This window comes from Littorina saxatilis, linkage group LG9 (assembly GCF_037325665.1).
Source record: "Littorina saxatilis isolate snail1 linkage group LG9, US_GU_Lsax_2.0, whole genome shotgun sequence".
Taxonomy (NCBI): domain Eukaryota; kingdom Metazoa; phylum Mollusca; class Gastropoda; order Littorinimorpha; family Littorinidae; genus Littorina; species Littorina saxatilis.
In genome coordinates, this window is record NC_090253.1 from 17,953,785 (window position 1) to 18,018,670 (window position 64,886).

The 64,886-nt window shown below is 41.1% G+C and overlaps 2 protein-coding genes across 2 annotated transcripts in view; one reads left to right on the plus strand and one right to left on the minus strand.

Annotated features, from left to right (window-relative positions):
• The window catches only part of LOC138975489 (cytochrome P450 4F2-like), a 25,358-nt gene extending 2,898 nt beyond the window's left edge, over positions 1 to 22,460 (plus strand). The window contains exons 3-13 of the mRNA XM_070348193.1: positions 1 to 72; positions 1,125 to 1,297; positions 2,171 to 2,295; positions 6,562 to 6,624; positions 7,558 to 7,681; positions 8,148 to 8,298; positions 13,520 to 13,649; positions 17,570 to 17,765; positions 18,423 to 18,505; positions 20,337 to 20,402; positions 20,786 to 22,460. The exon at positions 1 to 72 is cut by the window's left edge and continues 76 nt beyond it. Of these exons, the coding sequence (XP_070204294.1) occupies positions 1 to 72; positions 1,125 to 1,297; positions 2,171 to 2,295; positions 6,562 to 6,624; positions 7,558 to 7,681; positions 8,148 to 8,298; positions 13,520 to 13,649; positions 17,570 to 17,765; positions 18,423 to 18,505; positions 20,337 to 20,402; positions 20,786 to 20,894 (1,292 nt within the window). The 3' untranslated portion in view covers positions 20,895 to 22,460. The remainder of the gene's footprint in view (positions 73 to 1,124; positions 1,298 to 2,170; positions 2,296 to 6,561; positions 6,625 to 7,557; positions 7,682 to 8,147; positions 8,299 to 13,519; positions 13,650 to 17,569; positions 17,766 to 18,422; positions 18,506 to 20,336; positions 20,403 to 20,785) is intronic.
• A 14,086-nt stretch (positions 22,461 to 36,546) lies between these two features.
• Positions 36,547 to 60,746, minus strand: LOC138975463 (SEC14-like protein 2). Its single transcript, XM_070348150.1, has 11 exons — positions 60,523 to 60,746; positions 49,256 to 49,325; positions 48,318 to 48,518; positions 47,341 to 47,435; positions 45,404 to 45,479; positions 44,880 to 44,960; positions 44,016 to 44,099; positions 43,546 to 43,652; positions 39,664 to 39,803; positions 38,926 to 39,092; positions 36,547 to 36,875 (listed from the first exon to the last, which is right to left on the minus strand). Exons 1-11 carry the CDS (start codon positions 60,574 to 60,576, stop codon positions 36,724 to 36,726), a joined length of 1,227 nt encoding a protein of 408 aa, XP_070204251.1. The 5' UTR covers positions 60,577 to 60,746; the 3' UTR covers positions 36,547 to 36,723.
• Between the last annotated feature and the right edge of the window lie 4,140 nt (positions 60,747 to 64,886).

Here is a 64,886-nt window from a genome sequence, read left to right on the forward strand (position 1 = left end):
GGATGGGACCTTTCTTACCAATGATTATGGTGTCACATCCAGAGACCATCAGAATTATCCTGAAAACTTCAGGCAAGTGTTCCTACATTGATGTTAACGTTTTCATCAATTGTATTTGTGATGAAAGGAATACTTTGAAATGTACCAGCCACAAATGTCCCTACATTGCAAATGGCAGCTCGAGCTTTCTCGAGAGGGATTCTTTTAGTTCAGTTACTGGGTGGCCGAGTGGTAACGCACTTGCGCTCGGAAGCGAGAGGTTGCGAGTTCGACCCTGGGTCAGGGCGTTAGCAATTTTCTCCCCCCTTTCCTAACCTTGGTGGTGGGTTCAAGTGCTAGTCTTTCGGATGAGACGAAAAATCGAGGTCCCTTCGTGTACACTACATTGGGGTGTGCACGTTAAAGATCCCACGATTGACAAAAGGGTCTTTTCTGGCAAAATTGTATAGGCATAGATAAAAATGTCCACCAAAATACCCGTGTGACTTGGAATAATAGGCCGTGAAAAGTAGGATATGCGCCAAAATGGCTGCGATCTGCTGGCCGATGTGAATGCGTGATGTATTGTGTAAAAAAATTCCATCTCACACGGCATAAATAAATCCCTGCGCCTTGAATATGTGCGCGATATAAATTGCATAAAATTAAAAAATTAAAAAAAAATCCCTGCGCTTAGAACTGTACCCACGGAATACGGGCGATATAAGCCTCATATTGATTGATTGATTGAGTTAATAGACAGCTAGTGGGGCTGCAGGAAGTGTCCTCTAATTTGAGGTACATACTTACATTACCAGGACCATTGTAAGCATGAAACATGAGAAGTGCATTTTAGGGGGGGGGGGGGGGGTGTTGTGCTAGTTCAAGCATTAGTGTTTGTTCATATCCTACTCAATTTTGTTTAAATTTATTTATTTATTTAATTTTATTTATTTACGAGGATTTATATCGCGCACATATCTCACCACACAAGGCGACTCAAGGCGCATGTTACCTATTAATGCTAAACTTGTACTGAAAAATGTATTTTAGGGAATGTTGAGGTTGTATTCGATCAAGGGCTTTTGTGTGATTTAAAGATGTGCGAATACCTTAAAATGCCTTTGTTCCTATCCGATTCACAGAGCCAAAAGCACACCAGATTTACCATCTCATGGAGCCGTGGATCGGCGACGGCCTGTTGCTGAGCAAGGGACAGAAGTGGGCACGCAATCGCCGCCTGCTGACGCCAGCGTTCCACTTTGACATCCTGAAACCCTACCTCATCATTAAGAACAAAGCTGCAGACATTATGTTGGTAAGACCTGGGGCGGTATGCATGAACAATTGCCCACCTGTTTGGGACCTGAGGTGCTGAGTCAGATTGGTTGAAAGTGAACTGTGTCAACCAATCTCACTGAGCTCTTGGGTCCGGCTCAGTTGGGTGCTTTCTCATGCATGGCTGGAATCTACTACAAGGGTGCCTGCATAGCAAGGCCTCTATGAGGAGAGGAAGCTTTCCTGAGCAAAGCAGTGGTGTAAACCTTTACATTTTAGTGGCCTGCATGATTTTGGCTAAGAAAATCACAAATACCGTTCAGCTACAAGGGGCTTTGAAATGTGGGCAGGTTGATAGCTCAGACAGTAGTGCACTTGTTTGAAACCTAGCTGTTGTCGCTATTGGTGCGGGTTCAACCTCCATGTATAGCAAGGGATTTATTTTCCAGAGTCAACTTTGTGCTGATATTCCTCTGTGTCCGAACACTATGGTGTGCACGCATCCACACGATAAATTTGTCAAGTTCACCGCAAAAGTCTCGGCTTGAAAACATGAATACACATATGCAGAAAAAAAGAGTTGAGTACATCTGTACTGTTTGGCAGCTCGCTTTCCCTAGTGAGAATTTCCATGAGGGTATAACCTCACAGGACGGTTAGGTACCAATACCAATATGTGCACATCTTTTTTTTTATAATATACTTGTGTGTGTGGGGTGGGGGGGAGGGGGCAGTCTGTCTGCAAATCTGTGTATGTTTTGTGTGTTACATGTGTGTGTGCGCGTGCGTGCATGCGTGCAAGTGGTTTCATTCAGCAATATTTCCACTCATTTTTCTTCTGAATGTTTCAGTTTCAGTTCAGTTGATAATGTTTGATTGACTGTATTTATAACGATGATAACTCTTATTGCAGGAAAAATTTGCAAGCTACCATCAGCGGGACCAATATTTTGAGGTATTCAACATGATCAGCAAGCTCACCCTGGATATCATTCTGAAGTGTGCCTTCTCCTACGATACTGACTGTCAGAGATTAGGGTGAGTGTAGCTGTTAACAAACGGGTGCCTGTAACGGCACATAGCTGTTAACAAACAGGTGCCTGTAACGGTACATAGCTGTTAACAAACAGGTGCCTGTAACGGTACATAGCTGTTAACAAACAGGTGCCTGTAACGGTACATAGCTGTTAACAAACAGGTGCCTGTAACGGCACATAGCTGTTAACAAACAGGTGCCTGTAACGGCACATAGCTGTTAACAAACAGGTGCCTGTAACGGCACATAGCTGTTAACAAACAGGTGCCTGTAACGGCACATAGCTGTTAACAAACAGGTGCCTGTAACGGCACATAGCTGTTAACAAACAGGTGCCTGTAACGGCACATAGCTGTTAACAAACAGGTGCCTGTAACGGTACATAGCTGTTACAGACCTGTTTACACTACACATTGAGCGTAGTAAACTACGAATTTGAATAATATACTACGCAACTACGCAAGTCTGTCGTTTTCTACGCAAACGGTATTTTTTAAAAAAAATTGTTTTTTTTTTTCTTTTTCGTCTTTTTCCTGTTCCTTGTCCCGTTGTGCTCCCACACCGCCCCGTCCCTGCACGCAAACGGTATTGTTTCGGCTACGCATATCACAATCCGTAATTTTCTTCATCTCCCTTGACCGATCCATTTTCCAATCCATGTTTTCGGCCAGCAGTCGTTTGCTGCGTGCAGCGCGTAAAGCGCCCACGGGCGTTGCGTTGTAGCTTGTTAATGCCGAATAGGCTTCTCCAAGCAAATGCCGGGCACAACTGAAAGCGTTACTGCCAAACCATGCGGGCGTTTCAACACAATGGCTGAACGCAGAGCACACGAAAGTGAAGATGAGAACTGTGAAGAAAATGACTCCGAAAGGCCACCGACCAAAAAGAAAAAGACGAGCAATGCGCCGAACCAAGTCTTTCTGCCCAAATATCATCAGGACTACCCATGCCTTGTCTTCGCGGAAATCATTGTTCTTGTTGTTGTGATAGGTCGACGAGAAATTCTACACATTCAATTACAAAACTACACATTTGCCTCATTTTGCTCCCAGAAAATACACATGCAATGTTTTAGGGGTAAACAGGTCTGCTGTTAACAAACAGGTGCCTGTAACGGTACCTGTAACGGCACATAGCTGTTAACAAACAGGCGCCTGTAACGGCACATAGCTGTTAACAAACAGGTGCCTGTAACGGCACATAGCTGTTAACAAACAGGTGCCTGTAACGGCACATAGCTGTTAACAAACGGGTGCCTGTAACGGCACATAGCTGTTAACAAACAGGTGCCTGTAACGGCACAGTGGAACCTCCCTTTTAAGACCCCTGATTTAAGACGATTGATGTGCACCCTCAAAGGTGGTCGTCTACATTTTTGCTTTTTGGCTCACGAAGTGTAGCCATGCGATGCTAACTTTTGTCTGTCTGTGCGTGCGTATGTGTGTATGTCTGTGGTAGAAACTTTAACATTTGAAGACGTCATATTACATTGACGTCACATTATGACGTACGAGGGTTAGACGTCACGCGATGGAATTACTGAAAGTCTCGGTGATTGTTATTTTGAGCGGGCCGAGACTATTTGGCAGTCGTGTCCATGTAAGTAGGCTACATGCAGACAGACAGATCTAGATCTAGTGTCTCGCTTTCTTGCACAGTTTTACCTATGCTCTTTCTGTGTGTGTGTGTGTGTGTGTGTGTATGTACTGTGTGTGTGTATGTGTGACGGAGTGATTGAGTTTGTGTTACTGTTTGTCGATTTCTTACGTGAGCCTTGAAGGCTTCGCCTCTTGTTTTCAATAATCTTATGGTTAGATTTCGCTAAAAAGTTATGTCAGATGATGAATGAACCATGGGGAAAAAAGTTATAGAAAAAAATATATACTGTTCAAAAAAAGAAACGCATAGCTTGTAATATTTGGTTAATTTAGTTATATGGCTACAAGGATATCCACCAAACTGCAGAAAATGTTTATCTGGTCGTCGACCTTTCGTCCATTGCCACAAGTGAGCTCTGCACGTGACGCATGCGTTATCAGTGGCTACAATGTCAAAATTGCTCATTTGGCATGACCACTCGTCATGCTTCAGTGTAATCTCGTGAAACTCGGGGAATATTGAGCTCTCACCATGTCTTCCAAAACCCATAAAAGCGGATTGTTCGCCACAAAGAAATCAGACGACAATTCAGCGACGAAAGATGGCCCGATTGAGCAGAGAAGACCGCCAAATTGCATTGGGTCGTTTACAAGCAGGCCAAAGTCAAAGTGCAATCGCCAGGCACTTCCACGTGTCCCAGAGCACCATCAGTAGACTGTGGGTCAGGTTTCAAGCCACTGGCTCCGTTGCTGACTTGCCACGAGCGGGAAGACCAAGGGCGACAACTGCTGCTCACGACCGCTTCATACGGCTCCGCCACCTCCGGAATCGTTTCCTGTCGGCCTCATCTTCTGTCCAGGCTCTCCCCGGGCCACACCGATTATCAGACCAGACCGTGCGGAACCGCCTGCATGAAGCTGGTTTGAAAGCTCGCAGACCTCACAGAGGAGCTGTCCTCACCCGCCGCCATCGCCAGAACCGAGTGCAGTGGGGCAACCAGCACCTTCGCTGGACCGTCCGGAATCACTGGAGACACGTGTGGTTCAGCGACGAGTCCTACTTCCTGCTCCAGCGACATGATGGTCGGAGGAGGGTCTACCGGAGAGTAAACGAACGTTACGCGCCCAACTGTGTGGATGAGGCACCCGTTCATGGTGGTGGAGGCGTCATGGTGTGGGGGGCGATCAATACCGCTGGAAGGAGCACCCTGGTGCACGTCCAAGGGCGCATAACTGCCCAGCGATACGTGGAGGAAATTCTGCGCCCACACGCCCTTCCTCTTCTGGCTGACCAGGATGCCATATTCCAGCAGGACAACGCTCGCCCGCACACAGCACGACTCACCACCCAGTTCCTCACCGACCACCATGTCCAGGTGCTTCCCTGGCCATCCATGTCGCCAGACATGAACCCGATAGAACACCTCTGGGATGAATTGGACAGACGTGTGCGCAGGCGAGAAGAAGCGCCGGCAAATCACCGCGATCTATTGCAGGCACTTCAGGAGGAGTGGGACACCATCCCACAGCAAGATATCCGGCATCTGATCCAGTCCATGCCCAGAAGGTGCCGGGCAGTTGTTGCTGCTCAAGGCAGTCACACCCCCTACTGACTTGACAGCCTCGGCACCCAATCGTATTGATTGACTGATTGATTTGAAGATGCAAATGAACTGTGTGTGCATTCAACTGTGTCCATACCAAATTTCAAACAAATAATCTAAATATTGGATTTTCTGTTAATTGTTTCGAAAAATAAAACAAATTTGGCAAGTAGCAACTATGCGTTTCTTTTTTTGAACAGTATATGTAAAAAAAGATTTTATTTTGAGGTAGCGTGACTCACGCTTCCAATATTTTGTTTTCTGTTTGCTGAGAACATGTGCTTTGCCTAAAAATACTGACCAATCAAATTCATGTCACTATGCTTATAGCCACGCCCAAACAAGTGCAGCAACAGTTTGACACTGGAGCGCTGTCCACGCTTTTTTTTAAACGCACGAAATGCACGGGATTTGAGAGGAGTTTTGCGCTTGGCATTTTCCAAATAAGGATATCCTACTATGGGTACTACGCTGGAATACTACAATGAATTTTCAAACGGCTACACTGGCTTCGTCTTTCCTGATCGAAAGGGGGTGTATTGTTGATAATTGTAGATAATAGACTCTGCATTTTAATGGTCAAATGGCGATTTCGGTATAAAAATGTAGACAAGGACCTTTAAATTGGGACAGCAAAAAAATGAACCTACAAGTATTCATAGCAGTTTCTGATTCAGAAGAAGGGAACTTGGGTAAATTAACCAGACATAGTTGAAGACCTGTGTTCATGTGTAATGATACATAAATTGACTTTTGAGTGGGAGAACATAAAACAACCACTAATTCAGCTTTAGCCCATCAAGGTAACAAGGTCTTCTGATGCCTCTATTTGTTAACTTTCATTTTATATTACATCATTTGTGTGTGTGTGTGGTGTGTGTGTGTGTGTGTGTGTGTGTGTGTGTGTGTGTGTGTGTGTGTGTGTGTGTTGTGTGTGTGTGTGTGTGTGTGTTCAATGACATTTTTATGATGCCTTCAAAAGTAGATCAGCAATTTCTCTCAAGTTTGATGTTATTGCTGCATGCAACTTCTACTTGCTTTAAATATATATACTGTCTTGTTTCAGGGACCAGCACCCATATGTAAAGGCTGTCTTTGCCCTGTCCGAGATGACTGTAAAACGATTCTTGTGAGTACATGTACCAAGTTTGACTGACTGAGGTTGATAACGTACAACAACAACAACAACAACAACAACAACAACAACAACAACAACAACAACAACAACAACAACAACAACAACAACAACTTGAAGGGAATGGGGGTCAGGGATATATAAAAGCTGGGAAGTAAGAATTGGTCAGCTGTTCAAATTGCTGCTGCTCTATGCCGGACTCCCCCACTTTTCCATAAATTCTCAGCTTTCCCAGAAATGTAAAAATGAACAATTTATAAACGTGCTCATATTGTACAATTTCGAATGTAAACTTCAAATTGTTTCTGGGTCCCACCAGAAGTTAAGTGATTTCTGCAGTGGCAGCCTTAGAACTTTGGTCCTGTGTATGAAAACAATTATTCCTGTTCAAATGTACCTCCAGTTTGGATTGATCGGACTCGATCTGCTTTGCTTTCTTCAGTCATAAAATAAAGGGCGGGGATATAGCTCAGTTGGTAGCGCGCTGGATTTGTATTCAGTTGGCCGCTGTCAGCGTGAGTTCGATCCCAGGTTCGGCGGAAATTTATTTCAGAGTCAACTTTGTGTGCAGACTCTCTTCGGTGTCCGAACCCTCCCCCGTGTACACTACATTGGGTGTGCACGTTAAAGATCCCACGATTGACAAAAGGGTCTTTCCTGGCAAAATTGCTTAGGCACAGTTAATAATTGTCTACCTATACCCGTGTGACTTGGAATAATAGGCCGTGAAAGGTAAATATGCGCCGAAATGGCTGCAATCTACTGGCCGTATAAAATTTCATCTCACACGGCATCACTGCAGAGCGCCTAGAACTGTACCCACGGAATATGCGCGATATAAGCGTCATTGATTGATTGATTGATTGAAAATATCCACTGAAAAAGAACAAGACATACAAACATTAATTGTTGTTTTCTTTTTCACAGTCAGCCATGGTTCCACACAGATTGGGTATATTTCCTGACGCCAACAGGGCGCAAGTTTCGGAAGAACTGCCAAATAGTGCACGATGTTGCGGAGGAAGTGATCCAGAAACGCAGAGAAGCTCTGGTAAATTTAGCCTGCAAATACTTGTCCTTTATTTTCCAGAGTCAACTTTGGACATCTTCTTGATGTTGGAACACCCCTGTGTGCACGCATGCAAATGGTAAAGATCACAGCAAACGTTTCAGTGCTTGGCAAACATGAACTGACCCACACATTGAAATAAAAGAAAGAAATAGAAAGCGGCACACTGTCTTGGCAGCTCGCTTTCCCCAGAGAGAAAGCGACCCGGACTTCCATTTCCCATGAGGAAAATCTCAGCACTATATCATAATATGAAATTTCCTTACTGTAATTAACCTTTTTTAAAGCATGTCACCGAGAAAACTGGCAATTACTCTCAGTTAAGACATGCATGGTTCAAAGATCAAACAGTAGTTCCTTTGTTGTAGTAATTGACATGACTGGAGATTATACAGAGCACAGTGACAGTGATAACAGTATGAATATAGTATATATCTCTGTGTGACAGCAAAATGGAGAGCAAATAAATCCAGAGGAACAGGGTCGCAAGCGCCGGTGTCTGGATTTTCTGGACATTCTCCTGACGGCCAAAGATGAGAATGGGGAGGGGCTGAGATCTGACGAGATCAGAGCCGAGGTTGACACATTTCTGTTTGAAGGTAAAAAAAAATTCTGTTTTAATAATACATTTAGCTTTCACTTTGAATTGCAGTTACTGTTTGGGTACAGTGGCACCTGTGTTAAGGGGACACTATTGGGACCAAAAGTGTCCCTACCTTGCAGATGGCCTCTCATGACAGGTAGATATATATATTGGCCAAGATAACAGAGAAAGGGACAACAGAATTGTGTCCTTTCATAATAATAATAATAATAATAAGAACATTTATATAGCGCTAAATCAAAAACTTTCGTTAAAAAGGCTTGCTCTAAGCGCTTGACATCTAAACTAAAACGTCATTCACACTCTTTACAATGATGTACAAGAACTTCATGTCACACTCTTTCATTCAGTATAGCACCATTCACACAGTTATTATTCTGTACAAAACAATAAGCTAGTCTAACATTTAAAATGTTCATAAAATGAAAACAAGAGAAAACCAGACTGATTAAAACAACTGCTTAGTGCTAACAAAACATGAATCTTAATAATAACGTAATACATGTTTAACTATTAAGACCATAAAAAAACCTATATGCTAAAATAACTTCGAACTTTTAAAAACTTCTTATAAAATACACAACACATCTAGATAAACACCAGAATGATAAAACAAAAGGCAACTCGTTAAAACTATTAAATGCATCAATGTCTAAAACACGAAAGACTCAAATATAAAATACACAATTCTCTAAAATTGTTTATTAAAACTGAAACCGACCTGCTCAAAGTAAACCATACCCACCCCCTCCCTACCCACCCCCAACCCTCCTCCTACACTAAATACTAATTATTTCTACTCTTAACTTCCCAACTACACGTTATCCATAAACTATGCACAGGAACATGTGTGTCAGCATTATGTGGCACCGACATGACTTGTGCATATCTAGCCTACAGCTAAGGGTTAAAATTAAAGGACTACTGCAATAAAAAATTATATTTATAATAATTTAAAACAAAAGACAAAAATAACAAGCTGAATAGAGATGGAACCGTTACAGAACAGGATGGCAAAATGTTGCGACTTTAGGAGTTGTGTTTCAGGAAGAGGTGAGTTTTGAGTGCTCGCTTGAATGACTGTACTGACTGAGAGTGGCGAATGTGAGAGGGGAGAGAGTTCCATTGAGTAGATGCGCAAAATGCAAAAGTGCGTTGTCCATATGCTTTTGATTTTGTGTGTGGGATGACTAGGGTGCGGCTATCAGAAGAGGAGCGGAGTTGTCTAGCAGGAGTGTATACAGTGAGAAGTTCAGAGAAATAAGCAGGAGACGAGGCAGAGAAGAAGTGAAAGCAGAGAGTGGACAGTTTGTATTCAATGCGGGCTTGGATGGGTAACCAGTGGAGTGTGCGGCGAAGTGGTGTGACATGATCTTTTTTTCGTGCTTTGAGGATCAGTCGTGCTGCAGAATTTTGAACTTTCTGTAGTTTGTGCAGGAGGTAGAGTGGACAGCCAGAGAGAAGAGAGTTACAGTAGTCAAGTTTAGAAAGAACAAGAGAGCAGACTAGAGTGTTTGTAGTTTGAACGGACAGAGTATGGCGGATGGTTGCGATCTTGCGGAGTTCAAAGTATGCGGACCTACAGATGTTGGAGATGTGCTTGTTGAGTGTCATGTCTGAGGAGATGGTGAAGCCGAGGTTTCTAGCTGAAGAAGAGAAAGAGATGTCGGTATTGCCTACTTGGACAGACGAAGGTTGAGAATTTGGGAACTTAGTGGACTTTTTCATGCACAGAAGTGCCTCTGTCTTATCATCATTTAGTTTTAACTTATTTTCTACCATCCATGACTTAACATCTAAGATACAGGTCTGAATGGTCTGGATGGCGGCATGTGTCTCAGCGGGGGAACTAGGCTTATACAACTGGGTATCATCAGCAAAAGACTGGTTTGAAACGGAATGATTTTGAATGAGGGCAGACAAGGGTTTGGTATACATAATGAAGAGGACGGGGCCAAGTACAGAGCCTTGAGGGACACCGAAAACAAGGGGGGCTGGGGCTGATCTCTGGCCATCGACAAGCACAGCCTGAGTTCTGTCCGTAAGGTAGGACTCAAACCATGCCAGCGCTGGACCAGAGATGCCATACAAGGTCTGGAGCCTGCTCAGCAGTGTGACATGATCTATTGTGTCAAACGCTGCCGAGAGGTCCAGTAGGGTGAGCACAGACACATCACCACCATCCAGAGCAGACAGAATGTCGTTGGTCACCTTGAGCAGGGCAGTCTCAGTACAGTGAGAAGGACGGTATGCTGACTGAGAATGCGAGATCAGATCATGAGTGTTCAAATACACTAACAGCTGCTTTAAAACTACTTTCTCAATGATCTTTGACAAAAATGAAAGGTTAGAAACAGGGCGGTAGTTCTTTAAGACATTTACATCGAGATTGGATTTCTTAAGGAGCGGTTTTACAAGTGCAGTTTTGAACAATGATGGAAAAACACCAGACAACAGGCTATCATTAACAATCTGGGTGAGAACAGGCAACAGAAGATCAAGGTTTTCAACAAGTAATGGTGTGGGCAATGCATCAAGTGGACAAGTTGTAGGTTTGGATTTCAAAATAATCTCTCTAAGGTCCTTCTCACTGACTTTCTGGAATGCTAAAAACGTACAGGCAGGGGAAGCATCAACATGAGTGGGTGCAGCAGAATTAACAGCTAGCGTGTCAAGTTCTGATCTAATATCAGCTACTTTCTGGATGAAAAAATCACTAAAAACATCAGGCAGCTCACTAACAGGAAATACAGTGGGGAGTGGGGACACCTTAGTGCGGCCAGTCAAGCGGTTGCAAATATCAAACAGTTTCTTGCTAGAAGAACAAGTGGCAATCTGAGTCTGCAGAAAAAGTGTCTTAGCGGAGTGTACGATCTTGGTTACAACGTTCTTGGTGTAGTTAAAAATCTGCTTATGTACAGTGAGACCCGTCTGAAGGCACTTGCGCTCGGCACGCCTACGCTCACACTTTGCATCACGCAGTTCCTCACTAATAGCAGGATACCACGGTGCTGACTTGGACGGACGGACACGGCGACGCAAACTGGGAGCATGGACATCTAGAGCGGCACGGAGTACAACTTCAAGCTGATCAGCTGTAAGAGAAGGGGACAGCGCAGTCTGCAGCTCTTCCCTGAAACTATCCTTATCCATCGTACGCAGACAACGGACAGAAGTGAAAACAGGGGGTGGGGTGGGGGGCCTAGTCATCAGATCGAACAAAACACAAAAATGATCTGAAGATAAAACATGAGAAACAGTTACAGACTGAACAATATGGTCATCAGGCCTATGCATAACCCAGTCAAGGATGTGGTTCTTCTTGTGTGTTGGTTGACTGACAGACTGTGTGTACTGAAAAACATCTAACAAGTCTAACATCTTGACAGTGGACGGGTGGTTACAGTCATCAAAATGAACATTAATATCACCAATCAAAACAGGGGTTCCAGACAACGTGTTGCAGTGATCAAGCAGATTATGAAAATCTGAGAAAAACATAGTGTCAGTGAGTTTGTTCTTTGCGTTGGGGGGTGGTCTGTAGATGCAGAATAACTGAACGGGTTTTTGATGAAGCGCCAATGTCACCTGTACACACTCAAACGAGGTGTGTTTAAACGGCAGCACAGTGTTAAAAGAGACATGTTTAGCTAGAGTGTTCTTGATGATGACGGCTATTCCTCCACCGCGGCCGGTGGTGCGGGGATATGATCGCAGAGAGTAGTTCGGTGGTGTTAAATCGGCACAGACACTTTCATCGCCGTTTTCCTTCAACCAAGTCTCGGTAAGAACTAAAATGTCTATGTCCTTATCTGTGATGTAGTCTACAATGTCTGTGCGTTTGCATGCTTGTTGTGTTGATGAGACTGATTGAGTGTTGAAGAGTGCGATGTGGAGAGGTGTGGAGGAGGAGATGGGGGGTGTGGCCTGTGTTCGTGGCTTACGATCTGGTACGTCTGGAAGCACTGCCCCACTCCTCAGTCGCGGTCTGCGGCGATGCCCCCTGTGTGCCTTCTTTGGGCGGTTGCGTAGGCACGGCAGCTGGCGGCAGTGGATACCGTTGTCATTAAGGCGACAACACAGCGATGACCCATCGCTAGCGGCACAGCTGGAAGCAGAAGACATCGACGATGGCAGCGACAGAGGACCAGGTAATCCATGTGCGAAGGGCACCGTAGAGCAAGGTAATCCAAGAGTGGAGGCCAGAGGATGATCAGCGGAGGTCAGAGGTAATCCAAGAGAGGGAGAGGGGGTCACAGGAGGACTGCCTGTATTCATGGGAGGTGTCCTGTCTTCCGAGGGGCCTTACATCAAAGGTGTACCGGGACCACTGTAGTTGCTGTTTGTTTATGTGACTTTTTCAACACCTATGATCATTCAGATGTAATATTTTTGAAAACATCTCCTGTGTATGTACTATATTTCTAGCTAAAGTGTCCTTATGTTGTAGTTGTCCTTTAATGAGGAAAGAGACCACAGGTGTCCTTTGATTGAAAGTCCACTCATTTGAGAGGCTTTAATATAGAGGTACCATTTTACAGAGGGGTGTGTGTATTTTTTCCATTGCACTGCAGGAACGCATGTACCAGTATCTGTTCCTTCATGTTCAGTTGTCCTCTAATGGGAGGTAAGCGAAAAGGGACCACAGGTTTCAGGTTTATGGAAAGTCCACTCAATTGAGGGGTTTATATGGATACTTCTGGACGAGCGCAGTGGCGTGGTGGTAATTAAGACGTCGGCCTCCTAATCGAGAGGTCGTGAGTTTGAATCCCGGTCGCTGCCGCCTGGTGGGTTAAGAGTGGATATTTTTCCGATCTCCCAGGTCAACTTATGTGCAGACCTGCTAGTGACTTAACCCCCTTCGTGTGTACACGCAAGCACAAGACCAAGTGCGCACGGAAAAGATCCTGTAATCCATGTCAGAGTTCAGTGGGTTATAGAAACACGAAAATACACAGCATGCCTCCCCCGAAATCGGCGTATGCTGCCTGAATGGCGGGGTAAAAACGGTCATACACGTACAAATCCACTCGTGCTAAAAACATAAATGAACATGGGAGTCTAAGCCCATGAACGAAGAAGAAGAAGAAGATGAATACTTCTGTACGGGGAGGAGGGGAGGGGGTGGCAGGAGGTGTGTGCCTGTCGACTGTACTGCAAGAACTCATATATTTTTCCTCTTTATTGTAGTTCCGTCATATGGTTTGCCCGTGCAGGTCATGACACCACTGCTAGCGCCATCTCGTGGGTGATGTACTCACTGGCAGAACATTCCGAGTTCCAGTCCGAGTGTCAGAGAGAGGTTGATGGACTGTTGAAGGGTAGAAAGACAGACGACCTCTTGTGGTGAGTAAATATGTGCTTTAAATTACGTACAATATACCGACACATGCACAGCATGGCGGTGACCCTACAAATAATGTTCCATTGCTGTGTAAAAGAAGAATTGCAAAAATAACTCTGTCAGGTTTGTATGGGTTGTGGGAGTGTGACCTACCTTTTATTGCAAATTTGCAGACAAACAATGCAGGGTCCAATCTCTAGCGACGGGTGTGCCGGAAACACATGCATTAATCTCAACATGTTTCCGGCACACTCCTCGTTAGTGATTGGCCCCTCCATTTTTGGTCTGCATTTTGCAAGAAAATGTAACTATTCCACAACCGGGAGTTATTTCCAAAAATCGTCTATTTATTATTGCTGTGATGTTTTGAACTGATTGGAAATACCCTTCCTCCACAAAAACGGTAGCTTTCAATAGCTACAACATAAAATTCACACAGAACAGCCTCTTCAAGACTGAATGTATCGTATGAAACACTGGCATCCAGAATTCACATCACAATCACATCGTATGAATAAACAATCACCTGTTGTTCATGTTTTTCAATAACAAAGATAACAACGTAAATGTACTCACAAGAAACATGGACAATTAAACAATGAAAATGTACTCACAAGAAACATGGACAATTAAACAACGAAAATGTACTCACAAGAAACATGGACAATTAAACAATGAAAATGTACTCACAAGAAACATGGACAATTAAACAATGAAAATGTACTCACAAGAAACATGGACAATTAAACAACGAAAATGTACTCACAAGAAACATGGACAATTAAACAACGAAAATGTACTCACAAGAAACATGGACAATTAAACAATGAAAATGTACTCACAAGAAACATGGACAATTAAACAATGAAAATGTACTCACAAGAAACATGGACAATTATAAACAATGAAAATGTACTCACAAGAAGGTTAACATGGACAATTAAACAATGAAAATGTACTCACAAGAAACATGGACAATTAAACAATGAAAATGTACTCACAAGAAACATGGACAATTATAAACAATGAAAATGTACTCACAAGAAACATGGACAATTAAACAATGAAAGTGTACTCACCAGAAACATGGACAATTAAACAACGAAAATATACTCACAAGAAACATGGACAATTAAACAACGTAAATGTACTCACAAGAAACATGGACAATTAAACAATGAAAATGCTAATTGCTAAATGAACCTTTTTGTTGTTGTTTATTTTCTGTTTCTGGTGAGTACATGTTCATTGTTATCTTGTTCTTGTTCCTTTAACCTGCAGTCTCTTGTTCCTATTCATGTTTTTCAAACAACAGGGAAGATTTCACCAAGATGCCATACCTGCAGACCATGTCAAATTTGTGTGCAGACTCTCTTCGGTGTCCGAACTCCCCCCCCCCCCGTGTACACTACATTGGGTGTGCACGTTAAAGATCCCACGATTGACAAAAGGGTCTTTCCTGGCAAAAATTGCTTAGGCACAGTTAATAATTGTCTACCTATACCCGTGTGACTTGGAATAATAGGCCGTGAAAGGTAAATATGCGCCGAAATGGCTGCAATTACTGGCCGTATAAAATTTCATCTCACACGGCATCACTGCAGAGCGCCTAGACCTGTACCCACGGAATATGCGCGATATAAGCCTCATTGATTGATTGATTGATTGATTGATGTACATTTTCATTGTTATTTTGTTCTTGTTCCTTTAACCTGCAGTCTCTTGTTCCTATTCATGTTTTTCAAACAACAGGGAAGATTTCACCAAGATGCCATACCTGACCATGTACATTTTCATTGTTATTTTGTTCCTTTAACACTATTGTGACTAGCACTGCCACGGCGTTTACGTCCTGCCTGCCCAAGCTTGCCACCAAGAAACTTCCCAAAAATCAGTAACTGTAAAGAAATCTGTCTAGCAAGCTTGAATTAAGTCCAATCACCACCAAATTTTGTGTACTAATTCAAAAATGGATGCCCAGTTCAGTCGTGCTATTTATAAGTTTGTCACGCGATTTGTTTTAGCAAAGGGGGGTGAAAGGGGGATAATTTGTGTTTTTTAACGTTTTTTTGTGTGTGTTTTATTTTCTACTGCTTTTTTTAAAAGTTATTTTTTAACAGAAAGTATTATAAATAATGTTATAACCAAACAAGGTGTAAAACCTATGAATTAGCTGAAATATTGTTAACATTGTACACAGAAATCTTCTTCTTCTTCTGCGTTCGTGGGCTGAAACTCCCACGTACACTCGTGTTTTTGCACGAGTGGAATTTTACGTGTATGACCGTTTTTACCCCACCATTAAGGCAGCCATACGCCGATTTCGGAGGAAGCATGCTGGGTATTTTTGTGTTTCTATAACCCACCGAACTCTGACATGGATTACAGGATCTTTTCCGTGCGCACTTGGTCTTGTGCTTGCGTGTACACACGAAGGGGGATAAGCCACTAGCAGGTCTGCACATAAGTTGACCTGGGAGATCGGAAAAATCTCCACACTTAACCCACCAGGCGGCCGCGGCCGGGATTCGAACCCTCGACCTTCCGATTAAGAGGCCGACGTCTTACCACCCCGCCACAGCGCCCGTCGTACACAGAAATAAGGAGACAGTACAAAGAAAAAAACAAGCAAATCACGCATTCACTCACAGCATCCTGACTCAAATGAAACAAAACTGTAGATCTAATGACTCACCAAATGATGTCTAGGTAATCCATATTGAATATAAGTCACATTTTCACAACAAAGTACCAACTGTACACCTATGAACAATTCCAAAAGGATTTGAAGGCTCCAGCCATCCATTGTTATCAGTGCTGCCACGCCCCCATAGCTCCTGCACGATTCCGAGATACATGTTCGTCTAGCAGTATCACCGCCAACCACGTGTAGTTTGCCGACTCGTACTAGCAACAACGGGACTGTTTCTTCCTCACTTTCACTGCTTGTATCGCTTTCGTGAGGCGAAAACGATACGTCTGAATCATGCTCTACGGGATCCTCTATGTCCAACATCCGGAGAATCTCCTCCCGAGACAAGGCTCGCCTTTGATTCATTTTTTTTCCTCAAAAACGCACACAAATCAGGCGGATTTGCAAATGGCAGAAGGGGACGCCAAGTGTATCAAGGGAAACAACTCAATTTATTTGCAAGCTTCAAAAACCGGGAAGCAATCACGAGTCGTGTACCCGCTATGGCTGGTACTGAAAAATGCGCTTCCCGTCCATGGGCGTGTCAGCGCTGGTACTGATTTATCAGTGTCCCGTCGCGAAAGTGTTAAAGGTACTGAACTTGTCAAATCCAGGTGCACGGAGCCCCTGGGGCTTTTAGTCATACATCAGGCAGCTATCTGTTAGAAGAACTACCAAGTTTCATTGACTTGCACCCAAAGAGTCAAGAACTTACAATTAATAGGTAACATGCGCCTTGAGTCGCCTCGTGTGGTGAGATATGTGCGCAATATAAATTCTCGTAAATAAAAATAAAATAAACTGCGACTTTTTTACGAATTAATTTCGTACTCGGACCCGGCTCAGGTCTTGGCCTATTTTTGGATCTAAATTTAGATCAGGTAGATCACCACATCATGCACAAAAAAACACGTCACTAAAGCAAACTATGTCAGACGTCATCATGAGTTTGTGTAAAACAAAATGGAGGCCGGAATCACTCGGTTGAATCGAACTCCCACCAAACACCAACGTAATAACTGGGTTAATTTATGCACTCGCGTGAACAAGAAACTGTCGAGCTTCACAGATGTCGTCGTTGGGTAGTTTTGGGTTTGTTTTACTACCCTAGGTGGATTTTTGAACTGTAAATGCACTCAGCTGCAACAAAAACGCAAAACGAAGGCTGTGAGCTGCACTGTGCCTTTAACTTGCAGTCTCTTGTTCCTATTCATGTTTTTCAATCAACAGGGATGATTTCTCGAAGATGCCATACCTGACCATGTGCATCAAGGAAGCAATGCGTCTTCACACACCCGTCCCCTTCATCCAGCGAGAACTGACTCAGGACACAGAGATTGACGGCTGCATTGCACCCGCTGGAACTGTCATTAACATTGTCATCTACAACATCCACCACAACCCTGTCATATGGGAGGACAGTCTGGTACGTGTTTAGTTTACGGTCTCTATTTTCTGACACTTGAGTTGCAGAGTCGTATCATTCTCATGTGCATTATGCACGCACCTGAAGACTGTTGCGCACATTCAAGATCCTGAGTTTCCAGCAAAAGCCTATAGAGACTTGGAAACATTAAGATATCAAGCAATTGCATGCTCAAAGACGGTTTCTTATTGCTGTCCATGTGTCAGGGTGAAAAATGGTGTGGCACGCAAAACTCTCTTCATAAGGTGACACTGGTGACCCTGGGAGTGAAAACTCGGGAACAGACAAGAAGAATGAAGAGTGCAATTGCATTGACATCAATGCATGTAGGGCATGAAAACACTGTCTGAAAATTTGCCTGTGTCATCGGTACCATGAAATTGTTATTGCTCTTCAGACAGGAATTCTGGTAAAATCCACTGTTAAATTATTGCGTAACTAGCAGAGCACTATTAGTTACGACATATATTGCATTACTGTCAAAGCACTAACACTTTATGATAATGTGTATATATAAGGGAAGCAACTTGTATTTTTCCTCTTCGGTTTTACCATGGCAATGAATACATCTGGCCAGTTAACCGAAAGTCTGTTGGTGTATTTGTGTGACTGCACAGTGAGAATGTAACATCCACGGAGGACTTCTGTCTGTTTCAGGAGTATCGACCACAGAGGTTTAGCGAGGAGAACTGCAACGCTCGCAGCCCTTACGCCTTCATCCCCTTCTCTGCTGGTCCCAGGTTAGTTCTCACAATCAAAAAGATTTGAAATAGGGATTAATCTTTTGGTTGTTTGATATTGAAGCCACACTTTTTACATTTAGTCAAGTTTTGACTAAATGTTTTAAAATATAGAGGGGGAATCGAAACGAGGGTCGTGGTGTATGTGTATGTGTGTGTGTGTGTGCATGTGTGTGTGTGTGTGTGTAGAGCGATTCAGAGTAAACTACTGGACCGATCTTTATGAAATTTTACATGAGAGTTCCTGGGCATGATATCCCCAGACGTTTTCTTCATTTTTTTGATAATGTCTTTGATGATGTCATATATCCGGCTTTTTGTAAAAGTTGAGCCGGCACTGTCAACCCTCATTTTTTAATAAAATTGATTAAAATTTTGGCCAAGCAATCTTCGACGAAGGCTGGACTTTGGTATTGCATTTCAGCTTAGAGGCTTAAAAATGAATTGATAATTTTGGTCATTAAAAATCTAAAAATGTTATTTGTCATTATTTGCTGATTCCAAAAACATATAATTATGTTATATACGGATTAAAAACAAGCGTTGAAAATTAAAAATATAAAAATGATGATTAAAATTAAATTTCCGAAATCGATTTAAAAACAATTTCATCGTATTCCTTGTCGGTTCCTGATTCCAAAAACATATAGATATTTTGTTTGTTTGTTTGCTTAACGCCCAGCCGACCACGAAGGGCCATATCAGGGCGGTACATATAGATATGATATGTTTGGATGAAATACACGCTCAGAACAAGCGGTGGACAGATGATGCTGCGAGTATACGGTCTTGCGGAAAAAATGCAGTGTGTTTAGTTTCATTCTGTGAGTTCGACCGAGCTTGACTAAATGTTGTATTTTTGCCTTACGCGACATGTTTTTAGTGACATGTACAACTTGCAAGGAACATCCAAAGGCCTGTCACAGTCATAATAATATTTTGCTTGTCAGGTTTATATGTATAGATTCTGATTTGAGAATATCATGAGGGCTTTTGGACTGCTGTGAAATTTCAGACTGTTGTGTGACCTTAGTTATTTTGCATCACAGTGTTACATCTTCAGTAACAGTGGTACCCGCGATGTGGGACCCCTCTGATGAGAGGACACCTCCCTTAAAAGGACACATTCTGGGGTCCCTTTGTCCATCATCTCTACCAAAATATACCTGTCATGACAGGCCACCTGCAATGTAGGGACACTTTTAGCTGGTCCTAAGGGTGTCCTTTCATCACAGGTACCACTGTACTATAATCAGACATTTGCAGGGTTAGCCCAAAATAAAACGTGTCGATTTTTGTCCTCAAGTTGAAATTATAGGTTGAAAGGGGTGTTGTTTGGTGGGTTGCCCTTGTTTGTTTTTGCTTTTTTGGCTCACGTAAGTGTAGCCTATGCGATCGTAACTTTGTCTGTCTGTGCGTGCGTGTGTGCGTGCGTGCGTGTGTGTGTATGTCTGTGGTAGAAACTCTAACATTTGAAGACGTCACATTACATTGACGTCACATTATGACGTAAGAGGGTTAGACGTCACGCAAAGGAAGTACTGAAAGTCTCGGTCATTATTATTTTGAGCGGGCCGAGACTAGTTGGCAGTCGTGTCCCTGTAAGTAGGCTACATGCAGACAGACAGATCTAGATCTAGTGTCTCGCTTTCTTGCACAGTTTCACCTATGCTCTTTCTGTGTGTGTGTGTGTGTGTGTGTGTGTGTGTTACTGTTTGTCGATTTCTTACGTGAGCCTTGATGGCTTCACCTCTTGTTTTATTTGTATTTGTTGTTGTTGACTTGTGGTTTACCTGATTGCTCATTTTGCTTGTATGCATGGTTCTTGCAGAAACTGCATCGGTCAGACTTTTGCCATGCATGAGGTCAAGTTGGCAATGGCAAAGATGTTGCACAGGTAAGCGTGTGTGCACCGTTGTGTGTGTATGTATGTGTGTGTGTGTGTATGTGTGTGTGTGTGTATGTGTGTGCGTGCATGTGTGCATGCGTGTGTGTGTGTCTGTGTGCATGCGTGCGTGTGTGTGTGCGTGTGTCTTTGCCTGTCTGAGCATTAATGTATTTGTGTGAGCTAGTGCCCGTGTAATGGCAAATCAATATGTCAGAAATGAGAATGACATGCAAAAAAAAGTTTTTAAGATTTGCCAGAATGTGATGTACTTGATACTCTGCATTAATTGCGTACCTGATTGACGAAATGTAATTAATTTCTCAGAATGATATTAGAACTATAATTTTCAGGCCATGGATCATGTTTCTGGAATTTTGTGTCATTTTTTTCAGGTACACTCTTGAACTTGACCCAAACCACGAGGTGGAGAAGTTTGAGTCTGTTGTCATGAAAACCAAGACTGGTATTTACATGAAAGCCATACCACGACGACCTTCATAAACAGCATAAACTTAGGAGAAGGGAAAATTCAGACCAAATCACAGCGCATCTCTGACAGAATTTGGAGCATTAAGCACTGAGACATGAGTGATCTGTTGATATATTAAACCATAAGGATATATTATTGTTTTGAGTGTAAAGTGTGGCTCTCATATTAGTATAATTTGAGATGATAAGTGTCCTAGCAGTATTCTATTTGAATGAAGGTCAATTTATTTTCATTTAAAGATGGGCTGAGTAACATTTGAACCAGCTCGATCCAAATAGGTAATATGAGTCTTGAAGGTGCGATATTAACTGTGTTGCTTGTTATGTGCTGTGCAAAATAAGATGTAGCTTAAATTTGTATTTTCAAGTACAGTGGGACTTCGGATGAAACTCTGGAGACCCTTGGAACCAGCCAAAAGTGTCCCTACATTGTAGGTGGCCGTTTGTAAAATGTATATCTTGATCAAGGTCATGCGTAGACAAAGGGACAATTGAAGCTGTTCTTTATTGGGAGGTGTCCTCTCTTCAGAGGGGCCTCGATACATATCTCAGGTACCACTGTATAGGTAGTCAGTTGATCCACAGGTCTAGGCCTGTATTATAGTACACTGTCTGTAGATATGATGACTGTAACGAACTCTTTGTGGATAAGACATCTGTGTTGGTGTTGTTGCTGTAGTAAATTGTTACTTACTACTGTTGTTGTGGTTTTTAACATTCATACATGTATTATGTTGTTGTTTTTATACTGACGTCCAAAAGAAACGCGAACAATATCATTTATTTTACAAATAATTTTTTTCTGGATTAACAAAAGTTGCGTTATTTTGGGCAGCCAGTATATCAAGACCGATGTCTGAGGAAGGTGTATTGGGAATTTTACCGCATCAGCGCACTTGCAATCCACGTAAAGCCCGAGTTAGCTGAGACATTTTTCTTGTGCAGTTCAGCTGCACGTGCAAGAAAAGCACAAAAGCTGATCAGTGAGTGGTGTTCACTGTCACTAGAGGATAAAAATGGCACAAAGTTACAGGTTTCATCAGTCCATCATTCGACGCTATCACCATGCCAAGACTCACTTCTGTTGAATGCGAGAAAGCCATTGGACGTCTGGAGGCTGGGGACACGCCGGAAGCCGTGGCTGCGACTTTCCAATGTCACATATCCACCATTTATCGTCTCCTGCAGCGGTTTGTGATAACTGGCTCTACTGCTGATGCCGAGCGAAGCAGCAGACCCCGAGTGACGACGCCAAGGCAAGATCGGCACATTTTCCGCAGCCATGTTGCACATCCCTTCAGAACAGCTGCAGAAACAGCCAGAACTGTTATAGAGACACACCAGGCACCCATTTCTAGGCAAACGGCCAGCCGGCGACTGCGCTTCAGGGGGCTGAGGAACTGCGGTCCAGCCAGGGGACCCGTCCTCACCGTGCGCCATAGACAGGCACGCCTGCATTGGGCGCAAGGCCACCTCAATTGGAACAATGTTCGCTGGCAGAACGTGCTTTTCAGCGATGAAAGCCGTTTCTGAATTGACCATGCCGACGGGCGTGTTCGGGTATGGAGAAGAAGTGGTTACCGCTATGCTGACAACTGTGTCGTGGAGAACAACGCCTGGGGTGGGCCCAGCCTCATGTTGTGGGGCGCCATCGGCCACAACCAGGTGCTAGGTCCCGTCATCTTCCAAGGCCTGGGTCCTGGACCCGGTAACGGCGTAACAGCGCAGCACTATATGGACCAGGTGCTGCACCCTCATGTGCTGCCCTTTTTTCAAGCCCATGGAAACTGGGTTTTCCAGCACGACAACGCGCGCCCCCACACCGCCAGGGCCACTCAGGATCTCCTGCACCGCTCAGGCATCCAGGTGATGCCTTGGCCAGCGTTATTTCCTGACAAGAACCCTATTGAGCAATTTTGGAACTTGCTCCAGACACAGCTCAACAGGGTGGTCCCAAGGCCCACAACTGTCGCTGATCGGGCCGTCCGGCAGGCCTGGACCAACATTCCCAGGCAAGCCAGCAACACGTTGGTCCGCTCAATGCACCGCCGATGCCAGGCCGTCATCGATGCGAATGGGGGCCACACACGCGATAGACTGTTCTGTTAAGCGCTAATAACGCATCGTCTCCGCAACCTTACTGTGTTATGGACCATAAGTCAGTGTTCTACTCTACCAAAAATTGGACATTAATAATGAAATTTAAATTTTTGTACGATTTTTTTATTAGGCAATAAATGACACCAGACATTGTTTTTCGCGTTTCTTTTGGACGTCAGTATATTATTGTTGATGTTCTACAGTTTCACATAACTGTTTTGATATTAAAAATTATGAAACTGGACATGGATTGTACATTATTACATGTATATGCAATGAATGGTTTTGTGAGATAGCTCAATTATGTCTTGCCAATTAGAAAGTGTGATTACTGTAAAATGCTGTGGTCACCTGAATATCTCTAGTCATTGTTAAATTAAATCAAGTGGTTTTGTTTGTGGAAGATGACAGTGAATTACCTCAGTGGGTATAAGGAAAAAGATCCACGTTTAGATAAAACTCAGGTACCTCCTGGGTCAAATGATTCTTTTCTGTATATTTGAATGTATGTGTCAAATGTTTTCTTTAATTGTTGCTGCTGTCTCAGATTCATAGTGGTTCATATCCAATGTCTATGTGATGTTTGTCCCTAACTAGTACATGTATAAAATTGCTTATTCTGCTTCAACATTAATCGGAGTGCTTTGAAGTAGACATGTCAAAGGTTGTTTTGGAAGATGTGTGATGTAAGTCCTGTGACTATTTTTACAATGAAGTCAATACATGTACTGTGTTTTTTTGATGAGATATAGAATAGCTATAGATGATTTCCAAAAATCACTTAGTCATGTTTTTTGTATGGGCCATAGAATTATAAGAGTTCTGAGGGAGATCGAGGAGCAAGAAAAGGCTAAATTTACTCTGGCTTTGAGAGCTGGCGTCAATGACGTGCCACTGAGGGAAGTGCAAATAATTAATGATTGGAGTGAAGTCAGCACCTTAATTGTGGAAATTGCTATAGTCTTGTGGTCAGTGTTGCACATTTTATCGAGTATTTGAAAATTGTTGCTTCTGGATGAGTAATATAAATTGTGACCCTCCACCACGGAATGAGTCGCATGGCACCTTTGCATGATTTTCATATTTTTACATTTTCCTAAAGAGTTTTTTATGCTCTATCCAGTGATGAAAACCGTTTTAGAAAAAATCGAAAACTGTTTGAGTTATAAGCCTGTGACTAAGGTGACCCTCACGCTGTTACCATACACTCTCCGGACTTATATCAAGCCTAGCGCAGAACCGCGCGAGGTGACATGCGACTCATTTCGTGGTGGAGGGTCACAATTATACATATTAATTTGTGCAACACCTTACTTTTCATTTATTGTATGAGCAATCATGATCAGTGAATGTTAAGAGTATTAGATGTACATGTATTAGTATGGCAAGCAAAATGCAATTTACTCTTTTAAATTTAAAAGTATTATTTATTTTTATTAAGAATTTTTTTTAACAGTTTAATTAAGCTTCGTGTGTTGTGGATGACTTACTTGTAAATGCCAAGCATATGTAGAGCAAAATGTCATACAAAAATCAATTTAGATGTACGTTTATATGCTATGTGATTTTACAGTGTATTTGAAGAAAGATAGAACTGCATGACAATTTGGGACATTTTTTGCAAGTTGGTTTTAGTTGTTGATGAGATTTGCTCCCTGCTTTCATTAACCATTACATTTGTGTGTTTTTCTGTCATAAACGTAGATGCTTTGATTGTCCTCCTTTTTTATTCCTCAAATTTTAAGCCTATAAATTCTGTAAACCTCTCACCTCAAGTTGTTGTTTTGTAACATTTTTGTTGTTATAATTACTTCCTTTTATTTGTGTTTTATCTGTTTTGTTCTTTGTACATTTCTTCTACCAGTATATGAAAAAGTTGCAAACTTTTTCATTATAAGCCAGCAGTACCAAGGGGATAATTATTGTTTGGTCACATCATTGTCTTCTTTGTAATGGCATTACTGCCTTATTTAAATTAACCACCAAAGTTTACCGATTGCTTTTTCTAGGCCTAGCCAAGAATGCCCATGATTTTTGTGCTTGGAATTTGAATTTGATTCATAGAAAATAGAGCTTATGTTTTGCTGATAATAGTCAATGTTGATATATTATAATCTCCCTTTTCCGGATTATCTACAAATTTTTTTTACAACAGTTAACAATATTTCTTTTAATTCAGTAATGTCTTTCACATTTTGTGACTCATTTTTTGAAAATTATTTCAAGATAGGTTATTGAAACTATTGAACTGAAGTGCCTGCATTGCTTTGCGATATATGTACATGACACATAGTGATTAACAATTAAATAAACAGTGATTCCCATATGACCATTTGCCAAAAATTGGCCTGACACTAAGTGTGCATGAGTGTAAAGGTGTGTGCTTGTGAGTTTGTGTTAGTGTGCATGTGTGTGTGTGTGTTCATGCATTATTCTGTGTGTGCATTTGCGATGCATATATGCACTGCAGCACACGTATGCTGATGTGTAATCCTGCCATGGGTTACGTGATCAGAGAAGCAGGGACTTACTGTGGTTCATGCAGGAGGACAATCTGAATAATTTCATTTATACTCACAGATTATGCATTCATACGCACATGCAACACACTCATATACATCTCCAATGATATACGTTTAACAGGTTTTTTATTCAACTCTAAAAATTAAAAATCGAGCAGTTCACATTGAATTCGAAGTTCAGTTCCAAGCTATTCCCAGATTTTTTTTGTATCAAATGTTGCCTACATTTCCAACTCCCCAGTTAAATTGCTGCTGTCGGTTTTCACTTTACCAGCAAGCACATGTAAAATATCAAATACTAAAAACTAATATAAATCATTTCATGTACATGTACATTCCATTACCAACACTCGGACTGAAACACTTATGTTGACTATACCATTTAAATACAACACTGACACAAACAAAAACTCAAACAGCTTTTTTCTATGTTTGCATTTCAATTTCCCTTTTATGAGAATTAATTTAGGTACTCTTTCCCTAGTGAAATAAAAGTCCATTTCCTCATTCCAACATTTAAGCTGTCAATAATTATCCACACAAACAAATCTATAAGTACTTGCAAAAAAGGTGTTAACATGATCTTCATGAAACAAGAGATCGTTACAAATTAGTTCTAGAGAGTTCATGACTGCCCTCTTCCGCGGCTATAATACAATTGTACTTGCAATACAAATTGTTAAGTTATTCTTTTTCTAAAACTCAGTACCCTGCATTAAATTGAATTAATGCTTTAATTAGGGTGCAAAATTTGTCACAATAATTTGTTTGCTAAATATGTAAGGTAAGCCTGAAATAATAGTTTTATGATCTGTATGAATGTTAAAACTGTAATGCTTTGGGGAACCAGTATATTTTAAGTTATTGAGACATCCCAGTGCACCAAGGGATTTATAGAGCAAATCGAGAAAATTCATTATTGAACAAAGCGCATAGCGCTGAGTTCAATAATTATTTTCGAGATTTGCTCTATAAATCCCTTAGTGCACTGGGATTGTTTCAATAACAATATTGTCAGTACCGCCATAGAAAAAAGAAGATTCAAAACGCACATTTTGCAACGCGCATTTGGATGGGATAGGCATAACTGTGTGGTCAGGTTTGTGTCAGATCTACTTTTGTGTGGGCTGTCTCAAGTGTGTCGTGCTTTCGTCACACGCAAACTCTTGTTTTAATTTGTGTTGGTAAATTCCAGTGTAGCGTTAAGCTAAAAAGTGATGATCTTTCATAGATACCTCATTTAAACTCGGAGAAAGGACTGTGCTCTTAGTTATTTGCGATTCGAAACCTTCATCGAGCTTCGACAGATTGACTGTGCAGAGTGTTGCCCATTGAATTGACTCCAAGGCCACGGTTAGCACATTTTCAAAGTAAATGTGGTATGTTTCTCGTGTTGTATCTTCACTCATCGGGGAGACTGGTACTATATATATGAACCGTAAGAATGCTGTGAACCCTACACGTAATTATTATGTCCCCATCTTTTGTTTGTTCACATTTGCCCAACGTGTTAATTTGTTGCGGGGTTTATGTCGTCTGCAATCAAACCACGGCACTGCACTGCAGTCTCATTTCAAAAACAACAATTGCTCGTCTGCAGGCTGGTAATAAGTTTTATACATGGTAAGAACGTTCTTAACCCTACACGTTTTCGATTCCGATTGTTCTTGCCTTGAAATAATAATTCGGAAGCCATTCATTTACTGAACTGATGCAGTCGTATTTCAGTGTAGTCTACTTTAACAGAGTCGACTTTCAAATGCTGGTCTAGCTGATACGTTATCGGAATAACACTTGTGTTTTCTGTTTGCCGCTGGAAATTTTAAACTAACTCATAATTTAGTAATGCGGTTAATAAGCTACATATGCCACTAACACAGCATATGAGAAGAATCTTTGCAAGTCAAAACGAGAAGAGACCATTTGTGGAAGAGATACAGCCGCTTCTATTTTTAGATCAGTGGGCTTAACTGTGGCACAGGCGCCTGCGATCTGTCAGGGAAAAAAACTTCTGCTTTGTGCCGCAGGAAATGTATGGTTATTGTTTGGGAAAGTGAAGAATATAAGCTACATGTCATTAATTAATTCTGAGGATGAGAGTACAGTCTCGCTTTGGCAAAGGGCGTAAGAATACGCTCTGTGGAAAAGTTAGCGCACTCGAACAGATTTAAGCGCATCGCCATTAGCCAATCAACTGGTTCACATCAGTCATGTGACACCATGCATGTGTTAAAATACATATACTGAGTCCGATATGTCTACGGAAAACAGTGCTTACAGTCAACAGCCATATTAGTACAGTGGAACCCCCCTTTTAAGACCTCCAAAAATCTGAGAAAATCAGGTCTTAAAAAGGAGGGAGTCTTAAAATGGGGGTAATTTTACAGAGGTAATGAACAGAAAGTCTGAGAAAACAAGGTCTTAACAAGTCGCGTAAGGCGAAAATACAATATTTAGTCAAGTAGCTGCCATTTTTCAGCAAGACCGTATACTCGTAGCATCGTCAGTCCACCGCTCATGGCAAAGGCAGTGAAATTGACAAGAAGAGCGGGGTAGTAGTTGCGCTAAGAAGGATAGCACGCTTTTCTGTACCTCTCTTTGTTTTAACTTTCTGAGCGTGTTTTTAATCCAAACATATCATATCTATATGTTTTTGGAATCAGGAACCGACAAGGAATAAGATGAAAGTGTTTTTAAATTGATTTGGACAATTTAATTTTGATAATAATTTTTATATATTTAATTTTCAGAGCTTGTTTTTAATCCGAATATAACATATTTATATGTTTTTGGAATCAGCAAATGATGGAGAATAAGATAAACGTAAATTTGGATCGTTTTATAAATTTTTATTTTTTTTTACAATTTTCAGATTTTTAATGACCAAAGTCATTAATTAATTTTTAAGCCACCAAGCTGAAATGCAATACCGAACCCCGGGCTTCGTCGAAGATTACTTGACCAAAATTTCAACCAATTTGGTTGAAAAATGAGGGCGTGACAGTGCCGCCTCAACTTTCACGAAAAGCCGGATATGACGTCATCAAAGACATTTATCAAAAAAATGAAAAAAACGTTCGGGGATTTCATACCCAGGAACTCTCATGTCAAATTTCATAAAGATCGGTCCAGTAGTTTAGTCTGAATCGCTCTACACACACACACACGCACGCACGCACACACACACGCACATACACCACGACCCTCGTTTCGATTCCCCCTCGATGTTAAAATATTTAGTCAAAACTTGACTAAATATAAAAAGGAGGGAGTCTTAAATTGGGGGGTCTTAAAAGGGTGGTTCCACTGTAGTGAATCTAGTCTCACTGTTACTCTCGGCGACAGGAAGACTTCAGGTGAAAACGGCCAACCAATGTTAGTAAAGATGAAATGTACACATTTTAGTATTGCCTAATACTTGTAATTATCACAACACTGAAAGACAACAGGGAATTTACAAGGCAACTGACAAAGTAACAGAAGGTCAGGACAGCAATGGACATAAACAGTGCATCATGTGCATCTGTATTATAATACACACATAAGTCACAAAGAGAAAAGCACACAAATACACACATCCTCTATCTCCCTCTTCCACACTCGCCAGGTAAAAAATTGTTCAGTGGAAAACAATCACATACAATATAAATAAAAATAAAAAATAACACCCAAACACCAAAATGAAATAAATATTTCGGAGTAAAAACTCCTTCTTCAGTAATGGAATCAAAACAAACGATGACGTAAAAACAGAAAGGAAATTACGTAAGAATACAAATGACGTCATTCTAAAAATTTGCTATTGTTCTCTCTCTCTCTCTCTCTAAAGTAAGCAGTAAAGGTAAAACTTCATATGTTTGCAAGCACATACACTTGAGCACACTCACTCCCACACGCACACACACACATACTTCCAGGTGTTGAATGCGATCCAGGGAGCTAACATGTTACAAGGCTGATAAATAATAAATAATAAATGATAAATGATAAATGATACAATATAAATGTAAAATGTCGACACAGTGGAATCCCCCTTTTGCGACCTCCACAAATCTGAGAAAATCAGGTCTTAAAAAGGAGGGAGTCTTAAAATGGGGGTACATTTACAGAGGTTGTGAACAGGAAGTCTGAAAAAACAAGGTCTTAAAAGGGGGGATCCACTATATTAAGGAATGGTTCCAGTTTTGAAAATCTTCACAATACTGATGGATTCTTAGTGAACTCCAAAGACTACTACAACTAAAACGTCTTAAATTATGACAGAACATCGACTAGAAATAATAACCCGTGACACACACTGTGACATACACACAGCAAACAGAGAGAGAGAAATGCAAACACTTACCGAATACCCCTAACACACAGAAGTACATGCAGTCAACAGCATAGAAAGAAAGAGGGAGGGGGGGGGGTGTTACACTGCCAAGGGGGGTCGGGGTTTTAGTCAACAAAAAAATGTAAAATACTTTTGCAACAAAAGTGTAAAGCTATGTTTTCATAAAGCGATGCAACACCGGCACAATGGTGGCGGCAGCGGCAAAACTGATCGCATCAGTAATAACAAAGAACGCATGTATCCATATGCGCGACACGACGGTGGCGCGGCAAGATTTTTTTCCCTTAGAGCAAAAAGAAAACTGCATGCCTAAAGTGGGCGTGGTTTTACTCATTCCAAATATTCCAGGTTTATAATCTATTTTGACTGGGGTTTTTTTTTTCGTCAGATACACATAGTCCCTCTGAGCTTCACATCGTCCATCAAAGATTCTTTAAAAGGTTGTCAAAGGCACCGGATTCGCTTTGTTTTTGGAGCATTTTGTTGAATTTTCATTTCTCGTTTTTATTAAATTTTCTCACCAACATAAGTAGCTTCAAATATAGTTACATGACCTTAAATACAGCATGGTTGTGGGAGTTTTTGACCGATCATTCATCATCAGAAGTCAAGCCAGAAAGAAAAAAATCCGCCTGCCACACCGCTTTTAATGGAAATACTCATGGCGAAATTCGCTCGCGGCATTGCGTTCTTGTTGCCGCTAAATGGAAACGTAGCTAGAATAATAACAAATCTGTCCGAAAACTAAATTCACAACATATGATTAATGCAAAACAAAAAGTTATCTAAATCCACTACATAAAATAAGTTGATGTTAAAGCAATATCTGATTATCAGCTGCACATAATATGACAACTTACAGTAATCGTTTGATGTATCGATCATTCATGCCAAATATATTACCATGGATTTGAGTACAAGCCAAAAAATACAATATATTAATTGTTATGGGCACATGATAAACCTACATGAAACATAGTGTGTATAACTATAAGCATTAGAAGACCCAGTTCAACCATGGCATTGTCCTTACATTACCATATTAACTGGACATTTAAAAAAATGGCAAATAATACAGTGACCATTTCTACAAAAAAACCACCTACACACATGCAAATAAAGTTAATTCATTTGTAACTTTTGGTTGCTGTCATGGTTTTGCTGTACGTTTTTGTCTTCCCTTAATTCCTCAATTTCTACCACTCATAATTATATGATAGGCTAATGTTGGAACTAGTCGATCATGTCCAAATTTTGTGCAAGAAAACAAGTGCTACGTTAGACAAAGAACCTGCCACAGAATAATTACCCATCAACAACAAAAACCCACCCAAAACAACAACAAAAAGAACACAGCCACATAAAATTTCAAGTTAGTACAAATGGTGACCGCAATTACAATGCCTACTTACAGGTCATATTACATGTATAATGAACAGTTATGAAAGTTAGTGACATTCTTACTTTCATTTGTTTTTTGATGCAACAAATTCATTTTGACTACACTCAGGAAAAACTTGTGTAAAAACATTTGAACCGAGTTCTGTGTATTTTCTAAAACATTCGCAATATGACATGTATCATGTTTGAGATTGTCACATATATATGTTGTTGTTTTTTTTAGCCATACAGCATGCCCCCATGGAAAGGACAATTAAAATTGAACTAGAAAATACACTCTAGAACATAAAATGCCATCACCATATAATCGTCTTTTAAGAGGTACAGTCTTTTCAAAAGCCAACAACAAAATCTATAATATCTCAAATTCAACAAAAATCTACACTTTTACATCAAAATGAAAACTATTTTTCTGATTATTTCTTACGCATCAATTATATGCACAATATATACATAACTTTATCATACAATACAGTTTAAAGCATTGTATAACAATAAAGTCTGCTCTAATGAGTATTGGTATCAGTCTTTGCTCTAATTCACAGGTTTGCTCCGAGCTCGATCACTGCCCGTGCATTATTTTGTATATATGCTCCGATTTCTTTAGTTTAAGTAAACCCAGGATTTAATCAATGATTTCTGTTAACATTTTGTATGGCTTGATCACTTTATCATCTCATTGCTAGAAAATCAATGGGTCGCTTAATTCTTCCCAGTGGGAAAGCTTGCCAAACAGATTTGCGTGACAGCAAGAAAGCTTAAAGGGCTGAGTGAGTTCTTTTTAAAATTTCACCACAATTTCTTGGACTACAGAATACTAGAATAACTTTATTATGTTTAAAATAATCAGCCCATGTCACTTTATCACCAAACATTATTTGTTTCAGGTTGGAATATGTTACAGAAAAAGTGTTTAATTACACAAAACGATTCCTGCATAATTGTGACCCTCCACCACGGAATGAGTCGCATGTCACCTTTGTATGATTTTCAATTTTTTACATTTTCCTAACGAGTTTTTTATGCTCTATCCAGTGGTGAAACCCGTTTTAGAAAAGAGCGAAAACTGTTTGAGTTATAAGCCTGTGACTAAGGTGACCCTCACGCTGTTACCATACACTCTCCGGACTTATATCAAGCCTAGCGCAGAACCGCGCGAGGTGACATGCGACTCATTTCATGGTGGAGGGTCACAATTATTCTTGATGTCATCGTCCTCAAGTGTAAAGTCCTACATGTACCTTCCTAGAAAGGCATGATGAGGTCACAGGGGACTCCATCCCTAATGACTTTGCGAACATCGATGTGGCCTAAAACTACCTATAAGGACAGTTAATTCAGATGCCAACTAAAGCCTGACCTCATGCACTGAATAATTTTACACAGAGTGACATCACGATTTTCAGAGTTTTGGGATTTTTAAAAATCCGTACTATAAGCAACCAGCAGAATAACGCTACTGTTGTTTAGTAAGATTCCAGCAGCAGTAATAAACACCCACCATTCTGTAACTGCCTTAAAAATACAGTTCCAACCTGATCTACTTTCTCAATGAATCAGTTTTTGCCATACCGTGCCATTTGGATTTCTGACTTGTTAAAAAAGTGACAAAGAACGTGTATTTTGCCATTGTGACACCTTTGGTGAAACTGAGCTGTAGCCTGAATTTAGTGCTCATGTTGAGTTTTACACATGAAGATTGTTAATATGTTATCACTGGAAACCAGATAGACACACTTTGGACTTAAGATACTATTGATGAAGCTCATTTATGAAACAAAGTTGCTCACATGTGCACACACACACATCCTAACTGATCCATGAACTAAAGACCAGGGCCTAGCATTGGACAAAAGTGAGTTCAGCTTACAAAGGCGGGGGTCTGGGGGCCGCGGATTTTTTTGAGATTTTTTTGACCTAAAATGACCCCCCCCAAAGAAGATTGAGCAACTAAATTATGCCTTCACCAACAAGATATTATTTCAAGTCTAGAGCCACAAAACACCGGCACAAAGCATGCTCGCGCGATGCCAGAGGAAGTGCGTGCTCAAGCAAACTGTCAAACCGATTGAGAATTGAACCGAATGGAGCACAAAACGAAAGCTGGGACTGTTTGGGTTTACCGTTTGGGAATAACAGGTTTTTGCATTTCGGCGTACACCAAATCGAGTTCCGCGTACTGGAGATGTTATTTCGGCGTAAAGTACGCCGAATGGCTTACAATGCTGGGCCCTGAAAGACTGAAACTTTTCACACAAAAATGTACTCCCATTAATACAAGTTTAGCTACCTCTCTTTGAGTGCTTTTTCACATAAATCCTACAATGCAATTAACATATACACATCAACAACATCAGCAACAGAAATGTGGTCCACAAAGTAAATAAAGCCATATCATCAAAAACATCTTCACATATAATTATCACCGCAAACAAACATTATAACCAACCAGTCACCCGAATCAATTAAGCCACTTACACTTTACTTCAGGCCACGATACACCAAACATAAAAAAACATAATCAGCCTTTTGCGCGAGATCACAACAATAATACAGAGGAAATCCCCCCCCCCCCCCACATTTAAGAGACACCGTTAAAAAACAGTTATGCTCGCTGTAGCAGATCTCATCAGGCTTTTACATGGGATAAGACCAATTGTCAGGAAACGCTGTCGTTGCTGAACTTTGGTTCGGTTTTGTGTGTTGCATGTGGTTGATTTATTTGTACTTTGTGGGAAAGTACCGATATTATATTTTGTAAACACAATATTTATGTTTGGACGAGAATGCAGGTGAACTTTCTAGTCCTGTCAAAACAAGTTGTTTACCACGTTGTTTTGAGTCGTGGGTTCGTGGCGTTCGTTCGGATTAAGTGCGTCGGCGCTTTTGATGTACGTCACAGAGAACGTCACTATTCTAGTCCGTTCTATTCATCTAATTTTAGTTGTATCATGTTCGGTCTGGAATATTCTCGAGATTGAGTATTTACTATATATGCCAGCGCGATTTGAATGTTAAAAAAGCTTCTATTTGAGTTCTGCTACGATGTGCAGTTGTATGTATGGAATGCTAAAAAAAATCCTCAAACTCAATTTGACGAGTTGTTTTCTGCTGCTGCGAAGACGGGCGACGTAGAATAAAAGAACACAACTATACGACATTTGAGAACTTGTGGCAATCTCAAGCGTCGTGTAAGACCAATTAACCCACAAGGCACGACAGCCTCTCAAAAACAATACTGCGGGGCACTGTCGAGGGAGGACGCAGACGAGGAAGACAATGCAAGAGTTGGTCAGACAACATTAAGGATTGGACCCAGCTGAGCTTCCCCGACCTACTGGTGACGGCCCCCGACAGAAATGCATGGAGAAGGGTGTCTGCCTCCTTAGCCCTCATGTCCCCCCGACGACTGTCCCAGTCAGGAGATTGATGATGATGATGATGATGATGATGATGATGATGAAGATGATGATGACGACGACGATGATAATGATGACGATGATGATGACGACGACGACAATGATGACGACGACCAAACCCTCCACTTGGACACATACCAGAGTGCTAATCCCATGCAGAGTGGGAATTTATTTCGCAGCTAAATGCTATCTACTAGCTTTTCAGAAATTAATTCACACAAAAACATCGCCTCTCTGCACAGAAAGCACTCAGGGTGTTGCTTTTTGGTATGTATCAAAGCAGAGGAATGGCCTTTAATCCCATGTAAAAGCCTGACCAGATTTGAGATGGTGAACCTAACTGACTACAAGGGAAGGACCGAGCTTTAAGATCCATCATCCAGTGTCACCATGCGGCCCGCTTTTCCTTGAGGCTATTTCAGACCTGTTTACCCAAAACTCGAAACAAGAGTACTTTCCCAAAAAGTTGAGTGTATTTTTCAAAAAGTTGGTGTACTTTGCAAGCAAAGCCATATATGGGCTAGGGAAAATGTACGTGTGGGTGCTAACGTGTTTGTGTAAGAATAGCATGTCTTGTGAACACCTTCAGAATTTAACTCCTTCCAATACAACAGGGATAAAACAATTTTATTTATCTGTCAGTTTGTAGCATTATAACCAGTGTCTTCCAAACAGATTGATAATGAAAAGATGAACTTGCCACTGACAGCTGCATCTGTTCAGTCTTCTCCCCTTTGGCTTTGCTCAAAAGTTAATCTTGTTGTCTTCATACTGTTAGTGTTACTCTCACAAAAGTGACACACACAAAATGTTTCTGCAGCACTGATACTGTTGTGCAATCTTCGAGTCTGGAAATGCACTTTTCACAGTTCGTGAAATAACATCTGCGGTTGACAGTGGCAAGTTCATTTTTACAATCATCTCAGAAAACATTGCTTCAGCACGGACTATACAGCCTTTTCTTCTGGCAGGATTTGCTTTGCGGGAATGAACTTCATAATTCCTTGGCAGCTTTCAGCGGATTTTTAGAACTGCAGTGTCGTTCGATGTCATATTTCCCAGCATGGGCAACGGAGAAATCTGATTTACAATACTAGCAGTGTGCATGACTTTTTCCCATAGTATACTCCACAATTCCTGGCTCTTTCTTATATTTCTCCAAGAAAATCTGCTGCTTCTGCTGTTTAGACTTGGTACAGTCATCCGAAACTGGCAAATTTTTCCGCTTCATTTTGCCACGATTGTCCAGACGATCGCACGTGCCAACAACTGAACGAGGTTTCCACAGCTCAAGACTCGCTGTCAGTCAGGATTATCTTCCTTAGACCGAAACCGGTATCAGTTGTACCATCCCGTAATCAGCACACCAACACCGGAAAACGTATTCTAGACTTTTTGTTTGTCGTATTTTGTGCGTGTGTCGCGTATTGTCGTACCGATAATAATTTGTAGTACAAAATACGCCCAAATCGTACTGGTAAACAGGTCTGCTATTTGTAGATGCTAATAGACAATTTTCAGAAATGTATCTGTCAGGATTGTATGGTTTATGAAAGAGTGAGTACCCTTGCTTTTTCTTGGACAAACTTACGACACATGGTTCCCTAACACGTGTATGAGACCCCCTTGCTGGTGACTGGCAGTATAATGTCACGTGGAGAAACTTTCCCACGTGACAATATTACAGTCCAGTCACTAGCGAGGCGGGTGTCTCATACACGTGTACGGGAACCACGTGTCGTAAGTTTGTCCAAGAAAAAGCGAGAATACTCACAGTCTGTCACAAACCATACAATCCTGACAGATACATTTCCGAAAATTGTCTATTAGCGTCTACAAATAGCAGACCTGTTTACCAGTACGACTTGGGCGTATTTTGTACGCCAAATCATTATCGGTACGACAATACGCGACACACGCACAAAATACGACGAAGAAAAAGTCTAGAATACGTTTTCCGGACGTCTTCTATTTTGGGATGGGCGCGCTGCAAGGTAAGCTAGAAAACAACAATAACATAATTATGTACGACAGCAAACCAACACAGATGACAATCACTTAGATCAGCTGTCACCGACACCTGCTTCTACTTTCAGGCTGTTGTTGGACGCCACTTTTGAAATCGGTGCTTCAGTGTCCGGCTCCAGGACTTCCATCAGGTAGAAGATTTTCTTGCTGCGCGTCCAACTGTAGGTGTTGTCGAACCTCAAGACATCTGTGGCAGAAACAGACAAATGTACAGTGCAGGGTTTAACCTGGGAGAAAAAGGCAATGGGACATTTGTCCCCCTCAACCAAATTCTGATGGGACATAGTTGAAGGCAAGAAGCGCCAAAGAGGCCTGTACGCGTAACTGAAACGGTGCAATATATGGTGCCATCCAAAATTAGCCGCTATATCGCGTTATCCATGTATATGTGTGTGCGTGTGCGTGTTTCTGTGTGTGTGTATAGCTGTGTGTGTGTGTAATCCGATGTAAAGTGTACATTTGGTGGCGTGGTGGTACGTAATCTCAATGTGCCCTTTGACGCACTGAAGGGAATTGTGATGGGACATTTTCAGATTTAATGCGCCAATGGCGCAGGGCGCACTAGTAACAACGCGCAACAACTGCCTCCCTTTTAAGACCCTGTTTTCTTAGACTTTCTATTCATAACCTCTGTAAATTTACCCCCATTTTAAGACTCCCTCCTTTTTAAGACCTTGTTTTCTCAGACTTTCTGTTCATAACCTCTGTAAATTTACCCCCATTTTAAGACTCCCTCCTTTTTAAGACCTTGTTTTCTCAGACTTCCTGTTCATAACCTCGTAAATTTACCCCCATTTTAAGACTCCCTCCTTTTTAAGACCTTGTTTTTTCAGACTTTCTGTTCATAACCTCTGTAAATTTACCCCCATTTTAAGATTCCCCCTTTCTAATCTTCACAGAATTTTGGAGGTCTTAAAATGGGGGTTCCACTGTATAGCTTTACTTACAGTAAAAGAAAAAATAAATCCAAAAACAAAGAGACTGCCAACGTTCCAAAATTCAGAATAAAAAAACAAGAAAGGTAGGTTGTTGGAACGTTTGTTATTGACAAAACAATACTTCCACAAATATATCGACCCAACGGTCTATTAAGTGTACAGACAAACAATAACGAAAACTTATCTGGCTGATTTTGTCTTCCGCCTGCCACGAAGCCGCAAGCGAATGAATAAAAGTAAAATATAATTACAGTAAAAGGTTAAACCAACATGATTCTCTACTTGAATATGGCACTGTGCTTTAATAAAATAACCAAGTACGTGAGACTAATTCAATGCAAATACTGGAGCGCGATCTTTCCCTCCATTATCTTGGGACTTATACCACATATGTACCAACGGTGTACTAATAATGCGCAACATGTCGTACATTTGTGGTATACTAGATTTCAGTAAGGGGATAGACTCACACACACTCAGACAGTCAAATGTACAGATGCAGATAATACATGGACACTGTGACATGTGCGAGACAAAAGCACACACAGACACAGAAATACACACATACAAAGACAGGCAGACACCCACACACTTGATGCAATCACTTTCTAGGTAACAGAGCAGTAATTCAAATTGAAGGCTTAATTGTTGACTCGATCACTCTCTTACTAGACAACCTCTTTGTCGTCTCCCCTCTCCGGCACGCCAAAAACACCAACGCAAAATTGGACGAAACTTCCACAAACACTGAATGTTTCGCCCAAACACATACACACACACACACACACACACACACACACACACACACACACACACACACACACACAAACACTGAGTGTTTTGCCCAAACACACAGACACACATACACAAACACTGAATCTTTCGCCCAAACACACACACACACAAACACCGAGTCTTTTGTCCAAACACACACAAATGCACAAACACCGAGTCTTTTGTCTAAACACACACACAAACACCGAGTCTTTTGTCCAAACACACACACACACACACTGAATCTTTCGCCCAAACACACATTATCACATACACACACTCACACACAAACACACACACACACACACACACACACACACACACACACATGGGTCTTTTGCCCAAACACACACACACACACACACACACACACACACAAACACTAGGTCTTTTGCCCTAACACACACACACACACAAACACACACACACACACACACACAAACATGGGTCTTTTGCCCAAACACACACACACACAAACACACACACACACTCTTTGCATGCATACACATTTGCACACACACTCACAAGTTCCAGTCTCCTTGCAGGTAACAGAACCATCCTCAGGGATAAGATGGCTGTTGACTCTATCTGACGGCAGTACGACGTCCATCTCTCCGGCCTTTTGACGGCCCTCCCCCGTCTTGCGGAACACACCAAAGCCGATGTCAAAGCCGTCCGTCTTGAACTGCCATCTACACGTAAAATAAATGTGTGCTATAATCCATACAGGGATCACTGAAAAGAAAGAGAGAAAGGAATACTCACTGGTTTGAAAGTTACTTAACTCATTGTCTCCCAGGTACGGATATATCCGTACCCACTCATTTGGCTCTATCTGACCAGGTACGGATATATTCGCTCAGACTGTTAGCTTCAGTCGCTTCCTGTAACGTCCATCTAACGCCTGCATTCCAGCGTGTTGATACACAGTTCTACACAGCTACTACAATTCTGAGTGACCTGCTGCAGCACAGCTGGTCTCGGCAACAAAAAATTGGTCAACATATGGGGTAGAAAGTGTCATACACGTAAAAATCCACTGGTGCAAAAAACATGAGTGTACGTAGGAGTTTCAGCCCACAAACGCAGAAAAAGAAGAAGAAGAACAATTATACAGTGTTGAATTGTTATTGTTATCACTCTGCCATCTAGTGCAATCTTGGAATCTCTAGAAGTTTTAATATCTTGCATTTTAAAAAATGCTGGAAATCCACAAAATGACAGAAAATTCACATTCCTGTTGAATGAGTTTCCGTGCAGTACCTGATGTAGCAGTTGGGTTTAGGAACATCCACGTCAAGCTGGAGCGTTGAACCTCTGCCAATGGAGGCCTCAGTGAACCCTGTGAGGTCGGACAGGTCCTGACAGTACAACGTTTCCGGAACCACCCCTCCCATGCATATCTGAAAGACAGTCCAATGATTCACATGCATGTTGTATTTAGCACGGTGAGTGACATATCAGAACCCCCCTTTTACGACCCCCCCCCCCCCCCAACTTTAGAATGTCTCCCTTTTAAGACCTATACTTTTCTCAGACTTTCTGTTCATAATCTAATCCCACTTTAACCCTCCTTTTTAAGACCTTGTTTTCTCAGACTTTCTGTTCATAACCTCTGTAAATTTACCCCCATTTTAAGACTCCCTCCTTTTTAAGACCTTGTTTTCTCAGATTTTCTGTTCATAACCTCTGTAAATTTACCCCCATTTTAAGACGCCCTCCTTTTTAAGACCTGATTTTCTTAGATTTGTGGAGGTCTTAAAAGTAAGGTTTCACTGTCCTTACAGAATACAATAATGATAGCTTGTATAGCGTGAACCACAACATTATTTCCAATAACATCTAAGAATCACAATACAATACGACGGGCGCAGCGGCGCAGTAGTAAGACGTCGGCCTCCTAATCGGGAGGTCGTGAGTTCGAATCCAAAATTTTATTGGTAAATTTTGATTTGATTAATATACTTACCCGACTCACATATAGCATTAACTTCAGTTTAAGTGCTAAGACGCTGAACTACGCTTCACCCCAAAGGGGAAGTAACCCTCTAAAAAAGAACGGCCTTGACCTATAACCCATGTTAGACAAGAGTCAAGGTCATACCGTCACGTGACTGATCACGCGTGACTCTACCGCCGCCATGTTGTGAAAGCTCACTCCCACTGAAGTGATCTGCATGTTCATTTTTAGGGAAACCCTAAGCGGGGTAGGCGGGAGGGTATTAACGATGTGAGTCGGGTAAGTATATTAATCAAATCAAAATTTACTAATAAAATTTTGGATTAAATTACATATCTTAACCCGACTCACATATGGCAGATTGATAATGTAGGTGGCGGGTAACTTGCTCTATAATCTGGGAAGAACCTGCCCTGCGGCCACCACAGCCGGTAAGGAGCTGGTCCCATCTTGTCGCGTACTTGCAATGTCGCGCAAATAAAAGTTCATAAAAACGTCTTCAGACGTCCAATAAGCTGAATCAAGTACTTCAGACAGTCTCCCTGACTTGAGTACGGCCAAAGATGAGACCCAGGCTCTCTCTCGTCTCATGAGTTCGTGCAGACAACAGAGGGAGAACAGACTGCCCCCCCTTTTTTTCTTTATGCCACCAGTCATATGCTTGTCTAATGAGTGTAGACATCCAGCTAGCTAAGGTAACCCGTGACACCTGTCTCTGCTCCGGGCTGTATTGAGTGAGATGAAAAGGAGTTTTTGCTCTTTAGCTCTTAACGGAGCAGTCCCAGACAAATAGCTGCTGAGTGTTCTAACTGGACAATTTGCCATGTCAGGGTCTCCTGATGCTAGGATGGTAGATAAAGGCGGAATCCTGATTAAGGGAGAAGGATGGTGAGGCTTTTGATTTTTTGCCAAGAAATGAGGCCTAAAACGAAGTGTGATAGAACCGTCACTTTCGATCAAGGTATCCTTGGGAAGGCCCGAGAGAGCGTGTACCTCACTGCTCCTTCTAGCTGTGGCAAGTAAAGTAAGCAGCAGAGCCTTACGTGTCAGATTATGAAGACTTGCCAAGTGTAAGGGTTCGAAATCAGAAGATCTCAAAAACTCTAGAACTAAAAACAAATCCCAGGCTGGGACTGGTGTCTTTGCCCTGACAAAATCCATTGCAGCGCCCCTTAACACGCTTGCAATAACTCCACCAAGAGAAATTGGGTGACCCAATTGTTTTAGAGTGGAAGAAATCGCCGATCTCCTGACCTTTAAGCGATGATGGGGACCTGCCTTGGGAGGCTAACCATGACCGTGGCTGAAGTAGCCTTACTTTTAACCTCCTTCAGCAAAGGGTCCAAAATCTTAACAGACATTGTTGTTCTTTCTTTCTTTATTTGGTGTTTAATGTCGTTTTCAACCACGAAGGTTATATCGCGACGGACATTGTTGTTTGGGAACATGGGTCAAGAACAGAAACGATAGTGATGGACTGATGTCATTTGTATGGAGTCGACGCACGTGCGAGGATATGTATGTGTGGGAGGGGGGGGGGGGGGCGCGGGAGATGGAAGCTTGCTGTATGTTATGTAATGTATATATTGTGTGTGATACGTGGAAATGTGATACTATTTATTTGCATGTATGATACAGGTACAAATGTGATAATTGTAGGCTTATACTAGTGATTACTGTGTGTGATACATGAAATGTGATATGAATGCTGTTTTTATATGTTATACTCTTACTTTCTCCCAAGCGCAAGACAAATTCTTCTATGAAAATTGAAGCCAATAAAATTTGAGTTGAGTTGAGTTGAGTTGAGTTGAGTTGAGTTGAGTTGAGTTGAGTTGAGTTGAGCCTTTGCCTTTTTCTTTATGCGAAACCTTAAAGGGTGAAACGTCAGCAGCTACCTGTCTAGTCTGTGGTTTCTTTTTTCTCCTTGTCAGCCATTGCTGAGAAAACAGTCTGAGTTATGGTAAACAACAATCAGACCGAAACACGGAGAAAGAAACAAACGCAAGCAAAAGCAAACAAAATAGAATGAGCTCACCCAAACTGGTGCATGAGAAGCAGGGACCTGTAAACGGGGTGAAACACTGTCTAGAAGACAGTCTAGGCTGAAAGCGTGTAGCGTAGTCTAAAATGCGTCCGAGTGTCTCGGAGGCTGAAGTGGGAGTGAGCTTTCACAACATGGCGGCGGTGGAGTCACGCGTGATCAGTCACATGACGGTATGACCTTGACTCTTGACTAACATGGGTTATAGGTCAAGGCCGTTCTTTTTTAGGGGGTTACTTCCCCTTTGGGATGAAGCGTAGTTCAGCGTCTTAGCACTTAAACTGAAGTTAATGCTATATGTGAGTCGGGTTAAGATATGTAATTTAATCCCGGTCGCTGCCGCCTGGTGGGTTAAGAGTGGAGATTTTTCCAATCTCCCAGGTCAACTTATGTGCAGACCTGCTAGTGACTTAACCCCCTTCGTGTGTACACGCAAGCACAAGACCAAGTGCGCACGGAAAAGATCCTGTAATCCATGTCAGAGTTCGGTGGGTTATGGAAACACGAAAATACCCAGCATGCCTATACCCAACGAAAGCGGAGTGAAGCTGACTATGCTCTCAGAGTATAGTGTGAGGAACCCAAATGGGCAAACAAGCTCACACGTCACCAGAATTTCTGGAACGCTGAAGAAGAAGAACAATACAATACATGTACACTAATACTGCAAACGATGTACTGAATATAATACCTAATAAAGGGATTGCACAAAAAACTGTTGTTTTGTTTTTTCCTGTGAATGTTTCTTAAAATTACAAAGTTGTAGTTATGGTTGACAGCTCTGCTAAGACAATTGTTAAATCAGTGCATTATAGTGAAATTAAACACAAGTACATGTATTGGCTTTAATGCTTGCTCAAAATTTTGAAACAGATCTACTCCAAATACAAATAAAAGGTGTAGTCAAGTCAAGCCAAAAGAGCAGCCTATCATATAAATGTGTGTGTGTGTGAGTGTGTGGGAGGGAGGGGGGGGGGGTAGGCTTCTTCAAATGATTGAAAACTGTCAGTGAGGCTCATTAGAACATATCTCACGTATAAATTTACTTTCAGTAAGCAGGCACCAGATAAAAATATCAAATTTTATCAAGCTTAAATCATTAAGGTATGTAACAATCAATATATCACGCACGCAGACATACCCTGGATGCACAGTAAGTATTTCCATCTGGATCAATCTGTGTGCCTCCCCAGTTCACTGGTAACTGGTCCGTATCTATATACTTCAACAGCGTCTGCTTGTAGTTTGCTGTTGATAAAAACAAAATTAATAAAAAATAAATCTCTACTTGGTATCACTATCATTCTCTGGACATCACTCAAGTTTAGATTCTATTGTTCCAGAATGTTGAAGTTACCACAAGTACCATATGGTTCAGAATGACAAGAACAAGGAGAAAACAGAAAATACAATACGCAGGCGCTGCTCTTGCGCTTTGACGTTAGGTGTTCAGGGTGTGTGCTATTTTTATACTTTCATCAAACCCTAGAAGTGCGCAAAGTTTCAAAGCTTTACCTTCAAAAACACCTGAGAAAACGCTCCTCCCCCCCTCAGACATTGCTCATTACTGAGACTTGCTGATTGCTCAGGTGAGTTAAAAATTTTACTTACAGCCCAGTATATGCACTTTTTTCTGCGTGTCTTCGCTGAGGATTGGCTTGATAAGATTGTAGGCGATAGGAAAGATCTTGGGAGCTGAAATTATAAAAAAGATATACCTGATAATCACTTTCTCAATCAATAAATCAATCAGCGAACAGCTGACAGGTAACACTTTCTGCAGAGTGTGCTGGCTGATATCTTGATCAGTCTAAGAAGCTGAATAACACACAAATACCACTCAACCAAAAAGGCACACACATTTATATATGTAGAAAACTTTTCTCTCATCCGCACACACTCACACAAACAGGAACACACACACCAAATATGCACACACACACACACCTGAGCATGAAGGTATACAGATACAGACACACCCATACACAGACTATACACCAAAATAATCAAACGCAAAGTAAAAAGTCAATAAAAATCCTTTCTTTCTTTATTTGGTGTTTAACGTCGTTTTCAACCACGAAGGTTATATCGCGACGGCCGGGAATGGGGGGAGATGGGATAGAGCCACCTGTCAATTGTTTCTTGTTCACAAAAGCACTAATCAAAAATTTGCTCCAGGGGCTTGCAACGTAGTACAATGTATTACCTTACTGGGAGAATGCAAGTTTTCAGTACAAAGGACTTAACATTTCTTACATACTGCTTGACTAAAATCTTCACAAAAATTGACTATATTCTATACAAGAAACACTTTAACAAGGGTAAAAAGAGAAACAGAATCCGTTAGTCGCCTCTTACGACATGCTGGGGAGCATCGGGTAAATTCTTCCCCCTAACCCGCGGGGGGTAATAAAAATCCTGACACTCACACACACACTGTCACACACAAAATAGAATAATTAACATGTAAGTTACCGTTTATGACAAAGCAACTTTTCAGTGTTTCAGGGTAATGGTCCTCAAACATGGAGATCAGTTCAATGTAAACATCCACACCTGCAACAAAAGTGGCAAACAAGTTATTTAAAATTGATGCTAACCATGAGCTTTCTCTTCTAATTTATCTTTTCCCAAATTAAAATTTAGCCAAAGGACCTATACACTCTAGCATACATGACATTGAATGCACACACATGCACACTTACATGTGTGAGCACACACAGGCATGCACACTAACACTCTCTCTGTATGTACCCTCACTCACACACAATCAAACAAACACACACACACACACACACACACACAAACAGGCATAATATCCCTCACATTAAGGCCTAAAGACTGATGGCCATAATAATCTACACAGACACACACACGAGGAACAATTCTGCTACTACTCTACAAAACTCTCACCTTAACCACCGACCGACCCCCCCCCTGTCCATGGTTATTTGCCATAAAATCGCTTACTTTCAATTACAATATCTTGTCAAGATTACCTGGCTTCCACAGATGCTTCATCCCAAAATGATCCATATCAAACACAATTGTAATCTGGTCAACCAAGCGATTTTGCTGCAAAACAAAAAACAGAGTAATCAATAAATCATAATGCATCAATCTCTCATAACTCTCTTAGTAATATTATATACTTATGCAAAACTCACTGCACAAAGAGGAAGCGTCAGAATAAGCAATTTTTAACTGCATTTTTACTTCAACATTTTGTAATTTCGACCTCGAGTTCATTCAAGCAGAAAGACAACAGGAACGTTGTAAATGTATAATTAATACCAACTAACATGTAAACCCCCTGCCACATATGAATTTATCATCTCAGAATTATGTCAGAATTGATCATATGGGTTAATGGTTACTTCAAAAATACTGCAATTTGCATAAATCAGTAACTAATGTTTTGGTGGGATAAAAGTGTGCTTTTTGGCGTTGAATTCAATCCCTTAATTGATGAATATAGATACAGGTGGTATCCTCCCTTGGAGAACATCAGCTCTCAAAAGGCAGGGATCAGTGAGTCTTGAAAAGGGCAGAGGTTCACAGCGCTTGGAAACAAAAATCCAAAGACCAGGAAATTAACCATCGCAATTTTAGTTAAATGTTCATCCTTTTCATTACTATTTGTCTGTTGTGTATCTTGTTCGTCCACTTTAGATCAAACCCCTAGCCAATGTCTTGCTTTGTCTAAGAAATATTAAACGATTTATAAACTTAAAATTAAACGTTTCATAAACTAACCTTTCTTGTCTTTTGATTCTTAAAAAAAAACAGAAATCTGCGAAAGAAAGACCTATAGTTTCAGGGATGTTGCCACAAATTCATACCTACAGGACAAATGTCCTGAGCTCTTCGGCATCAATAGGACATTTGACTGCTTTCAGAAATATTAATGGGACATTATAAAGTTGTCCAAAACACAAAATCATGTGCACACACACACATATCAGTATATGCACCAACATTGTGTGTTTTATTACTCTTGTTTCAAACAGGACATACCCAAAAAAGGAACAAACAAACTAAAAAGCAACCCAAAACTTCAGCACTCTTACTTTGATTTGCACACAATCTGCATGATTTCCTGACGGGGCTTTTTCTTGACAGGTTCGACAAAACAAGTTTGCCTATATAGATGGTCTCTTTGCTGTCAACTTCTAACCAACTAGTACTAAACAGCGTTTGTGTGAATTTCCTGCTGTACCGACACCATCTACAAGTGACGAAACTTTACTTTCCGAAATTGTAAAGGTTTCAGCGGCGACACTGTTATTGGCACTGTAACTTTCCAGAATGATGCTAGCCGTGTTTTCCCCTGTTCGTGGCCCTAATTTAGCACACGATGCCGTTGAAACGCCAAACGTGTTCAGCTTTTGCTGTTCTTTAGCAGGCTTTAGGTTTTTTTTGATTAATTCAGTGCCGTGTGCTTCATCTACAACCAAAAGCAAATTAAAGCAGACGCGAGCCTTGGTCAGTTGGAGTTGTCTCCCGTACTCTTAACTTAAGTGTGCTGTAGACGGGTGTACGCCACAGAAATATAGAATATTCTATATCTCTGTGGTGTACGCACACGGTTCGGAAAACGCAAGATCGTCCCTGCACAACTTCAGTGCACCTGTACGCGAAAGCGATCGGTCGCTTTTTGAAGATTTCTATCATGAAACTGAAAGGAAAATTATCAAATAACGCGCTGTCCGAAGGAATGGAGTCCTTATCGGACAATGACCGCGCTCAGTTCAAAACGATAGGACATCTGACTGCCATGCGGCTATGTGAATCGGACATTTGAGCCTTTTAATCGGTCTATGTCCGATGTCCGACGCCTAACGACATCCCTGTAGTTTAAATTGAGGGATTCTATTAGTCTTAAATTCAGGGGTGGGGGGTTACACCACTGTATAACTGACCAGTCATGACTCACCTCTCTGGTCAGCAGACAGAAACGTCTGTACATGGACTCCAGCAGATGGACCTTGGACTTCAGAATGTCCTGCTTGCGCATCGACTGTAAAATGCCTAAAATCAAACAAATTAAAACCCAATTTCACTCATTCAGTAACAGAAAATGGCACTGTACTTTCTAACACACATTTTAGTGCAAGGCCATTGCCTCGGACTACTTAAATTCATAAATGTGATTATGACACCTAAACTCACAAGTTTCAAAAATTCATTGTTAAAAGTGTCGATCCATATTTCACTTCCAATACTCTCCCTCGTGCACACACATAATAGTTACATAGGACTCCTTTGGAAACAAGATCCAAAAAGACAAATACTAGACCCTTTATAAAAACTCTTTCAGGCATTCTTTGTGATTTGTACCTGTCTCACATACAGTGCTCTTGAAAATCAGTCTCTTGCAGTTGCACTCGGGTCAATTAACCTCTTGAGCTAACACAAATGACATATTTAACAAACGAACCAACCAACAACAAAAACACAAATGAAACAAACAAATAACGTTTTATTTTTTGTGCACATAACAACTACATATGCCCCATAAGACATCAACATTATTTCAGATCTGTTATTGATATAACTGGGGGAAGGGGGAGTCAGGGACACGTGTTCATGAGTTCAAATCCGGACCACGTACGTTGGTCATACTAATGTGCACTCAGAGACAGTAATCCATGTCCCATCCCAGTGGCAGGTAAAAGACCTTGGTCATTGTGTCATGAGTTCAGGTGGCTGATTTAGTAACACCTATAAACACGCACACACACGGGCTGGATAGCAGGACTCTGTTAAATGCTGTAGTGCTAGCTTTCCACTGGGAGGAAGCAACCTGAATTTCCCAACAATGGGACGATAATTAGTACTGTAACGAAAAGAAAATAAGATTGAAAAAATATATATAATCATCGTTACATGGCAAGACTGTGCTATACCCACCCTTCATGTCAATTGTGCCGCAGGGATCGATCCAGATCAAAGATCCATCTTTATCCTGGCCACAGATGCCGCCTGGGTAATATTTTTGCATCACCTCCGGCACAATAAAGTCATCCAAAATGCTGTCAGCGCCGATCTGTTTCCGCCACACAAAGTCGTTCCGTAACATCTGTTCCGTCTTCTTTAAGTCGAAGCTCCTTGCTGTGTAAGACAAAAAACGATGAAAAAAAGTCATTTAAATGAAGCATGACATGATGGCTGTTGTAGCTAAAGTAACAGCTGTGTGGTAGTGCATTTAAGCATGTGTAGTAATACTGAGCCTAATCCACACAGAAAATGTCAGATGCTGTAACAGCATGTGGATGAATATCAAACACAAAAATAGCATGCATGCACACTCTATAATCACAATTTTTTAAACAAAGCACAAAATCTATCTCTCTCTCTTTCTCACACACAAAGTGCATACAAGCACACACACACTATGGGAACATGTATTAGCAATTTAAAACAGCAATTGTGACAATTTTTTCTGTTTGTTTGTTTGCTTTACGCCCAGCCGACCACGAAGGGCATCAGGGCGGTGCTGCTTTGACATATAATGTGCGCCACACACAAGACAGAAGTCGCAGCACAGGCTTCATGTCTCACCCAGTCACATTATTCTGACACCGGACCAACCAGTCCTAGCACTATAACCCCATAATGCCAGACGCCAGGCGGAGCAGCCACTAGATTGCCAATTTTAAAGTCTTAGGTATGACCCGGCCGGGGTTCGAACCCACGACCTCCCGAGCACAGGGCAGACGCCTTACCACTAGGCCAACCGTGCCGGAATTTTTTCTGTGAATAATTAAAGGGAGAGAAAGACAGGGTGAAACAACCCAGAGATGTAAGACAGACTGAAAGAGACAGCTGAGATCTACATTTAACAGTACCTCTCAAAAAGCGCAGGAGAAAATGGTCATCGTGTTCTGGTGTCAGTAAATCATGCATTGTCTCCTTTATCTGTTTGAGAAAAAAAATAACATGATGTAATGGAGAAACTAGCATATAATTCAATATTGATCTGGACATTGCCGAATCCTAAGTGAATCCACAATAGTCTATACTAGCCCCCCCCCCCCCCCCCCCCCCCCCCCCTAAAAAAAATCTGTTACATTTTCAGATTTTTCATTCTTGTAATTTAACCACCAAGGTGGTCGTCTACATTTTTGCTTTTTTTCAATAATCTTATGGTTAGATTTCGCTAAAATGTTATGTCAGATGATGAATGAACCATGGGGAAAAAAGTTGCAGAAAAAAAAATATGTAAAAAAAGTTTTTATTTTGGGGTATATAAGTGTCTCAGACACTCCCAATGTTTTGTTTTCTGTTTTCTGAGACCATGTGCTAAAAATATCGACCAATCAAATTATCAGCGGCGCATGCGCAAAGAGTCGACGGTCCAAAGATGTCTGCTATCTTGCGCTTGACAGACGCAGTGCGTAAAAATCGAAATTGCGATCGATCAAGGCGGCATAGGCCTGAATGTGTAAATTCGGTGGACCAGAAACAACCCTGGGATACTGCAAAGTTGGAATTGGGCACCAAATCCGACCGGCAAGTGACAAAAATGCTCATTGAATTTTACATCGGGGGTGTGTTCAAAGTACTTTTGGCGAAATCGTAAGCGTGACAAAGCCCAGGGAGTCTTTCTACGGAAGAGCATGCTGAAACGGGAATGTAAGTATAATTTTTGACATTATACCCAACCTTTCCTTTGATCTCCCATTAACTTTAGTTGTATAATTGATTTCAAACCTAGTAATTACATTTCTTAGTTTTGAAACAAAGCTTGTAGCTGTTGGCTAAAAGGGCATCCGGAAATCGTAAACCGGGCTTACTTTTAGATCTAGTTTTCACATTATTATTTTCTCCGCACGTTTTCCTTTTCTCATCTAGTGTGTGTCGTGGGAGGGGAGTTACGTATCAAGTAGCTGTTTCTACTTCGGACAGCATAGATTGAGCTCATCCAGATGAATAGAACTAAACTGTCACATTCTTTTTTTAGAATCTGTTAGATCTGTTTTAAGTTAGACTTAGAGCTACATTCCGTCTGCGCGTGCCTTACACGAACAACTGATTGAAAAAAAGAAGATTCTCTTCAGAGATTCATGATACTTTGAATATCCAGTTTTAACCACCACGTTTTTACATTGTGTGATTGAATGATTAGGTGACGTGCATCTTCACGCAAACGCGCGCTCGCGTGAGTGGGGTCTGCCTGTGCCCTGTGACTTCAACATAAATTGTGTGTATTCAACAGTAACGTCCCGTTGCACATTGCAGATCTGTGCGCCAGGAATGTCGACAAGATAGCCGCAGTTTGAGCAAGGATCCAACGCACGCCGGAGAATTGCCGGAAACAAACAACGGCGCGTACTCGCTTCGCGCAGCGACAGATCTTGCAGCGGACAGTTGGCGTCTCAAGGTTGAGCCTTCATTTGAGGTAAATCGAACGCTTATCTGGTGCTTGTTTATACGAGTGCATAAGACGTTAGACTTGTACAACAAAGGTACCAATGAGTTGATTAATGCAGAATTTCTTTTGTATGGTTAATTAAACGCTGAATTTTGTCTTCCTGCGGTAAACTTTTGACTTGAAATGCTTGCTTCTTCACACTGAATCCTTTTGAGTGAAAAATGTAACTGCCATAACAAACTTGAATATGTTCTCTCTGAAGCTACTAATTTCTGTTGTTGAGAATGGAGGAAATGTTTAGTAGAATCGATTTAGAAGATCATATGTTCACTTTTTCAAACAACGGTGCCGCCACATGGAGACGAAAGCATGACAACGGTGCTGACTTGGTATGGACAACAGTGCTGATCGAGTCGCTTACCTGCTGAGGAAGACTCTGTAGTTGATTTAGTCATAAAAACAGCGTTGTATTGAGTAACTATGGTATTTCATTGTTCAATAGTATACAGAAATGGCAAAGACTGAAATGTGGATTGAGTTTGATTTCAGATGGATGTTGAGATTTCCGGAGAGTGGGTGGACAGTTTTGTAGAGGTTGAAACAACATCAAAGCAGATCTTAATCTGGGTAAATTTTGTTCTGTGCAATAGCTTTCAGTGTATCTTCACGAACACCACCTGGCGCACTTGTTTCTGTTGTGTGAGGGAAGAACTTTTGAAGGCATTTTGCTGATGGAACAGCAAAGTTGATGTTTTCTTCAAGCGGATTCCTACCGACCACTTTCTGCACACCCTTAAATAAGCTGTCCTGCATTTTTTGGTCCTCCCATGAACCTCACAAAACGTCCATGAAACAGACGAAAACCTGCAGTCATCCAAAATCGCTTGACTTCATTGCTGTATCTCATTTCGATTGTACTTTGTGTTCCAAAAAATCTGACCACATCGAGAAATAACTGAAAGCAAATATTGTTCATTAGAAACGTTCCTTCTGAGACCATTTGGTGAAACTGTATCCATTGTTTCAAGCACCCAAAGGATTTCATGCATTCAGCAACATATGGGGCAATATTAAGTGACCTCAGCAAAGCTATGTCTTCCATTTCTTAACTTGTGCTGGGTACTGGTTGCTCAGCAAGCTGCTTAAAGTGTTGTCGCCACTCCTCAAGATGAAATGATCCTGAAGACTGTTCCGTGATTTTGAGCTGATTTTCAAATGAACATGGTGTTTGGACAACTTCTAGTTTATTTTTTTTTAAGCTTGTCATCACTAACTGTGATTTTCAATTCCTTGTCATGGATGTCTTTTGGTACCGTAAAACCCCTAGCAAACGCCCCCCCCCCCCCCCCCCCCCCCCCAGTTCGGCTAAAAGTAGGGGGTGGGCGTTTGCTAGGTATACAGCCCCTTGCAAGATAAAGTGTCATCACATTTTCACAAGAAAATAATTGATACAACAATGCCAGAGAAATACAGTGGAACAAAACACAGTGACTCACACACAACAATAAATGATGAAGAAAAAAGAACGCTGAGTGAGGCGTGGTTAACCATTCAGTCAAGCGATTGCACGCTAAACTACGCCCGTGTTCATTTTACACACACGCGCACACGCACACACACTAAAGATGTGCTTTTTGATCTATGGATATCACAGAGAAGTACAGGCAAGATTTAATGGATCGTGAGCTTTTCTGGCGACAGCCGTCTGACATATAAAGCAGTATTTAGCATCCATTAGGAAAACCTTTTGATTGCTAAAGTAATATATTCTACAAACAACTCTGCTCATTTGCAAACTTTATGTCCTGACATTGTAGCCTGCAACTTCAAAAGCACAAATATGGGTCATTCTTTCAACACACACACAAAATAAAACAATTAAAACACACAAAAAGCCTCCAAATCATATGTCTGACTGCCAGGCAGTTTCAACGTTGATATCTTTGAGGCAGCAGATGTTTCCGCCGCAAAGTGAAACTGATTCGGAAGAATAAACACACACACACACACATACTTTAACATATGTTGAGGCTGGGGTCACTTTATTTTCACTGAAGACAAAAAATCCATTGTCACAATAATAAAAACAAAACCTAAATGTTTCTTCCCTACAGATATCAATTATTTTCGTAAATGATCTTCCCAGCGATGGTGATGATTTTTGGTTTGTGAAATAGACACATTTCAAATCAATGTTGGTTTCTTTTGGGACTGTATATATTTTGTAAATAAAAAAAACCCACTATAACAATAGAATCATGCAGGTACCTTTTTCTATTAACAAAAACAAACAACCGGGGTGGATGTTTGCTAGGTAATATAAGTGACCCCTCTGCACAACTTTTGGTCAAAAGTGGGGGGGTGGGCGTTTGCTAGATACTGGGCGTTTCTAAACATGTCTATGGATATTTGATTAAGAGTACTGATCCTCTGAAATGTATTGAAAAGTGGTCAGCTGCACTGAACTGTAATGTAGATGTCAATAAGGTTTTTCTAAAAATTAAAAGAACAACTGAGGACGTACGTCTCAGATGGTTTCAATATACATAGACTGATATATAGAAGTATACCCACCCAGCGTTTTTTGCATCTGAGAAATATTGTTGAATCTCCTATTTGTACTTTCTGCGGACAGCAGGAGGAAACGCTAGAACATCTTTTTTGGGACTGTACAAAAACACAGGCTTTTTGGAATGATTTCCTTCAGTGGATGCGAGACAATTTTGTACATTGTACTAATGTTAGACTGTATAAGCAACTTATTATCTGTGGCTACCAAACAAACTGTGTGACGGACAAAACCTTTGATTTGTTCCTTCTAATCGCAAAATACCACATTTATACATCTAAAATACGTGCGACCTGCCCCCATTTTCAGGTTCTTGTTTTAACTCTAAAACAAAGATTTTTGGCAGAGAAGCACAATGCATTGGTTAACAATAAGTTAACTTCTTTCAACAGAAACTGGAGTCTGTACATGCAGGCATGCGTTTGAATGATATTTTTATTTTTATTTTTTTAAAATTATTTGTGTAGGTAAACTGCAAAGCCTGGTCACCGCTCGCTATCCTCTTTCTCTTCTTTCCCTGATCCCTATTCTCTTCTGTCACTCCTCTTAATTTCTTTCTCTCTCTTTTCTCTTTATCTTTTTTGTATTGTCTGTTTATATGCGCGTGTGTAAATGATATGGTTGAGACGGTTTCAATTGGACATTTGCTATTGTCGTTATCCTATGTGAAAAAAAATAAAAAAAATAAATAAAAAATAAAAAATAAAAAAAAGATACTGGGCGTTTGCTCGGGATTTTACGGGTACATGGTTAAATTTCCTTGTAAGGTAACCCTTTTTGCCCGATGCTGGGTGTATTTGGAGCACTCAGTACTGCAGTTTCTCCTCGAAGTGTTCATTTTGAATATGATTGACTATCAATGTGAAGGTCTCAAAAGTGTAGTCACAGTACCAGCACTTAAATTCATTCGAATCCATTATCAGTCCATGATATTTCACTGGAATCAAAACAACAACAACAAGAAGAGCAAACGCTCGATCGAGTCACTTTCGCAGTTCTGAATATTATATGAGGCATCAGATGGACAGGAAGAAATTGCTATTCACAACACAATACAGATGTAAATAATTTGATGTAAAGAATAATCCTATAAAGTTTGAATCAAATCCGATGAATAGTTTCAGAGATATGATATTTCAATTTTTTTCCTTCAAGACATACCTGTGACCTTGAAAAAGGTCAAAGGTCACCAAAGCAGACGTCAAAGTGTAGAGGTCACTGGGAGTCACGTTCACATAAAATTTGAGCCCGGTCACTTTTATAGTTTCCGAGAAAAGCCCAACGTTAAGTTGTGTGTTGCCGAACAGAAAAGGGTAGTTATCTCCCTTGTTTTTCTGATAACGTTCGTAAAAGGCTACAGATGTAAATACTTTGATGTAAAGAATAATCCTACAAAGTTTCAATCACATCCGATGAACTTTGTCAAAGATATAAAATGTCTAATTTTTCCTTTGACGCTGACCTGTGACCTTGAAAAAGGTCAAAGGTCAACGAAACCATCGTTAAAGTGTAGAGGTCATTGGAGGTCACGACTAAACAAAATATGAGCCCGATCGCTTTGATAGTTTCCGAGAAAAGTCCAACGTTAAGGTGGTGTCTACGGACGGCCGGCCGGACGGCCGGCCGGACAGACTAACACTGACCGATTACATAGAGTCACTTTTTCTCAAGTGACTCAAAAATGATTAAAAGTGATCATTGCAAACAGCTTTTCTTTTTACAAACAGAGAAATGTCACAATATTGCATTGTTTACAGTTCTGATGGGAAAATACGCATATTTCCATTCCCATTTTTGGCTCACGTAAGTGTAGCCTATGCGATGATAAACTTTGTCTGTCTGTGCGTGCGTGCGTGCGTGCGTGTGTGTGTGTGTGTGTGTGTGTGTGTGTGTGATAGAAACTTTAACATTTCCGAGTCTATGGATTACGTCAGTCTCGGTCAAAAGTGTTTGACGTGTGTGATAGAAACCATTTGAAGACGTCACATTATGACGTAAGAGGGTTAGACGTCACGCAAAGGAATTACTGAACGTCTCGGTCATTGTTATTGTGAGCGGGCCGAGACTACTTGGCAGATCCAGGGTCTCGCTTTCTTGCACAGTTTCACCTATAGATGCTTACTGTGTGTGTGTGTGTGTGTGTGTGTGTGTGTGTGTGTACGTGTGTGTGTGTGTGTGTGTGTGTGTGTGTGTGTGTGTGTGTGTGTGTGTGTGTGTGTGTGTGTGTGTGTGTGTATGTGTGACGGAGTGATTGAGTTTGTGTTACTGTTTGTCGATTTCTTACGTGAGCCTTGAAGGCTTCGCCTCTTGTCTGTAATGCGACCAAAATGAAATGAAAGGTATGTGAATGCGTATATATGTACGTTTTGTTTGCATATATATACATGTTTGCTCTGTCTCCTAGCAGTAACCACAGACAGGTGTAAAGCCCCTTGACATGCCACTGCATGTGTATTAATTACTAGTGGGAATTTACATCCGACAAAATCACTGAATCACTTCACAACTTAACAAGCACTGGAATGCTTTCAATGTTAACAAACATAAACAACGGATGCATAGTCAAGTATCATAATAACTATCTGTGCAAATATATGAAATAAGAAAATATTGTTCAGAGTTAAAATCAATATCACGTCATTTTAATGTTTTTGTGTAGAAATATTGCTTGTCAACACCGTTGTATCCCTTGCACAGAGCTCTGCTTTGCACCGTTGTTTGGTACAATGTCCGCACCGTTGTCATCGAACTGCAGTATCAGTTCTTTCAAATTATTTTAAAACAACTTAGACGCAACTTAGGGCCACAACACTTGACGACCTGTATAAGTAGACATTAAAGTGCGATTTAAAACATACTCTTTTGTTCCACAAAGAATCAGTACGGAGAAACGAACATCAAAACGGAAACAATCGGGACAGAAAGACAAAAAAACGGCGTTTGACTAGCTGTATGTTAGATAATCTGCATGAAACAACCTAACGGTTGGTGTAATATACGAGCCTAATGAGTAATGTTTCATACGCTTGCTTAAAGTAAAATCAGACTTATAAACGTCAAACTGCATGACCTCAAACGAGAACACTTTCCAAACACACCCGATCGAAAACGCCACTGAATGCAAGCGCGAAGCGAGTACGCACCGTTGGCGTTTCCGGCGATTCTCCGGCGTGCAACGGTAAGCCATTTTATTCGAAAACTATTTTATTGATGACAGCGTGTGATCAATAGCCAGCATCTATGATGTTCCTGTACACAGCCCTCACCGCTGCGACAGGAATACTTGTTCATGATTTGAAGGTTCACACATATCCTGTAGGGCACGATAGTATTTATATGCTCTTAGAGTATAGTGTGGGAAACCCAAATGGGCAAACGAGCTAACACGTCACCAGAATTTCTGGAACGCTAAAGAAGAAGAACAGAATGGACGTCAATTTACGGATGTTCGAACCCTAAAATCTGAACACTAGGGACTAATAAAAAGACATTCTTGTTGTACTGTACATATACTATAGTAGAAGTAGTAAAAAACAAAAGTTCATGCACTAATACGACTAATGGGTCCATTACACCTGTCTGACATAATTACTATCAGTGCTTAATACAAAGTCAAGCGCAGTCGAACTCTTCCATTTTCTTTTCTTGTCTATCAACAGTACACTTATTTAATTTACAACTGGGAACAATTAGAAACAGAATGGAAGTACTACTGCAGATCGGACAAGGAATGTCTCTTGTTAATGGTTTCCAGTACGCTCAGGTGTACGCCAAGTATTAAGTTTATCTTCTGTTGTACGTTCATGTCTGTGATTTCTTTGAGATTTGTTTTCAGTTGGAAAAAAGTTATGGAGTTGGGAGAATAAAATTGGGACGGTCAGAATACCATAACTAGAATAAAATCTCCCCAGTGTCTAAATGGACCAGCAAAAACTTCCTGGTCTCTAAGTGAAAAATTCTGAATAAAAAAACAAGAAAGGTTACAGGTTGTTCGAACATTTGTTATTGACAAAACAATACATTCACAGATATTTCGACCCAACGCTTACATTTTTTCTATTTTTTCCCCCGGTACGCAATGATTCATTCGGTCGACTTCCTGACGAGTGGGCGAAAACTGATTCTATCAAGATAAGTTTTGTGTGAATATTTGTTTGTTCACTTAAAGGACCGTTGGGTCGAAATATCTGTGAATGTATTGTTATGTCAATAACAAACGTTCCAACAACCTACCTTTCTTGTTTTTTTATTCTGAATTTTGGAACGTTGGCAGTCTCTTTGTTTTTGGATTTGAAAAATTCTAAACCTTGAAGAATGCGATTTTTCTTTCAGTGCAAACAGAATCAATTTATTCCCTCTCTCCCTACTTTGAGAAGGACTCAGGATTACCACCAATCAAGCCCTGACCGCCTCACTTGACCGTGATTGCATCAGCAGTCAAAATATTGACTAGACTGGCGATTGCATCAAGCAGTCAAAATAGCTACCCCACCCACCCTCTCTGCGCTATTCATTTCACTTCACCCCCTCTCTTATCTTATTCTTCGCTGGCCAGTTTGAGAGACTTTCACATGTTGTCAAAGATCATTGACCCCGGGTAAGAAGGTCTGAGTGTCTCTAAACTGGGACAGGCAGTTGTGTTCAGATTGCAAGTACCGGTCATTGACCCAGGTCTCAAGGCCAACCAGCTATTAAAATGCATCTGCCTTTGATCTGACCATCCAGAACAAACATATTTCCCCTCTGTATTTTTCCTTTGATCTGCGATCTATGTACCACTGATCCAGTTTCTGTGAAATGTATAGGTCATTGACCGCAGGGATACTCACTGAGACGGTTTTCTAAAATATGTTAACACCAGCTTTGCAGGGATGCAACTCTGCTGAATCAAAAGCATAAAGATTATACCTGTAAAAAATTCTAGAATCAGGAAATCTGAAAATCTGAAAATCTGTTTGTTTTCATTAGGAAATAGAAATGAAATATATAATGCTTTTGTTTATTTATGACTAAAGCTGTGGTAAATTTGGCTGGTATGCAACATTCATACTTCTGCTTAATCTAACAGTAACATTTAACAACACACACATAAAGAAAAAGAAACAAATCGTGTCAGGCGAAATTACTACATTTATGATTTAGTCAAGCTGTGGAACTCACAGAATGAAACTGAACGCACTGCATTTTTTCACAATGACCGTAGTCCGCCGCTCGTGCAAAAGGCAGTGAAATTAACGAGCCTGTTTAGCGCAGAAGTGGTTGCGCTGTGCTGCATAGCACGCTTTTCTGTACCTCTTTTTGTTATAACTTTCTGAATGTGTTTTTAATCCAAACATATCATATCTATATGTTTTTTGAATCAGGAACCGACAAGGAATAAGATGAAATTGTTTTTAATTCCAAGCTGAAATATTGCAATACCAAAGTCCGGCTTTCGTCAAAGATTGCTTGGCCAAAATTTTAATACATTTTATTAAAAAATGAGGGTGTGACAGTGCTGCCTCAACTTTTACAAAAAGCCGGATATGACGTCATCAAAGACATTTATCCAAAAAATGAAAAAAACGTCTGGGGATATCATACCCAGGAACAGCTCTCATGTAAAATTTTATAAAGATCGGTCCAGTACTTTACTCTGAATCGCTATACACACACACACACACACACACACACACACAGAGACAGACACACACACCACGACCCTCGTCTCAATTCCCCTTTTATGTTAAAAACATTTAGTCAAAACTTGACTAATGTAAAAAAAAACAAGAAAGCAACTTCAAAAAACTTTTGTCGTCAGCTTTTTATACTTTTTTTTCACACAACAAAAAACATAATTAAAAAACCAACATTTTGCTGATTTACTTTTTTTAAAAGCGTGTGTGTTTATGTGGTAAGTAAAGTTCCACAGTAAATTATTTTGTAAATTGTGTGGTAGGGGGGAAAATAAAGGAGGTAACTTTCAGTGAGGTTTAGTGTGTGATTGTGTGACAGGGTGTGAATGTTGTTTTGATTTCTTGTTTCTTTGTGGCGGATTTTATTTTGAATTCTTTATTAAAACACTGGTTAATTATCATTATATCAAAATATAGCATTTTAGTCATCAAGTCTTGTGTGTGTTTGTGGTAGCAACAAAAGTTAAGGTACACCCCTGAATGGGGGTTACAATGTTCATAAAAAAAATTCAGGAGTATCAATAAAACTATCATAATATATACTGAGACACATTCAGATTACTTATGTCTATGTCTAGCACTACCAGTTTCAGCCTCAGCCACCGTTTTAAAACTGTTATGGGCCGGGACACCAGGATTAGTAGCACTAGGAACAGAGGAAATTTTGTTGTTCTCTAAGTCTTCAGTCACTGCATGAGGCTTACCTTTTTGATCTGATGCATGCATGGTTTTGACCCTTTGCTTGTTGACTGTCCAATAGTTTTGACATATATATATAGGTCTTCTGGCACTGTGATTTTTTGAAGCCATGCAGGGCATTTAGACCTATAGGGCCTACCCTTGCTTTTCCTCTGGCAAACATTGGAGGGGCCAATCACTAGCAAGGGGTGTGTCGGAAACAAGTGGACAGGAGTATTAATTGTTTCGGGTGCACCCCCTTAAATTGCTAGCGATTGCTCCCTCCAATTTTTGTTAGAGAAAACGCAAGGGTATATCTTCCACAACCCATACACACCTGAGGGGAGTTAATTATTTTAAAAAATCTATTTAAGATACCCTTGCTTTTAATAAGACCCGTGTTTTCTCAAATGTTCTGTTCATAATTATAACCTCTGTAAATTTACCCACAATTTAAGACCCCCCTCCTTCTAAAACCCATGTAAATAAAGGCATCTGTACAATTCATTCCATTACTTGAAATGAATGTCAACTCAAAATGAGTCAAATCAGAGATCTGTAGCAGTATCTCTGGTCAAATGTCTTTTCATGTATAAATTTGCAACTGCAATCTCGAGCAATTGTCCTGCAAATTCAGAGGCTTAGAAGTTAGATAGCAGTAGAAAAACATCCCTGAAATTACAAGGCTAATAAGTTCAAAATATCCAGACGAAGTAACCGTTTCCCTTTCAATGTTGTGTGCGAGATGGAAAGAAAGTATTAGATCTGTTATTCTGTTTCTGTACCGACACATGAGTGGAACATCAATGCGAATCTTACCTGCTTCAAAGCAGCTTCCTGCTTGGCACTGAGATCACCAACTCTACCAGACATGTTTGCAGGTAGATGCAACGCTCCAGAAAATATTTTCGTTTAAAATTTGTCTCAACTCATGGCGGGGACAAAGTGTTGACAGGGCAGACAGATCTGATTTCGTCGCCTTCGCAGCAGTCGCTGTTGTCGTCTCCCAAGCAATGAGTCAGAGTTATTCTTCCTACCGGAAGAGGTGTACTTGACTTTTAGAGTTACCTGCTCTTTCAATTTTCGTTTTTAGTCTTCAGCAACCGAAAGAAGACTGCAGACGTCGACAGATAAACAGGAAAACACACGTGAAACAAGGAGAAGACAGGCAACACATGCGCATCAATCTGTTCGGATAGTTATTCATCCTGCAAAACCCCCGTGAGTCCTCTATAGCTCATTGGGTTTTATAGTTATCGAAGTGGATTCACAGCGCGCGGCGCGTTGTGCAGCGTTGCGATTTACAACGCGCGGCGCTACGAGGAGCGCTGCGATTCACGACGCGCGATGTATTCTGCCAATACATTTCCTTCACAATCGCAAAGTTTACAACAGCTACATCTATCTGATCTATTTGAGAAATAAAACTGTCAATAAAACGAAAACCAGAGCTCCATTCTCTCTCTCTCACTCTTTCAACTGAACTTCACCATATATCGCTGCGCCGATGTAAAAACGTGCCTACCTCTGCTGAACAATCCTCATTGCGGTCAATGCGCCTGCGCCAATCTTGGACTTACAAAATGCGACCCTTTGACCGATCGAACCATGGGTTAGGGTTCGGGTTAGGGTTAGGATTAGGGTTAGGATTAGGGTTAGGGTTAGGTTGTTCACGACCTGATTAATCTCCCCATGTTAGCGCATGCGCATTGACCGCAATGAGAAGGATTGTTCAGGCAGAGTTTTCCGAGTTCGTGACACCGGCCTTGAATACTTGGCAGTCATATCACTACATGTCATTGCAATGGCTTCTACTATATTCCCCCCGCGGGTTAGGGGGAAGAACTTGATTTACCCGATGCTCCCCAGCATGTCGTAGGAGGCGACTAACGGATTCTGTTTCTCCTTTTACCCTTGTTAGGTGTTTCTTGTATAGAATATAGTCAATGTTTGTAAAGATTTTGGTCAAGCAATAGCCGCGCTCTGGGAATCGCTGCGCTGCACAACGCGCCGCGCTCTGTTAATCGCCGCGCTGCACAGCGCGCCGCGCTCTGTGAATCGCTTGCCTTTAGTTATGGCTTGTAATTTGTTTGTTTGATTTTTGGGGGTTCTTTTTTGGTGTGACAATGTGCATTTTTAGTGCACAGACTATTTCTGCCCCATATCAGACGACATGAACCTCACTACAGAGTTGTTTAACCCCCAGGAACGGATAAGGAGATGAATTAATGTGGAATCTGAAGGTTATGGTTATCAGTTTTAAGACTCTCGTTCCATCTAATTAGTACAGTGATTGAACTTTTGTATGATTTCTTATTATTGTTCTGTTGCATTCTTGTCATTGCTGTATATGCTGTTTAGTTGTATGTTCACCCTTTAATCTACTGATTCTTTCTCTCTCTCTCTCTCTCTCTCTCTCTCTCTCTCTCTCTCTCTCTCTCTCTCTCTCTCTCTCTCTCTCTCTCTCTCTCTCTCTCTCTCTTTCCACTGTCTATGTTGCTCTTCTGTTCTCCAGTTTGATTTTCTTGTCTCAGGCTAGGATTTGAGTTGTTCTCAGTTCAGGTTGATAATTCAGTCCTTGCAAACTTTGGATACATATTAAATGTAGGTTATATACATAGCCTAGTTGCTAGAACTATGTATTTGATGTGGCACTACTGATCTAGTTGCAATGCTAATGCTTTTTGAAACATAACTATGCCCCCTGTATGTATGTGTGTGTTTGTTTGTTTGTTTGTTTGTGTGTTTGGTCGTTTATGTGTTTGTTTGTGTGGTTGGTTGTCCGCTGTGTGTTTGTTAGTGTGTTTGGTTGTTTATGTGGTTGTCTGTGTGTCCTGGTTGTGTGTGACTGTGTGTCTGTGTTCCTTTGTGCTCTGTTGTTTGTTGTGTGCCTAGCTGTGTTCCCATCTCCCACCAGCCTTGTGCTTTGAAGAATGTTACGCCCCTCATTTGTTACCTCCCTTGTTGTGGTAGGCAACTGATGTACAGTTTGGTCAGTACATATTTAGTGCCACTTAGTCCATTCCAGGGCTCCCCATAGAGCGCGTCCCTGGCATCCTTTTCAGTCGCACTAGAAGCAGAAAACACGTACTAGAAATGTGTGGAGGGGGTCCCGGCACGCACTAAAATTTCAAAGAGGGGGTCCTGGGACGCACTAAATTCCCTTTATCGTGCGTACCGTAGATACTATTTTCAGACTGCAATCGTGAGCTATTACGTACTTGAGGTACAGCTTTCAGATTTTGCAAGCACGGATGTCAATTTCACGCGAAGGAAATCGGAAAGGAGGTGAAACCGATGCAAAAGTATATGTGTCTGTGTGTGTGTGTGTCATGTCCTCCTAGAATATGTCAATGATAAAGACATGCCACAGTAAACTATGCGTGACCACAATGTTTTATGAGTACAACGGGACTTTTCGGCTTTTGGACCCTTGGGACCCTCTAAAATTCTGCAGTGGGGGTCCATTGACCCTCTAGAAACTGAAAGTGGGGGTCCCGGGATCCCGTCTAGGAGGGGCGTCTATGGGGAGCCCTGGTCCATGACTCTTTTGTTATTGTGTATATAATTATGTTTTAGGTCTTAGGTATTCTTTATATGTGGTGAGTGAGAGAAATCTGTATTGACATTGTGTGACTGTGTCAATAGAATTATAATTTCTAGCGCCTGTATTTCGTCGTAGGCTGTTATCGTAGGTATGACGTAGGTATGACGTAGGTTTTAGGGTTTCGTCATTTCACAGACAGGGGTGTCAGCTTGTGTCTATCGGTTACGTCTGCGTGTTCGGTTTGAATGAAAACACACAGACTATGCATTTGTTTGAATATTCCTGAATGGGGAATGCTTAGTTTTGTTCTTAATAAGTTAAATTAGTTTAGATCGTATTGATAAAAGAATGTTTGGGGTGGCGACGCATAATCAAGCAGCGTCATATAGGACCCTCTTCCCCCTTCCCCTTTTCCCGACTAAAATGAGTAAAAGTTGTAATGAACTCGGCCAAAGTTGAAACAAACGCGCACTTGTGGCCTGGACTGGCAGAGAAAGAACATGTCAAGCCTTGCCGGCCTTTGGATGAATTATGCATTTGTGATGCATTTGTGAAGTGGAAAAGTGTGTGTTGGTGTGTACCAATTGGAGTGATGGAGTGTGTGTTGGCTGTATGTCCTGGAACCGAATGCTGTTGTGAACCAGGGAGTGTTTCGTGTCCAGAGATGATGTAGACCAGGTGAGAATAGACCTTTTGTTATCGGTACATCTTCTTTGGAATTGGCACAATAATTTGATTGTTCTTTAGTCATGTGAATGTGTGGAATTAGATCTCAGCAAGCACAGAAAGTTGGTCCCCTCTCGGACCAATATTGGATTTGGCTAAATGGTCTGTTGTTTTGTCTGGAAATTGACAGCTGTAATAAAATGATGTGTAATTAACAACAGAAGAGAAGGCCAACGATAAGATTGAGAAAACCAAACATGCATGATGTAATACTGGAACTTGAATGATTGTAATTGTGGTGTTGATGACTGTGTGAGATGATACTTTGATATGAATTGTCGCTTCGGTAATTACTGACTTTGCTTTTACTTTTTGTTTTCCCAGCCGAGCGGACTCTTGGTGGGATAGCGTGTTAGTTCCGTGTATGTTTTACTACCGTGTATGTTTAGCAAAGTGTATGTTTTACTACAGCGTTTCTGATAGCGTGTATGTTTAGCATAGCGTGTATGTTTTAGCGTAGTGTATGTTTTACTACAGCGTTTCTGATAGCGTGTATGTTTAGCATAGCGTGTATGTTTTAGCGTAGTGTATGTTTTACTACAGCGTTTCTGATAGCGTGTATGTTTTACTACGGTGTATAGCATAGCGTGTTTTACTACCGTGTATGTATAGCATAGCGTGTTTTACTACCGTGTAGGTATAGCATAGCGTGTTTTACTACCGTGCATGTATACCATAGCGTGTTTTACTACCGTGTATGTTTAGCATAGCGTGTTTTACTACCGTGTATGTTTAGGATAGCGTGTATGTTTAGCATAGCGTGTTTATGATAGCGTGTATGTTTTACTACAGCGTTTATGATAGCGTGTATGTTTTACTACCGTGTTTATGATAGCGTGTATGTTTTACTACAGCGTTTCTGATAGCGTGTATGTTTAGCATAGCGTGTATGTTTTAGCAAAGTGTATGT

Coding starts and splice junctions, on each gene's coding strand:
- LOC138975463 (XM_070348150.1), bottom strand. CDS start 60,576: ATGTCTGGTAGAGTTGGTGATCTCAGTGCCAAGCAGGAAGCTGCTTTG. Junction 47,436..48,317: donor CGGCACAATTGACATGAAGG/GTGGGTATAGCA, acceptor GTTTGATTTTAG/GCATTTTACAGTCGATGCGC. Junction 39,093..39,663: donor AAACCCAACTGCTACATCAG/GTACTGCACGGA, acceptor TTTTACGTGTAG/ATGGCAGTTCAAGACGGACG.